The sequence below is a fragment of the Lytechinus pictus genome, chromosome 2 (genome assembly GCF_037042905.1).
Source record: "Lytechinus pictus isolate F3 Inbred chromosome 2, Lp3.0, whole genome shotgun sequence".
NCBI classification, from domain to species: Eukaryota; Metazoa; Echinodermata; class Echinoidea; order Temnopleuroida; family Toxopneustidae; genus Lytechinus; species Lytechinus pictus.
This window is the reverse complement of record NC_087246.1, coordinates 44,936,555-44,992,305: the sequence shown is the minus strand read 5'-3', so window position 1 is coordinate 44,992,305 and position 55,751 is coordinate 44,936,555. Positions and strand designations below refer to the sequence as shown.

The window sequence follows — 55,751 nt, the reverse complement described above, 5'->3', positions numbered from 1 at the left end:
CAAAGTTTCACTTTTCCATGCTTCTATCAGTCTCAAAATTGGTGATTTAGATCCAACATGAAGTTCCTCACACGTATAAATAATTCGCTGCCGATTTCACAAACACCTCACAACACTCAAAATTGAAGTTCATTTTCGCTGGCTCTTTACGAACCAAATTCAATTCAACTTTTACAAAATGTTCTCAAATATTGAATTTCATTACTTACCGAGTTTCGATAAGATCCGATGATTATGAGAAGGCGATTTCAAGCAAATAAAAATTAATACCTTAATATTAGGTCCTTCCATCCCACTTGGTAAGTGAAACTCCGTGTTGTTTATTATCGATATTTGCCAAAGGTGTACGAAGCAACCATGGGAATTTTTTACCAATCAAAATCAGCGGAATAAAGGAAGAAACTGACTCTGTTTTATCGAGCAATTCCGAATGCAACTCCAGCACTCGGCCGAAGTGCCAAGCGGAGCGAACTGTGTGTGTTAGACACGCGCTCCCCATTCGCTGCAATGCAAAATCTACGTCCAGCGCTCTGTCTGCACGATCGCTCGCGCGAGTGAAGTGCCTAACTTAAGATAGAAATCACATAAATTTGTTTGATTTAATTTATCTATACACCTTTATACGCCTAACGTTAATGCGTATGAAGGTGCAAACTGCAAAAAATCTGTTAAATAAAAGGTGAAAAATGAGAGGTTTGTTACCAAACCGATCTCGTGTAGATCCCTCGATCCATTCGTATACACCGCACATACAATAGGCTTGAAGTAACCGCTTCGTTATGACGTACATGTACGTAGCTTCGATAAGCGATGTTACAAAATGCCGTTTTGAAGAACAATATATAGATCAAAGTTATTATTTAACAAGTAATGAAATTTAAAACTTGATTATAAATAATCATTATGGTAATAATAATTATTTATAATATTTATAATCAAGTTTGGAGAGTGGGAATAGAGTCTACATACCATAATAATAAATATGGCTTTATTTTATTCCATCAAATTTTCGAACAGGATCGAGTGCGTGTAATTGTCAATCTAGTCAGAGAGAAATAGGAAGTGAATGAACCGGAAGTCTCGACAATCTTTTGTTATTTTGGGTGGCTGTCACAAGAGGAACTCTTTCCCTTTTTACTGAGGTTCATTGAACTGAAAGAACATGAAGAATTTATTTTGGCTAGATTCTAGATCTAGTCTAGATCTAGACATAGACAAATAAATAGGTCTATTTCTGTCAGGGATATGCTCCGCTGAGACTTTGTCTGGCTCCGCGGCATCCCCTCTGTCAATAGACCGATGACGGCCATTGGGCTCGTAATGGTGGAGCACACAAACGCCGCTTAACTACAGCTTCTATGGAGAAAGGGTCCGCTTTTGCACCCTTCTCGATTACTCCTAAATTTTGCTTTATGACTGAGGAAAAAAGGAAGAAATAATTAAAAGGTTTATCAAATACAATCAGCTTACCACCTTTCTGAAAAATTTGATGGAAAATGGCGAATTTTGATGACAAACGGATCTTCCAGGCTCTTCTTTGATAGCTCTATCGCCGTCAGTGCAGCTACAGCTGAGCGTACGAACGTGCCAGCCAATCCGCTGGCATGTCTGTACGCTCAGCTGTAGCTGATGCAGGGCCTGACCTTTACTTTTTTTTTAGGGAGCCAGCCGGGCTCCTCAACCACTTTTTTAGGGAGCCCACAAGGGGTTCGGGGAGCCCAAGTTTATCACATTTTTGGGGGGTCATAACAATGGTCAGTATTAAAACACACCAACACAATTCCTTGTTTTTATAATCATCAATACCAGGTGTATTATTATTAAGTAAATGTGAGGATTAACTGAACTGAAGAATTAATCTTACAGCAATTGACTTTTGTGAAGCCCTTTAACATTGGACTTCAGGTTTTATCAGAATGAGATATAGCACTGGATAAGTCACTCTTCCTCGCTTTGTCTGTTCAAATTTATATTCATTCAATCTTCAATATTGCTCAACAGATTGAGCAAGCAATAATTAATATCATTTGCAGAGAGGAAAATAAATGACAAAAACTATTGAAAATGCATTTCACCACTAGGAATACACTTTTCTTTCAGAACCTTCCCAAAATATGATATTTTCATCCTTTGCTCAATCTGTTTCATTGTGTATTCAATTTCCACTCAAATCAACATTCATCTCATCCATTATTTCAGAATAGACATCTTTGTTTACATTAAACTCAGCCACAGGCACTAGGAATGCCCAAGGGGCTCATACAATGACCCCTGCCATGGGGACATACCATTGTAACCAAGCAACACAGGCTCAATGTTGACAGTTACGAGGTCACTCATTGTTTTTATGAATGAACTTTCATGGCTGATACTAGAAAAACTCAGGGAGCAAGCCGGGCATTTTGATTTACTTTCTAAGGAGCCCGCCAAGGTTTTAGGGAGCCAATTGCCACCGGGCTCCCGCTAAAGTCGAGCCCTGTGATGGCGATCGAAGAGGAACCTAGATGATTACGGCATTGCAGTTTAGACTAGTTAAAGATTTCTGTTTTTAACACTATTCTCTTTGTATCCAGTATGATGTTGATGGATGTTTGGGTTTTTTCAGATGTGTGCCATAATCAATCAATTCAATTCTTTATTCCATTTCCATTCAAAACATAATACAAAGTAATATAAAGTAATATAAATCAAGTACAATTTTACAGACGAGCATTCTTACTTCGTAAAAAAAAAAAAACATAATATTGAGCATAAATGGAAATGAGGGGGGTCCACTAAAAGCAAAGCTTGTAAAGTGTGGATCCCCCTTGGAAATGAAGAAAATATTGTCGAATATTCATATATCAAATAGTAGTAGGAGTAAAATCATTTTATCATATTCATTTTTGTTATATTGTAATCATTATAATCATTCTAAAAATTATATTTTTATTCTCATTCGCAGATCATAGATGGCAGGGGCAGTGGAGAATAACAGTGGTTATTCACATGGCAGAAACCAAATGAATGGATCTGTTCACTTTCCAGCTCAAAGCGTGCCTGGGAACATAGGAGCACTGTACAATATCCAGGGATTGGAAGAGGCCCTGCCCGAATGGGAAGAAGGCTTTACAGTTTATGTTGAGGTTTTGCAGCATTCAAATAGGTATATGTGGTGAACTCATTTTCACAAAGATCAAATGGTTCATTATACCCCCGTCACACTTATTCGGAATCAGCACGAATCGAGCAGAACCAGCCGGAATGAAGAACTTTCAAACTTTGTGCCACATTCGGGAGGGAATTTGAAATTTTCACTACTTTTGCAAAAATGTCGTTCGAATACTTAGAACGTCCTTCGATCCCGCCTCGAATGATTGTTGCACATTCCGGGTGTATTGACTGTCGAATACAGTCGGAACACAGGAAGAATATTAAGAATGCTGTTAGAATGCAGCAAGAATATTTAGAATACACTTCGAATACCGTACGAGTGCGGTTCGATTGCTTCCCGTATATATACTGCCCGAAGTCTGGTTGGAAGGTACCTCGATTGAATTCAGAATGCTGCTGGAAAGGTCGCCGAGTTCGGTTCGAACTTTCAAGAATTCAAATAGAATGCACCTCAAATACTTAAAATGTACTTCGAATGTACTTAGAATGCAACACGAATGTCCCGAACTTATCAAGAATGCCGCCGGAATGGTCCCAGATAGGCTATAAAATGCTTCCGAATCTAGCATTTTCATCAGTCTAGCCCATAACCACCAGAGTATGGACCTCCTGGACCAAATTACTTTGCTCCAGATTGCTGTCCTCCAGCAAGAACTGCTTGAGAGAGATGTGGAGGACGCCAGGAGAAGAAAAAGGAGGAGAAGACCCAGAAGATATCATGACCGGGTGACTTCTACTGCCAAATGACGTTACAACAGCAGCTGGCCGCGTTTTATGCGATTCTGTTTTCTCTAGAATGCGATCAGAATGCCTCGAATGCTCTTAGAATGTCGTAAGAATATTTAGAATGCAGTCAGAAAGCACTTCGAATGTTGTTCGATATTTCTCCACTTCGAATGCACTTCGAAAGTTTTGAACATGAGCAAAACATTCGGGCCGGTCACAAGAATGGACCCGAATGTCTGGAATGCACTCAGAATGCAGTCAGAATTTTTAAAATACGCTTCAAATATCCAGGAATGTACCAAGAATTTTCATTCCGAGGGCATTCCGGCTCATTCCGCCTCTAGTGTGACGGGGGTTTTAATAATGATAATGTTACAAAACAATAATGGCTTTTCTAAGTGTGCTGTATCTGTTTATAACTTGGAACTTGGTAACAAAATGAAATAGGCATAATGATACTAAAAATCATTCAACAGAAGGAGTATGAAACAAAAATGAAAGTCAGAGTTGTTGTGCACCTCCAATAGACTAACTGCTTGTTCATTATAGCACAAAATGGCCTTGGTTTTAAAAGAATCAAAGCATGTTTTTTAACTTTAAAAGTACTCCTTACTTTGACTGAGTAAATATATTCTTAGTTAATTGTTTTTCGTCTGTTTTCTTCATAAGTGCAATATTTTCTTTGATACTGCGCTCTGTTTAATATTCAATTATGTGTATACATGTGAGCATAATTGTGATTAATGCAAGTAGCAGTCAGTGATCCTGACATCACAATATTCTTTGTCATACTCCTTGTCTACGGTTAATTTTATTTGACACTCAATGTTAATTTCCCAAATTACATGAAGCCTTACAGTGTCAGCACTTATATTTGGTGTATAATGATATGATATTGGCTGTTCTTTCATGGTATATATACATTACGTTCAGTTGCCTGAATATTTCAAGCAGAATGTAAGATATTTTATGCACTAAACTAGGGGCCTACACTAAACTCACTTATGGACAGCCCATACTATAATAAATACATTAGATTTCCATTATTATAATGAACAATCCTATTCATATTTACTTAAATTTTTGACTTTTGTACAGGTAGTTCCCCCAACTCTGAAGTTTGATTGTGTATGACTGATTTTGTACTCATTACATTTTTTTTAAATTGAGGGCGAAGCAGATTAAATCCACTACTTGAATAAAAAAAGTGAGGAAATGCATTATAATTCACCAAAAGGGTTTACACTCTTAAGGATGGGTGTTCAATCAGAATTTGTATCATATGTATTACAGTCATATAATATTACACATGCATTGCAGGGAGAAGTTAAAACACATGGATACTCATGCCCACCCTCCAGCCCTTTTGTCAAATGGAAACTGCATTCATAGCCAAACAAATTACATTCACACTGACTAACATAACAAAAGGTTGCATTTTTTAAAAATCATTCATTTGTCATTAATTTTTCTATATTTCATTATATTTCTCTAGCACTGCAAAGACCGAGACCATATCTGAGCATGTAGTGTGCCTTCTACACAAGCTGGGCACGACGGTGGGAGACATCAAGCTGACGACGTTCGAGGACCGTTTTCTTGCTCAGCATGTCATCTCAGTGGCCGTTTGTGATACAGAGCTGCAGAGTGGTTACAAGAAAACGGTACAGTTTCAATTAATACAGAATTAAAGGCTTGCAAACTTCGACTTTCACCGGGGGTGGATTATTATTTGTTAAGGTATAGCACCACAGGCTCTCTGTCCTATCTCATTTTACTTCATCTTTGGGCATTGTCTGCCAAGGAAAGTGAGATATTTCTCCATGAGATAAGAGACTCTGAATACCTTTTTTAATGCCACTCCCAAATTTTTGGAGTGACTATTTAAATGATTAATAAGTAGTCAGAAATGTGTGGATGTGTAAGTTTGGTGCAAAACGAGGAATTTTTAGCGCGTATGTGGTTAACTTACTAATAATGGGACGATGAATAATCCAGCTCTAGATGAAGTGACATCAGGAACTGTGCCTAGTTAAGATTAATTGGATCAATAGCAACTCTATGCAAGACAAGGATCCTACATGCATATTGCATTTTAATTGACTTCAAGTCGATTCAACTTACAAATTTCATTGATTGTCCCCTCATGGCAGCTGATAGATTTCACCAAGTCCAAGCTGAAAGTGAGTGTGTTCCAACTGAATGAAGAAGGACCTGCTGCAGAGGAACTAGAAGATGAAGATCTTGCTGCAGCCAGCCACTGGCTTCTCCCTGCAGGTACAGTCACCATCATGCAAACAACCCTTGAGGCTTGTACAGGAGAGTGTTTCCTGAAGCAAATAGTCTAGTGTATTACACTGACAGCTGTTAAAAGCTACTGAAATCATTGCATCTGATTGGCTCAGATAAATTAGTCGGTGTAAATCACTGAGTATTTCCTTCACGAAACACTCCCCTGATTTTCTCCAACAGAGGTTTGAGGTCTGAGATGGTTCCAGGATTTCATTAAAGATAAATACCAGTTGTGGAAGTGATCTAAAAATGAGTTCAAACAGAATCCAATGAAATAACCACCAAAGTGTTTGTATGTATAATTAAAACATATTTGCAAAATAGCTGTGGAAGAAAGTGCCTATTTGCTGAGAAATTAGCAAAATAAGCACAGAATTCCATCAAATGTCGGGTATTTTTCGAAGCAATGTTAATACACTGTCCCACATATGCTTTTCTGTGTTGTTGATCATCAGAATTATCGATTTTGAGCTAAGATTTCATGATTTTACAAAGATAAGTTTACATTAATGTTCAAGTGCTGTTTCATCCAAGAATAATTGTCCAGTTTGTTATGTCAATCCATTATCATTTGATGATATGAATTTCATGAAATAAAACTTGACTGTATAATGTAAATATTATATGCAAATGATAATTCTTTGTACAGCGGAGATTGAAGGCATGTGGGAGACTCTTATTTTTGACAGTTCAGTGAAGTTACAGCTCCTCAACTATGCATCTACGACACTCCTCTTCTCTGATGCTAAGGTGGATGCAAACATCATCTCGTGGAACAGGGTCGTTCTCTTACATGGTATGTAATAGCCCTGGGAAGATCTGCCAATAAATAGGATTTTTTTCTGTAGTTCTATTATTTTTGAAACTTGTAAGAGTGATAATCTTTGGTATGTTTTTCAAAATTCTAAAGAAATATAAGATATTAGGCTTGAAAAAAAGGATAAAAAGAAATAGGAATAGGATTTTTCACAATTAAAGTGATCATTTCACTTTGTTCTGATTTTAAAAATTCCCATATTGGTTCTTGAAAAGGGGTTAAACATTAGGCTTATGGTGTAAAAATATCATCCCAAAAGTTTCAAAGTATATCTACAGGAACAATTTTAAAAGTTTGGAGATGTACTAAACCAAACTTGAAAATAATGGGGGGGGGGGGGTTCAATGACTGTGTATACAGCGAATCTGTACACTACAACACATAAACCCTGGATGAACCCAGCGTGACCTATATACAGTGCGTACAAGGTACATTGAATGTATAGTCGCGCTTATAATAAATAGTGTGTGTGCATGGGAGATACACACAGCAGAAGGCAGTCAGCAAAGCCAACAGACTTTGAATTTGAGAAAACTGGGCATAAGCTGAATGTGCCTTACAGATGGTTCTCAACATCAGGCTAATAAATTGCTACTTGCGTCTAAATTAGTGTTTTTCATCCAATATTGTGGTCTGTTTCAGGGTTTTTGAGGACAAATACAAGCACTCATACACATGTTTCATCTTAGTTTGAGAATTTCTTAAATCGGCCGCTCACAAAGTGAAACAATCCCTTTAAGGTTGGCAGCTCTGCCGTAGGCCCTGTATAAGAGAATGTTGCTATTGATTTACATCAAACTAATATTGAGATTGATATCTTATTGTGCAGTTAAGAGATAGGAATTTTAGTGTGAATTGAATCTATTACAACTGAGGCTTTTTAGGCTTCAAAACTACACACAAGTCAATTCCAAGTGCTGATTGATTATCATCTTACCATGCTTTAAATTGTATTTCTTAAACCCATTCTGATCCTTGAAATGTTAACAAGCGCTTCACAATTCACTCCAGTCAGTACATGTTGGCCATTCAATTGTGATAACATTTAAAAGAGACCAGTTGACCAATAAAAACAATCAAAAAAATTCATTTACCAAATAAGAGCTTCTTGGGCTGGTCTTGAACATGTAGATCTGCTGATATCTCTTTCATTTTCTTGATCATGCCATTTGCTGTATTCTCTAAAACTGTTGTCGATTTATTATTCTTTCTTTAAAAACTAATTGTAGGTCCTCCAGGCACAGGGAAGACGTCACTATGCAAAGCATTAGCACAGAAACTCTGTATACGCCTATCAGACAGGTCAGTGAAATTTGTTCCCATCTACACGTGCATGACTCCTTACGAATCATAGCCTATGACCTAGGCGGAGGCTACAGCTTTTGTCTTTGTCTTCACAAGTCTGGTGCTGTCACCCGAACATCGGCAGTACGTCTGATGCAGAAGACTACGAACCATGGCTCAGCCAGCCACCGCCTACATGTATATACTTCGGTCATGCGATAGTTGTTATTTTCTTTTTTTTACGAACGTCCGCTGGACATTTTTTGTTACGACAAATCTGCACTGAGTCCTGGTTGATTAAAAGAAAACAACTAACGCAAGGCCAGAGTGTATAGGCTGTGGCTGGTTCGTAGTTATCTGCAGCAGACGTATTGCAAGTGAGCTATTTCCCTTTATGACTATAAAAGAGCGAGGATACAGAAGGCATTTATATTTCTGTAGTAAATCGAGCAAAGCAAAGAAAGAACAGTTATTATAAGGGGTCACTCTGATTCTATCAAATGTCATGTACATCCATTATTTTGAAGGAACTAAGAATAATAGTACGGAGTTACATTCAAACAATAGTCATTCGGACTTCAGAGTCAATAATTAGTCAGTGCTACGTCCAAACATGAACAGTCAGAATGTTGACTTTTCTTTTAGGTATTTTAACAGGAAGAGTAGCAGAAAATCTATGGGTTTGGACCCTCTTCTTGCATTTCATTAGAATGACTAGAATTTTAATTCATTTCATTTGCATAATTTAGGAATTCTGTAACATAGCATCTCATTACAAGTCTTCAGAGGGTTAGCATGTTTGACATGTGCAACAAAATTGAATATGAGGACCAATTGGGAAATAACGAAAAAGACAAAAGTTGGAAATCGAGTTGAAATGTACATGTAACAAAGAAATGAGCCGGCCATAAAGCGTTTTTAATGTAAACATGACCATCGAGGCATATACATTACTATGAAAAACACTAAAGGCTTGGTCCCACTGCACTTACAGATGCAGAGAGGATGTAAAACGGAAAAAGAATCTTGCCATCTGTTGGAAAAAGTTATGCATCCGTTGTGTGCTCTTTGCATAGGTGTTTCATACACTCTATATCCATCGAGCATCCGTCTACTGTGATTTCATTGTTCACCCATTTTGTCCATTGTCTGGAGCAGATGAAAACGGATGGAGACAACCCGAAATTTTGCTTGTCCACTGTATCCATTATGAGTATGTTTTGTGTCCGTCAGCCAGTGGGACCAGGCCTTAACAAAGTACAGAATCACTGCAAACATGATAGAACCAACAAACACTCCTGTTCGGAACAAGAAGGTTCTTGTAACCTTTAAAAGTTTTATCAGTCATGATGTAGAGAAAATTTGTTCAGTGTACAACAATCATTTGAAAAAGATTCTCTCGGTCTAGGGAGAAAAGACTGTATGATATATAACAAATCTCTCTTTTCTTTTCCTTTAAAAAAATTATGCCTTTTCCTAAAAAAAAAAAAACTTGCATCATGATGAGAAATGAACTAGATTTCAATCAAATCCCATTCAAAATAATTTTCTGTCAAGTAAAAAAAAAGTAAATTGTTATCACTCTCAAATTAACATCAAACATTTGAATCGAGCCAAACCGTCATTGAGTAATTAACAGGAATTGAGGACAGCTTATCGTGATGAAACTTTCTAAGCATATGATCATTTGACCACTTAGCAGTAGAAATAATATCTTTAAGCGTTGTGCGAAGGCTGATGAGACAGCTGCACTGTGATAACTATGGGCTTTGAATATAGATGTGACAATTTAAGTCAAACATAAAGTATCTTTCATCCATCGAAAAAGTTACACTTTTTGGGGGACTTTTCGTGGAGATGAAAGTCAGTACTCGTCATTTTTCAATGTAACTAGGCTTAGGTAATAATAATATTAATGATGATTAACTCCTATTTACCTGGGGTAGCCACTCTCAGCTGTAAGCTGTTCTTCCAGCGGGCCCTGCATAATATAATATGTTATCCTTCTCCACTGTCATGCGTTGAGCGCCTGACCAGAAGGCAGAAGGTCCCATTTTTAAATTCTTTGATATGACTCAGCAGGTGATCAAACCCACGACCTCCTGTTCATGAGGCGGATGCTCTACCACTGAGCCACCATGTGGACTTTCTTTAAATATCCCAAAGCAGATCTAGAGGAATTATTCTTGGAATAAGCTTTGCCTGTAGAATGTTCATGGGTATCAAAGAAGTTAACTACCTCAACTATAGTTGGTGAACTGAACATGGATCAATTTTTTGTTTACCACACCAATCACGCCATTGATTCCATGCAGATTGATATTGTTTAGACGTTCTTTGTCTCCAGGACCTGGCGATTAGGTTGGCAGCTGATTCTGAAAAGCCTGTTGCATTCCAGCGTCTGCCAAGAGTATCCAGGTGGTTAGATGCAAACTTGGTTTTGGGTGGTTGTTGGGGTTAGTCAGTTTATCGGGAGAAGAAGGGGTGAAGGGAACCAAGGTTGCGCTCTCCACATCGGCGCTACTACATTGGAGGAGGATTCTAGGGAGAAAACAAAAAGCTGGAATGATGTAAGGAGAAATGAACTCCCAAGAAATAAAAAAAACTTTGATAATAAATGCACACAAATCTTACTTCCAAGATTCATAGTTTAGAAGTTGTTTGTATGCATATTATGAATACCTTATCTGTCCTCACTCTTTTATAGCATTGGGAGGAAATAGCTCATTTGAATCTTAAATTACTTTGAAATTCTTTTGTGTGAAGCACTGCCTCAGCCCTTGGAATATGCTAACCAACTGAAGACTTGTATGAGATTTATGTAATAGAATTATGAATTTCTATCATTGCTGCGTTGTTTTTAGTTTACGAGTTTGAAAGATTATGTATGGAAAATGGAACAACATTGAATGAGAAAAATAAATGCCATTTAGAAGTTTTGAAATTTGCCAATTTGAATCAGAGAAATGTGATTTTGACATTCCCATGGCATTTCCAATATATAAAATTTTATCATGATACCTGCAAAGATTACATCTAAGGTCATCTAGGCCTCAAAGTATCATATCACATGTTTTATTGATTGTGAAATCAGGTGATAATTATTGTCTGCGAACCATTCTGTATATTAATTTTAGTGACGATTTTCCTTCAACATTTTTCAGAATTTGAAAGATACTGATGCAATAGAAACGAGCGCTCTATGTTTAGATTTTCAAAAAAAACCTTTTCATTTTCAACAGTACTACCTTGGTAACAATACTTTTTGGATATTAATTTCTTTTCTAAATACAGATACAAATATGGACAACTCATTGAAATCAACAGCCATAGCTTATTCTCAAGATGGTTTTCTGAAGTAGGTACCACCCATCAACATTGGCCCGAATTTACAAAGGAGGTTTTGAAAACCCACGGTTGAGTCCATGGTTTATGCAGATTTCCTGTATAAATTACGCTTAATTTAGCGCGTATCTGGCGCGTGTATAAAAAATTCAAATTCTGATGCGCGCTTTTGTCACAGTGCGCCAAATTGATGCCTGTTACCATGGTTAGATACGCTATTATATTCATGAGTCCACTCTTCAAACAGTGGACTCATGAATTAAATAGCGTATCTAACCATGGAAACAGGCGTCAATTTGGCGCACTGTGACAAATCGTGCATCAGAATTTGACATTTTTTATACACGCGCCAGATACGCGCTAAATTAAGCGTAATTTATACAGAAAATCTGCATAAACCATGGACTCAATCGTGGGATTTCAAAACCATCTTTGTGAATTCGGGCCATTATGTTTATTAACAGTGTTTGATATTCATGTACTTACACTGTTGTAGACAGAACATTTTTGATAGCCAAACTCATAATATTTTTTGTTATATGAACGAGGAGAATGCTCAAAACGGAAAGAAGTGGAAGGAGGGAGTATCTTTATTGCGTGAGAGTCAATAACCCCTGGAGAGAGGATAAAATGCTTACTGAAATAAATGAGGATGATGATGATGATGATGATGGAAATGTTTGGTATTATTGCATCACAATTCATAATAAGAACCTTTTTAACCACTCAGCCAATACAAATAAGTCAATAGACAATATTCTTTAATTTATTGTGTGAAATCTAATATATGTTTGAAAGTCATGTGAGTTAGCCATTCAATTATTTGTTAAGATGCAACTGAATTCATTTCATCAGCTACAAAAGATTTATTTTGCTTCTCTTTGCCATCCAATGAGCTTTGCTTTTACTCTTTTATTTATCATTAAAGAAAACATGTTGAACTAATTAACACTGAACAACTTTTAGATAAGAGACTGTAGTCGATACTGAAACATCTTTCAGTACATGGAAGCATTACTTTTCTGTGTGTTTTCTGCTATTTCAGAGTGGTAAACTTGTGATGAAGATGTTTGCTAAGATTCAGGAGCTTGTAGCAGATTCAGACTCACTTGTCTGCATTCTGATAGATGAGGTGAGAGCTTTACAGGATTGATCTTTAAATAAAATGAATGAAATACAACTGGCTGATTATTTATAGACAAAAAATATGCCTGAAAGTTTTAGTCAACTTATTGTCTCAAAACATCATAGAAACGGGTCGTTTTACAAATAGTTCGGACTAAGAGCGACTTGGTTAAGTTATGCCTAAATATGGGCTCACACCTTTTAAAGCTGTGTATTTCTACATTGGCTGAAAACTTAAAAACGCAGCCTAGCAAAGCATACTACGCAGCACAATATTCGATGCAGTCACACTTTTGTTGCATACGAGCTCGTTGGAGCTCATACAGAGTTGCACCCAGAAAAGCGAGGTGATGCGAGCTAAAGCAAGGTAATTTGATGTAAAGTGAGCAATGACAATGCATTAATGCCTGCATAAGCTTGTTGTTGCTGGTTCTTGCTCGTCCATGCTCGGATTTTGGTTCGTTTGGTTGCGTTCATTTGCGGATGTTTGAAAACGTTTCAAAATTCTGATCGAGAATGCATAGCCTCTGTGTTAGTCTGTGCATTGACTTTTTTATTAGCTCGTTTCATTGCATTTGTCTGCATTCATGCAATCTGCAACTGAATACAAGCCCAAAACACAAAGATGTGAGCCAGGCTTTAATGCCAGTGTTCTGAGTGATGGATATGCGGTAGTTCACATGATTTTACCAATGTGGTGATGTGTTAGATAAATATTTGTGAAATACCCCTCCTGGTGGGTGTTTCATAAAGCTGTTTGTAAGATACGAACGACTTTACGCACGACTGGTGATCCTTTCTTGTGCTATGTGATATCCCTATGTAATTGAGTTATGACCTAAGAACATGTTCCAGTCGTGCGTAAAGTCGTTCGTAACTTTACGAACAGCTTTATGAAACACCCACCAGATCTGGAAAATTTAGACTATGATAGAATGAGTGGGAAAAAAAAATGCTGTGAAATATGGGGTCTAGACTTCAGTTCAACCTGCCTTCCAGTGCTTGGTTTATTCATGGAATAGTTCCTTCACATTACCCATCACCTTGCTTGGGTTGAGTGCAACACAGTGTGGATAGATGCCCTGCTGAAGGAAAAGACGCTATAGCTTTGATCAAAATGGGACTGTAAAAAAACAGATTACTTTGAATTTCATGATGGAGTTATTAAGAGTGTTTGTTGTGTATTACCCCAAATTCCATAATTTAAATAAGGCAATATAAGGGATGAATATAATGTAAGCAGGGACGATAATGGTAAACAAAATTTAAGCTTGTTAATTATACCAATGTTGCGTGAAATAGTGTTATCTATTTTTTGAGGGGCCCACATTGTACAAGCATAGCTTTTTAGTAGGTCCCTCCATTTCCATCTTAATTTAATTTCTATTGAAAAATAGTATACATATTTAAAACCTACAATGTGTTGCCCAAATTGTCTAAGTATTTTTTTTTCTTCACAACATATGTATTATTAATTTTTTTTTGTTGCAACGGATACAAATATTTATGTTTATATATGGTATACAATTTGTTTTTGTTTGATGGAAGTGAAATAAATAAATTTGAATTTCATGATGTCGTTATTAACATTGAATGTTCACTGTGTTGACAGGTTGAAAGTCTGACATCTGCAAGGAAGAGTGCATTGGCAGGTACTGAACCATCGGATGCTATCAGGGTTGTCAACGCTCTCCTTACACAGATTGACATCATCAAGAGGTAATATATCTTTAAGTTACATGGGCGTTTTACAGCTTTCGAGTGGGTTATCATTTGCTGGTCCCAGACTTTGTGGAAACCATTGAAAAAATCTGTAGTAGGGACTTTTGTGTGGGAAAGCAAACCTGATCTACCAGCGAGAAATCATTGGGCTAGGCCTGATTGTCCTGAGGCAACTGCGAGGCCAGGGAAAGCACATTGTAGACATGGAAAAGGAAGTTTGTTAGGTTCACTAGCCCTTTATATAATATGGTAATATGTTACTCCAGAGTGTATTGATCCCAGATTCATGAGCATTTGTTGTTTTCCAGGAACCCAAACGTTTTAATCCTGACAACGTCCAACATCACCGAGGCAATAGATCTTGCCTTCATAGACAGAGCTGACATCAAGCAGTACATCGGACCTCCTTCTGCGCGAGCAATCTTCATGATCTTCACATCCTGTCTAACGGAGCTTATGAAGGTAATGCTACAGTCTTATCGAATAAACCAAACAAAAAAGCTCCTAGTAAAATAAGTTTTGTGAAAATGTACTTGTAGCATTTTCAACAGTTTTGTTTGAAATTTTTTTTAGTTTAAAAGTCATATGATATGTATTTTATTTTTTCATGAATTTGTCATGTATTTCTTTATTTTCAACATATTGTTTTTTCTTCATTTTTTTGTGCCAAATTATTGCAGAACATTTTGTTAAGCATAATTATGATAAAAATCAACTAATTTCAGCCATAGGAAGGGAAACTAATATTGATGAATAAGATGAGGAAACTCTATTTTCATTGATTTTGTACAGAAAATCACAGTTTTTTGTAATTTTTGGTCTGACATGCTTGTACAAAATGTTGCCCAATTTCAGAAATGCTTCCATGGGCCTACTCAATTAGGTCTCAAAACAAACAAACTACATAATTTACTTTCACCGAAGTACTAATTCAACTATCATTTACTGCCATCATTACAGAAAGGTGTCATCGGCCCATCGCAGCAGATTCTACCTTATAATACGTTAGAAGCTATGAAGTTCAAGGAAGTAGCCGTCACTGCACCCAGTCTCTTCCTGTTACAAATTTCAAAGTAAGTCATGGTAAATCTGTACATTTCATAATACATTTGCTCTCATCATTCATTGTCATGAGAGGCTTCTTGGTTGACCACTTTTCCTAAAGCCCAGCGCACACTATGCAATCTGATGCAACGTGACATTTTAATAAATGTGAAAGTTCCAAGAAGTAGAATTATTTCATTTGAACTTTGGCATAATGTTAGGAATAATAAAATCATAATTTTGCTATGCGGTAAGCCCTGTGGTCAGAGTAAAGTCCAAATCGGCTTCAAGTCGCAGCTAACGATGACGTCATTACGATTTGGAGTGTAATTTGCTTTTATTCCTACAGGGAGGCTCGAACTAGACTGAATTTTGATTTCAGTAGTCCTACCACTATTCTGAACTCTGAGCGGTAAGATTTTATTGGTTGGAATGTTCATTCTTTGAATTTCGGATTGCAACAAATCGCATAGTGTGCGTCGGGCTGAAGACACACAAGGACGCACAGGCCGCAAGCTAGAAATGAAAAAAAAAAAATCATTTTACTGATCAATGAATCCCAAGTGCAGGAGAAAATAAGGATTAAGAACCGAAAATGAGATTCCAGAAAAATTGTGTTTGATTGAGGTCTGTACTCACTATGAAAGAGAAGCATTTAATGCGTGGTGTTGAGTACACTGTGGGTGACTAATATCTCAGGATTAACAAGGAGGAGTGACGTCACAATAAGGTCACAGCTTGTGTGCATTTATTATGAAACACGGGAGTTGGACCATCTATCAGCTTTACAATCAGAAGGTGAGAGAGGATATCAGTTTGATTGGGCAACATCTTTGAGCAAATTCACATCTGAGGAGTATTTCATCAACATTTTTGTCTGACAAGTTGTCAGATCTGACAACTTTCCTAGGTGTTGATTGGCTAAGATGCACTGTTACTATGGTAATTGTCTGATAAAATGAGACTTGTCGATTAAAACGTCTGACAAGTCCTTTCATGAAACGCTCCCCTGGTAACTGAAGACGATATGAACACATGAGTTGCAAAGGAGGGCATTTCCTGTGCCTCAATGTCTGATATCTACATATCTATATTTTTTTTAGGAAAATAAGTAATTCAAGAGAAAAAAGTATAAAATTTCAATATTTCTGGTGCATTTTCTGTGTATTTGGGATTTATTGCAGGCTTTCTGGAACTCTTGAATATAAATCATTTGTTACACTGCCATCACAGTCCAATGTATAGAGTACATATTTTTACCATTTAATTTGGTTGCAATGAAGTGTAGAATTAAGACTCATCACTATGAATCCTATTGATTCTGTCGACACTGTCTGATGTTCACAAAGTATAATGATATGCAAATGGAAACCTGAATCAAACTGGAAGAAAAATCATCTACCTTTTTGTCATTATACTTTCCACATCATTTGACTGCTTGAACATTACAGGCAATAGAGACCATATTTCTCTCATTTGAAGGAATTACACTGGCTCCCAGTCAAAGAATGTATAGAATTCAAAATTCTCTTCATATATTGAAATCAATTTGTTGATTGCTACTTCATACTTTGGAAATCTGATCTCCTAGTATCCGTTCTTCTGGTATGAATCTTGTCACCGAGAGATGAAGGTCATGCTATGGGGAGCATTTCATGCAACTGACTTCACTGACTGTTGTTATGAGCTACTGAAATACTTGATTCTGATTGGCTCATGACAAATTTGCCATTGAAAATCACTGACTATCATGAAACCCTTCCATTGGTGAGAGGGTCTTCTCAGCTGCTGCTCCTTGTTTGTGGAACCGACTCATGGCTCAGATATGCTTCTCAAAGTCCTTTGATTTTTTAAAGTCTTCCATGAAGATGTAAATTTTTCCATGATCCCATGAAAGAATCTCGGGTGCATCGATATAATCATTGGTATCACATATTAAAGGTTTAGTCTTGGGCAACCAGATGCGATGCAAATCTCTAATGTACATGTTCAATTTGTGTTCAATACAGGGATAGTGTGGGTCTGAGTGGAAGAACTCTAAGGAAACTGCCATTCTTAGCACATGCCATGTACTTACAAGTAAGTAGAATTTCAGCTTTATACTCTATGGCCGGTATTCTGAACTCGGGTTTAAGTCAAACTCTGGTCTAAAGTTTTGGTTTAATTATCTATAGCCAATTGTGACAGGTATTTTGATAAACAGTACAAATTCAACTTATTAGCAACTTTGATGCTTAACCATTCATAACTCTCTTGGAATAATGGCTTAACTAGTTTTTTTCCCCCACAATTGATGCATTAGGAAAGAGTGCAATAAACATATAAGAAACATAAATGTAAAAACAAATTTTGACATTATTGGCTCTCCTTAGTTTTTGGATCTTGGCCGAAGTTAAACCGGACTTTAAGAATACACGCTTATGCGTACTCTGGATTTGAATACACCAACATAGAGGTGTCCATATATATATTAATTCAAAAGAGAAATTCTTTGTCTATGAATATAAATTGTCTGGTGGTGTACTTGATGACAATAAGCACACCATGGGTTACATAAGAATTGAAACTGCTTCAACAACTTAACAAATCAGTTGCAGCTGTGATTAAGTCAGTGTTGAAGCACACCTTGCCTGCAGAAATTTGCTGTATTCGACGTTCATGAGATTTTATTTTGATATAACAAAATGCACACACTTGATGGCAAATATAGCGAGTCTGACCAATAAGAAACCTATAAAATAACTCGGGGGGGGGGGGGGGGGGGCTACTCCGCCAGTCTTATTAGGGGTAAACAAGTGATATAAAACAAATATACCAAGTATTTTTTTCAAAGGTATAGTGGGAATTATTCATCCTCGGAGGTACTGGCTATACAACGTTCTTATTAATTGCCAGACCAACTTCGGATAAATAATGCCCACTCTACTCTCTCACAGCTTGGTATATATGTTACAGTGCAAATGATGTGAATAAGGTTATGAGCATTATGATATCTTTCTATTTCTTTTTACCCCCTGTGTATCAGAGATCAACAGTCACATTACCAGATTTCCTGACTGCCCTACGAAAGATTGTCATCAAACAGTTTGAGGAGAGAGAGAGTCTTACAAAAGACACATAGCATCTCTGAAAGTCATCAAGTGAATTTCATCAAAGAACTAGAAGAGACGGGTCTCTCGATATAATAGCACCCTAAAAAAGTTATTCACCAAGCAGTCCAGGATGGTTAGTGTCTCAAGATACAGATTCTTAAGGAGGACATCTCCAACCGTTTAAAGATGTTGAGTGTCTCAAGGATACAGAAAGGCTGCTCTTACAGAAGATATCTTCATGCATTTCAAGAAGGTTAAGATCTCAAGGATACAAAATAGCAGCTCTTACAGAGTTCTATTTTCTCTTCTGTGGATTTTCTGTCTTGTAGAACTGCAGGAACCTTAAGATTTGCAGGAAAAGTGCTAGAGAGATAAAGATTCCAAACACATGAGCAGCGCAGGTGATGTGAAGGAATTCGAAGACAGGATATCAGACCTCTGAATTGTTGCCATCAAGCAGCTCTCAAACAGGCTGGAGATTTACCTCAAATGACATCAGCCAATACTTATTACCATCATGCCTTCGAGGGCATTGGTCGGAAACCAAGGTTGGCATTCAGGTTCGCACTGGACCAACCGCAAAGTGCACTCCTTGTATATGTGTCCCAGTTTTTTTTTTCAGTTCAATCTCTACTGTTTGGTGCCAGATAATATTTTTAAGTTTTCCTATTTTCATCTTCACTTCTGGTGTGAAGGATATGTCAGAGTGTTCTAAAATTATTGCTCATAACCTTCATAGAATTGCTGAACAAAATCCTAGATAATTTTGTAGCATTGAAACTAGTGTTAGATCTACTTGATTCCTTACATGTAATAATAATAATATGGGATTTATATAGCGCACGTATCCACCTTGTTAGGTGCTCATGGCGCTCCTACATGTATATTACCCCAGCTAAGCTAGTCTACCGATTCCGGTGCTCACAGCTTTTGGAGGAATTACTTCCTGCCGGTGCCCATTTACCTCACCTGGGTTGAGTGCAGCACAATGTGGGTAAATTTTTTGTTGAAGGAAAACACGCCATGGCTGGGAATCGAACCCATGTCCCTAAGATTGAAAGACAAGTGTCTTAACCACTAGACCACAACGCCCCCACTGTACAGAAGGTGTCCTGAGTATATGCAATTATTTTAAGTAAGGAAATAGTGAGGACGGTGATTTGTGCCTCCGTCAGTCAGTTGTTGAAGGAGAGGAGAGTTAAAAGAGTTTATGATGGTAAATTTTTTATATTTATCAAGAAACTGATGGAGTCTTTTGGTTGTGACCTGATTATAGTTTAGAGTTCTGTGACACAAAACTTGGCGATTAATAGTATGACTAATATTTACAATTGATAACATTGTTCTTTATGTGGGAACAATGGTACAAATTAACTCTACAATCAATCATTCAGTGTTGTGTCAAAGGGCCCTGATCAGACAATGATCAACAGATCCTCACAAATCAAATCAACTCAGGACCACACAAACACATTGGCCCGTATTCTGAACTCGGGTTTAAGTAAAACCCTGGTTTTAAGTTGTGGTTTAACTATGGATAGCCAATCGGGGCACAAATCTCTAACAGTACAAATCTACTTTATTAACTCATTTGACACTCAAATTGTTCATAATGTCTGGGAATGATAACTGAAGTATTTATCTTCATTATGAAAGCAAAATGAAACGAAATAGTATACATAATAAATATACAGTGTAAACAGAATTTTGAATTTTTGGCTCCCCATAATTTTAGCACAGAGTTAGACTGTGGTCAAAGTTAAACCTGAGTTCAGAATACGGGCCATTCTGTTTGAATGAAATTTCAATTACATTTCAGGTACTGCATATTTGTTGTATGTTATGTTCTGTTATCATTCTGTTATTGCTTTGTGTGTTGGAAAAACATATGCTGCTTCTGTCTAATTTCCATGTAGATGTATGAATATGTATTGCTTCCAAATCCTAGGTCTAATTTTGAACCACAGGTCTCATTCGGATATGACATATCGAAGATCGGCAACATTTTTCATAGTTTTCAGATATGACAAGACATATCACACCACTTGTGCAAAGAGACACCAATATAGGCTTCAAGTGTCCAAAATGGTCCAAAGTTAAAGGTAATTATCAAAATGTTCATACTAGTATTTTATGCTTGTTTGTGATTGTACATAGATGGCACTATTTATGCAATGAAAATAAATAGAATTTGGATTATTTTATAGATACATGTATGTAGGTTATCTTGAAAGATAAAAGTTCTACAAAATGTTTATTATTAAAAAATAACATATGAACATATATTTCATGAAGTATGTACTCAGTTTTCAACCCCAGGGGCTGTTTCATAAAGCTGTTCGTAAGTTAAGAGTGACTGGTGAACCTTTCTTATGCGCTTAACCATCGCCAATGAACATTTTGGTGTATACCGTTTACCACAAGAAAGGATCACCAGTGGTTCTTAACTTACGAACACCTTTATGAAAGACCCACCAGGTCGAATTTTGTTTTTCTGTTGAAGACATTATCTATACTCTACCCAGATATAACAGGATGTATAATGAATACCCTCTAACGATTATTTCAGTCCGCAATAATGAACCTATTTAGTATGTATAATGTTGCTTGTGATACTGGATTGCCCATGTGACATCACAACCTACCTTGCAGTCGTTTCATAAAGCTGTTTGTTAGTTATGCATGGCTGTATGCTAGACTGGTGACCCATTCTTGTGCCGAATGATACATCCCTATGTAGCTACCTAAGCACCTAAGATCATATTCCAGTCTTGAATAAAGCCTTATTAAAAGGCACCCAGGAAGTATATTGCAGTGAGTTCAGCTCATTGGCTCAGAATAATATTCATTAAAATAAGACATCAGGGCTCCGTAACACAAAGAATTAGCGATCAATCGCTAAATGAACTGACCAATCAATAACAATGTTACACGCGCATTAGGTTTAAAATACTGACCAGGGACCAATCAGTGCGGTTCTTTCATATTTTGCAATTCATTGAAAACCTTTGTGTTATGGAGCCCAGGGCCCTGTAACATAAAGGTTAGCAATTGATTTTAGGGCTAGTTTGTACAATTGATTGGATTGATTATAATCAGTCCAGGCTCATTCAATCGCTAAGCTTCATGTTGTGGAACATTAGATCATGCCTAATTTGAATCACCTACTGGTACACATGTTGTTATCTTGAATCAAATCCCATCCCTAAACAATCACATCAATCTGCTAACTATCTGCTAGAATAGACAAGTTTAGACAGGGGTTTTTCTCATCTCTTATCCTTTCTCTATTTTAATTTGATGGATGCAGTATATATATAAGTTTCATATCACAATTCTTATGTTGTACTGATAATGTTGGTGTCCATATTAGTACCATGATGTAAACCAGCTTCTGCTGATCATGTTTTTATCCTGTATAAGTTTAGTTCTCATAAATTGATATTGTTATTCCAACAATTTTGCTTACAATACACCATGTGAGGAAAATGCTCTTTTTCACATTTCATTTATTTATAACTACATGTATTACATTTGGTATATTTAAGGTTTTGAGTAACGTCACCTCAGTCAATATAAATGTGTTATATCAACCAAGGTGACGTTGTTCAGTGCTTATAAGCTGGGTAATCATGTGTGTATAAACATTTTACATGATATAGGAACTAGTTGTATTTTTTTTCCATTGTGATGTAGACAAATCACGGCTGCATCAAGCATTGCGAATTTGTCATATAGCCCTCTCTGGGACTACATAGACTATATTATACAAAGCATACATAGATCCTTGACAGCTGGTTGGATGAATGCGCGTCACATGACATTCAGAAGAATGAGCTTTAGCACGCCAACACATGACACGCGTGCAATAGTCTACTATTGCATGCTCAAGCAAAAGAGCCAGCCCTGCAATAGTCGATTATTGCACACTCGAGCAAGGGAGCCAGCAGTGCAAAAGATTGCAAACTCAACGTGCGCAACGTCTGCATGTTCTGCACATATCCGCATCATTGTGCTGCATACACCACGCGCCGTCTGGCGCAGGTATAAAATATAGCAAAACAAAAGGCTAAAGAGAGGCCCGAGCAGATCTGTGTAGATCTCGCCCCATTCCTCCTTTTCCTGTTTCAGTTGTTTGGTCTACATTGGACTATGCCTACAAATCAAGTGTTGTATAATTCAAATATTCAATGTTTTGTCATTCGTGCAACCATTCAAATATTGCATTCGGTGCAAGTTGAAGCAGTCTATTCAACTCCTCCGCTTTGCGTCGTTGAATAGACTCTTTGAACTTGCACGCTCATGTAATATTCAGAACGATCGCACTCCTTAGCATTGATTATCTGTATGTTATATAACTAGAGACAACAGTGATTTTCCGTTTCAAAAAATAGTCTTTTCCGTTTCTGAAAATCTGTAATTCCGTTTCAACTTGATCTAAAAATGGAAATTCGGTTTTGTCACTGAAAATGTACACAGCAGAAACCTGAATTCCATTTTGCAACGCTGAATTCGATGAATTTTTACAAGAAAAGTATAAGAACCAAACAGAATTTCCGTTTTATTTACCGGTAAAACGGAAAATCATTGTCCCCTTTATAACAGATATTGCCTGGTCTATTTCATCATCCCTTTGGAGCTATATTATTGTGCCCTCAGGACAGTGTTTGTCTTCTGCACTGTGATCTTTTGGCAAAATTCAACTCCATATGGTAAAAGGAATGTTATATTCAACCTCTAGGCATGCAATATCTGTGAATTGTTATACCAGCTTTATTTGCTATTACTACTAATAGTCATTTGTTCTGTAAAAATTTCAATTTTATTGATAATTCATTTTTACTGGACCATTTTCAGCATTCCAAAGAAAATAAAACAAATTTAAGTTTTCAAATAAATACAGATTTTTAAAATGACGTTATATAGCAGTTCTTTATTTTTTGTTTTGTGTCTGATATGATGACTGTAGAAGTTAAATCCTTTTCAATTTTCTGAAAAATCAGTATTTTATACAATTTATATCACATATGGGAAAAGTGCTTGCACGTGTTGCACAAAATTAAAGCTATAGTAATAATTGATAACGTGTGGCATGTGCGGAAAAGAGCTTAATGCGAATTCATTGCCGTGTGGAAATTGGATTCATGGGAGGTACACAAGTTTATAGAGACTGACCCTGAGGCTGGAAAGAGATGTGTGGAAAATGTGAGAAAGGTCAATGAGAGATATGGCAGGACATGTTGAAAATTTGTGTGATGAGGTGGAAAGGTGAAAGAATTTTCATACTTAGGGGGGGACAGGGTGAGTATGAGTGAAGGGTGCAGGTAAGCTGTGACGGCAAGGACAAGGTTTAGATGGGTGACGTTTAGGGAATGTGGAGAGTTGTTTTATGCAAAAAAATAAGGTTTCCTCTGAAGAAAAGAGGATTAGTTTATTGTGAGTTTCAAGAGAGCGATATTGTATGGGAGTGAAATCTGTTTTTTTAGTGAAAACCAGATGGGACTTTTGAGGACAGAGAGTGATGGAGAGAGTGATGTGTGGTGTGAAGCGAATGGAAAGGAAGAAGACGAGGTTTTGATGCAAAAGAGGTGACCGAGAAAACATGTAAGAAGCAAGTGGTGGAGGGGAGATGGGTTGAGGGAGGAGGATGCACCACATAGAGTAAAATGGATGGAAGGGGTGAGGGTGATCTCTCTTGAGTGCAAGGTGAATTCGGCTACCACTGTAGTAGGGGACTAAAAAATAAACTGGATCTAAACCCCTGATGACTGAATAAGATTAATAAATGTAGTGCAACCAAGTCTGCATAAATTCTACTGCACTTTTCTACTCATATTGCTTTTACTACAAAACTTAGAATAATCTACTAAAAATGTTTCCCTACACCTAAATTAACCAATTTGCTCGTTGATCGATGTCAAATATCTTGTCACACTTTTTATTTTTCTACACAAGATAATTTCACCCATAATTTGTTCGAGAACCAAAAACGTATATACAATGTAAGATCTAATGCTGAACTTTTGAGTGGGTTCCTGGCGTATGTATTTACTTAACAGTGATTTGCCACAAGAATTAGCCCTTGAAAACTTCAATCATGGCCCGAGGTCTCTCAAACCCTAAATAAAAGTATTTCTACCCTGCTCAATATCCTCCCTTCTAATTCATTATCTTTTAAATCTTGCATTTGCCACTTCTCCATTACACTTTTCTTCTGTTTTTCTACATCACAAATTTCCATTTTGGGCTCGTTTCCTTTGCTGTTCCATTCTTTCTCCCCCACTCCACTCTCTGACATTCTTCATAATCACACCCATCCCCTCCACTTAACTCTTCGCACGCTGAATTAATTTTGGGGGGATAATAACGACAATTGATTCCATGTTATTTTCTATAATTCAAAATTTCCATATTGCACCATTGATACTTATCATTATTATACAGATGTAATCCAAGAACTATTGCCTTTTATTAGCTTATCTAATTTGAAGGTAGGGGAGAAAACTAATTATTTCGGTTGTTGAATTTAACGAATGTGCAAGATTGCAACATCAGCGTGCAAAGGGTTAACTGTTATCTACATTTCATTCATTGTACTTCCACCCTCCCCCCTCCCCTCCCTATTTTGACTCTCTTATTGACTTTACGTTGCCTCATGCAAACCCATCATTTCATATTATGCAATATTTTGGCAAATTTTCAATTTAATTTACACTATATTAATATCTATGAAATCAAGCAGAACTAGAAATGATATTGCAACAGGAAGTCATTTTCACAAAAGAATGAGAGAAAAAAATAAGGCAATTTGTCATATCATATATCAACAATTTAATAAGTAAGCATATGATGGCCCTCCAGTCATGGACCTACTATTGGAGCAAGTAGGTCCATGCTCCGATACATCAAATATTACAAGCACATGTATTGTACATACAAACAACTACAAATTATAAACCTGTTACAGACCATTCAACCACGCTGACTTGAGTCAATTTTCATGTATCTAATACATCATCAAACAAACAAAATCACTACATAACAAATTTCAAGTTACTAAATAGTTTTGTATATGACCCTCTGCCACAAAAACAATGAGTTACAAGAAGATTTTTGGCATGCTAGCACAACTAGAAAGTTTATGTGAGAAAAAAAATTCCAATAGATGATAGATAATTTTAATTGCTAATTTTGTCATCTTTTCTTTGACTAAATCATCTTAACTCAAAGTTATTTTGTGGTGGAAGGGTCACATGGTATCATTTTAAAAGTCATATATCTTGTTTATCATATTTTGGGGAAAAATTACTTTTTTGGTTTAAATGACAAGTGTGACCGGGTAAAAAGAAAAGGGGTAGACAGTGTTGCACTTGGTAATGATGTTAAGAAACTGACTGGTCTCAGTTGTGGAGCAGTTAGAACAAGGTTTCATTGCAGAAAGCAATGGAAGTGCATAGCCTCAGATGATGATGATATGTGATATCATATTCAAATCTCTCTCCATCTTCAAAATAGAACCCAATATACTCGGCCAAAGGGAAAACCATCCCTATGGAGTACAGTAGCAATTGGAAAAAAAGAAGAAGGAAAAAAAATTCTCTTGAACATTTACCATTTTTGGGTAAACGCTTTTTGTTACCAAGTATAGATAAGTATGTATCATCATAACTTTTGCAAGTACAGGCACCAATATTATAGATACACAACTGACATTCAATTCAATGACAGAAACGTTACATCGAGTGATGCATTATGAAGGAAATGATACAAATAAACCAGCGCTGATAGGGGGATACAATAACATTGGATTGTATAACAGAAAAACAGTGGAATACCTATATCTGTGTCAGACTAAAAAGCAAAATTATTCAAAATCAGTTTGCAGTCTAGCAACAACAAATAGCATTCCCTTAGGCTACCCTGGCTTATATTTGTTAACCACATGAAACAAATTATCCACGATCTTGACAAGATATATAAATATATAGATATATTTTGCATCGGTAGCTCTGGTTTCTCATATTTTACAAGCAGTAACATATGCTTACTCACAGAAATTGGACCATTAAGTGGAGTTAAACCTCCCAAATTGTTCACATTTTTAAGTTTAAATGCTATATACACCACCTGTCCAGATTTATAGTTGATTTAATATGGTATTAACTACAGGCAGCTTTTATCTGTCACCTCAAATTTGATATTCAATATGGTAGCTAGTTTGTTTCTTATTCCATTAAAATGAGAAAAAAAAGTCAGATAACCAAATTGAAACAAACTTAGCAGTGGCAGCTAAACAAATAGTTGTCCTTAAGTAATAAAAAAAATAATGAAACAATAATATACAGAAGAAACAAATATTGCCAGGCATGTAATTGTAATGTACATCATATACGACCATCATGCAATTGCAAGAGGTTAACGTACTCATAGTTGTACTTTTACCATCTTTTGACTAACAAAACAATTATTATACAAAAAGCCAGCCTTAAATCTATTGAATTCACATATGTGGAGAATTGCATTAATTTCCTCTATTTTGATGTCTTTATATTCTATTGTCTTGTATGGATGTTGATTAAACTGTCTTTCATTTATGCAGGGATTTCACTATCTAAAACAAGCCTATGTGTTTCTATGGCCCCAAGAATTCAAGCTTTAGCTTGAAAAGGTTGCACCCCTGTCATATTTGATGTTGGCCATACATAGTTTTCTACATGTACTTATCAAACATGCAAAATTCCTTGCTATAATCATTCAAAACTTCCTTCTCATAATAGATTATGATTGGCAAGTTGCAAATCACATGTAACTCTCACACAGATACGAAAAATGAAACTTGTCAAACACGTTGAAACATAATAAAACGGACATGAACCATAATTCGGATTACAAACCTGCCAACATAATTTAGAAATGCAAAATCTGAACAACCAATGGCCAGGGGTCCATGGGGCCAACTCAGTCCAAGTCCCCAATGGGGTCCTGGGGCAGAGCCCAATGCAAGGGTCAAGAGGGCAGTTCTCTCTGAAATTCCTGTAGTTTAGCAACTTTAAACCCAACAGGACTGGGCTATTTAAGGTGTATCGAGGACTGTCTAGCAGGAATGGGTCTATGAGATTTTTCAACATTTTTTTTTTCACATGAAATTTCTGAAATCAAGATGTTCTGAATTTTGGCCATTTTAAAGGTTGAAAATCAGAACAGTTGGCAGGTCTGGGATCACCAGATGAGAAATCTTATCTGTGATATTGCAAAATCTAATGCTACAGTGTGGTATGTCAACCAATGGTATATCATTGGTTTTCTTGGTGTGACCGTGGTAGCATTTTACGACCTTTTAAGGTCACAAACTGCTGTTGAGTGATACCATCTGATTGTACATGTATTGACTGGATTTTTTAATTCACACTTTACAGACTTCTTTACAGACCATTTGGAAATACAGATGGTACAACTCTGGACAGGTTCAAAGTTGCATTTTCTGCCGTTTGACAGAGTCAAAACTATATGGACAGAGGTAAATCTTATTACACTGGGTGATTTGAAGTCCAGTGTTCGTGCTGGTGTTGGAAGCACAACTTGGATTGTGTTTCTAGCTCCAAAACCTATTCTGAGATAACACAAATAATCCAGATCACAATATTTATGGCTCAACACCAAGTGAGTGACTTTGAGGGAGTAATTCTATTTCATGTTTGGTGCTATCCTCATGTAAACATAACCTAACACCAACACCAAAAGGTTTAACACTGAACTTGATATCACCCATTGTAGTACTATATGTGACAGTGTCACTGACAATAGCCCATTGTTCTGTGTACTAAAATTCCACTGAGAATTCAATACTGGGGCAGATATTATATTTCTTACAAAAAAATAAATCAAAATGTATCAAAATGAAATATTAATTCAAAGAACCCTTTAACGATTAACTTTAAAATACAATCAAGAATTTTTTATCGCAATTTTTTTTTCTTTAGACAGCTGTTGGCACATCCCTCCCCCTCCAACATTCATCAAGCAAACAGTGTATATAATATAAATATTCCCTAATGAAGTGCTGTCATGATAATTCTGTGATACAATACTGGGATAAGATCAGCTTTTAAAAAAATTGAGTAATTCTTATACTTGTTCCATCATCGATTTCCTCCTCTTAGAGCTAGAACAAGATGAAGAACAGATCCACCGGTCACTTTGTAATCTTGGGCGGTCTTGTCATCATTCCTGTGCAATTGATAGAAAAAAGAGTAATTGAATAGATGGCTTTGAATGTTGCAGATACCATCAATTATACATATATCATTATCAAGTCGTCAACAAACTAAATGCGATGTCTGGAATAAAAGAAAAATATTTGATTAAAAAACTCTGTTTGATATACTTACTTGAAACATTAAAAATAACATATTTGTAGAGTTATTCTATATCTCATACGCACAAAAAATACGAATAAATATATTATTTCTTGAAAAAATATGATATTTGTAAAAATAAAAAAAGAAGGGCGCAGCAACTAATCCCAAATCCTAGAAAATTCATAACAAGCCCCTTTCCCCATCTTCATCAAAGTGGTCATCCAACAGATATATATCAGAGCATGTACAAAAGGATCCCTTCATGGTTACCAACATGTTTAAAGAGAAAGATTTCACTGATTAATTGGTTTTAGTTTTACCGGTAATATAACAAAAAAAAAAGAGAAAAATATTGGTGAAGGTTTGATGAAAATCCATAAAAGAATAAGAGAATTATGAATTTTCCATGTTTTTAATATGTGACATCATATGCGAGCAGTTCCCCATATATCACGAAATAAATTCAAATTTTCAATGGAACATGATAAATAAACATACGTTTCTTCTAGAAGCTGGTTTGAAATGAAGAATCCCACAAAAATAAAATCACTTTTCAATATTTTTAGAACATGGCATACGGTAGTGTAAAGCGCACAACATATGAAGGAGTTGCTCGTCTGTGACGTCACAAAGTTAATCATTCCGCGATTCAACATAGCAGTTTGACATGTACAGTTGAGGCCAGAAGTTTACACACACCCAGGAAATTCAAAGAAAAGTTGACAACTGCCAAACATCATAAAATCACTATATCTCATAAAATATTTTTACTATCATGACAAATTTGATATCAAACAAATGAGTATGTCTTTCCCCTTCATCACATTGCTTTGTCAGCAGGAGCTGAAAAATATTTAGGTGTAATTTTCCCCAAAAAAAATCTTCATATTTTAGACAAATTAAAAATAAAAACTTGACAAAAACATTTCATATTTGTGCTAGTTACTTCTCAACACAAACATTTCAAATTACACTTTTTTTGTTCAGTGGTGACATATAAAGATAAAAAAAATTAAATCATAGATTTGACATTTATATATTTCTCAACGAAACGATGTTTGAAAATACAATAACAATCAATAGAATACATTTGGCATGAATATTACTCTTTTTCGTCAAAGAAAATACCACCTGAAATATACTTAAATCCTAACGGCATCCCAATCATGTGAAGAAGCTTAATTACGCTCTTTCATTTGATACCAAATTCGTCATGGTAGTATTTGCGTTTCTGAAGATATAGTAAATTTTATGATGTTTGGCAAGCGAACAAATTTCACTGAATTCCATGGGTGTATGTAAACTTTTGGCCTCAACTGTAGGTATCAACATCTATACATTTAAAATTACTTAGACTCAAGTCCTTCCACGAGTCAAATAAATTTTTTTTTCAGACCAGGGCTACATAACACAAAGATTAGCGATCAATCGGCAAATGAACTGACCAATCAATATCAATGTTACATGCGCATTGGGTTTAAAATACTGACCAGGGACCAATCAGTGCGGTTCTTTCATATTTGCAATTCATCGCAAACCTTTGTGTTACGGAGCCCAGAATATGCAAAGATGTGTTATCATTTTCCCCAGGTCATACAGATTTTTGTGGTTAATGGAGATAGGCAGAGACAAATTCTGCAGTACTTACATTTGTTTACCGCTGAAAATTAACCTCTGTTGTGCTGGAGGAATACCCTCTTTCTCTTCTACTCTTTCTTTTATCCTCTCAACCTACATATAAAATGAGATAACAACAGCAAAACAATGAATATCTTCATTTCAATGAAGAAAAACAAGATAGCAAAAAAGGCAAAGGTGAATTACCTCATTAGAAGGAGGGCTTGGTATCATATCACAAATACGAAACTCCATATAAGAAAGGTAATCACTCCCTCATTATAATCTTATTTTTTTAATTTCCAAAATACCAGAGAAAATGATGCTACAAAGTATTGAGAATGTCTTGTGCTCTAGAAAACTAAATGTGATTTTTAGAATTACGAAAGGAAATTTGTCTCTTCGTACTCCATAATTAGGTTCTTTGAATTTGATTACAAAACAAGGAATGCATTAAAAAAGGGTTAAATCTTCAAAATAAGAAAGCAATGCATCTCATAACACACCCACCTTGTCCATAGGCTCGATGTCAATTTCGATCTGTAGAATAATAAAGATTTGATAAAGAATATTTATACAAGGTAGCATTTTAAATATGCATGCATCCATAATAAAGCCATAAAAACCCAGGGGAGCGTTTCATGAAAGGACTTGTCGGACATTTTATCCGAAAAGCCCCATTTCATCTGACAGACACATCCTACATCTCACTAGTCTCAAGATTTTATAAGCACTTGTAAACCTTTTTATTTGTTCATTGCAGAGATTGTCTTTAACCCTTTGTGTGCTGATGTTGCAATTTTGCACTTTCGTACAAGTAAATTCAACAATCGTAATAATTAGTTTTCTCCCCTACCTTCAAATTAGATAAGCTAATAAAAGGTAATAGTTCTTGGATCAAATCTATTTAAAAATAATAAGTATCAATGGTGCAATATGGATATTTTGAATGAAAGAAAATAACATGGAAACAATTGTCAAGATTATTCCCCAAAATTAATTCAGCGTGCAAAAGAGTTTTTTAACGCTTGGTTTCCTTATTTAGAAATTAATTATTTTGTTCACTTCATTTGATTGTTTTTTGGGGACCAAGAAGCAGGGCTATTTTCATACAGACAAGAACAAATGGGGTAAAAAGTTTCCAATAATCCGTATCCAGTGGGGTGAAACCTGCTACTCAGAGAGTCAGCTAAAGAGAGTCAGATCATATACCACATCATTCTCTTACATTATTTTATTATTTTATTATACTTGTATTAGCTTGGGCATATTCAATCACAATAGACCCATAAAGCCTGAGGAAAACTTATTAGTTGTACAATTGTAGAGTGTAATACAACTTACAAGTTAGCAAATTAGTGGATAGTTGGGCTTTAAAACATACAAATTGCAGTTACATCATTTTTGTCTTAACAAATATTTGATGGTGTTGAACATATAAGTTCTTTTTTTGTTATTGGAGATCAATCCTTAATGCACCAAACAGTTTGCATATTTTCTCTGAGGCTTGCAGTGTGTTAATTTTCTTTAATAGACAAGTCCACCCCAACAAAAGTTGAATTGAAAAAAAGAGAAAAATCCAAGCATAACCCTGAAAATTTCATTAAACATCGGATGTAAAATAGGATAGTTATGACATTTTTAAGTTTTGCTTAATGTGAAAAAAAAAATTATACGCACTTCCTGGTCGGTATGCAAATGAGGAGACTGATGACATCGCTAATTCATTATTTCTTTTGTATTTTACTCTATGAAATATTCTAATTTTCTCATCAAAGGAAGGTGAAACAAGTTTTCTTTCTCGATGAACATGGGGAATTACAATTGTTTTAACATAAAAAGTTATTATGTGTACAACAAAGCACAGTGCCAGTCATGGAAAGTTCATTGACCTTTGACCTTAAAAAAATTCAACTCACATTTGAACTTGACCTGCACCTTCAAAAGATGGACTTCTTGTATGAATTTGGCAATCCCAACTCGAAGATATAGAAAGTTATTGTGTGTACAGCACAGCACAGTGCCAGTCATGGAAAGTTCATTGACCTTTGACCTTATTCAAATTCGGCTCACATTTGAACTTGGCCTGCACCTTCAAGAGATGGACGTCTGTTATGAATTTGGCGATCTCACCTCGAATCTATAGAAAGTTATTGTGTGTACAACACAGCACAGTGCCAGTCATGGAAAGTTCATTGACCTTTGACCTTATTCAAATTCGACTCATATTCGAACTTGACCTGTGCCTTCAGGAGATGGACCTCTGGTATGAATTTGGTGATCCCACCTCGAAGATATAGAAAGTTATTATGTGTACAACACAGCACAGTGCCAGTCATGGAAAGTTCATTGACCTTTGACTTTATTCCAATTTGACTCATATTTGAACTTGACCTGTGCCTTCAGGAGATGGACCTCTGGTATGAATTTGGTGATCCCACCTCGAAGCTATAGAAAGTTATTGGGTGTACAACACAATTGTTGACGACGACGACGCCGACGTCGGAAATAGTGATACCTATGTCTCGCTCCGCTACGCAGGCGAGACAAAAATGTAATATTGTATAATAAAATATTGTACAATAAAAAAAAATAAAAGAAAAAGTGAGTTAGGGGCATCATCGACTCTCATCTGCATGTTGCTGAGTTGTGCATATAATGTTTTGTGAAAAATAAGCAAAACTTAAAAATGTCATAACTTTCTTATTTAACATCCAATTTTGATGAAATTTTCAACGTTATTCTTATTTGATTTTTCTCTACTGATTAAAATCAACATTTTTCTGGGGTGGACTTGACCTTTGAAGTGTGAAAGACGGGGGTATTAAAAAATGTTTAACAACTCTCTCCCTCTTCAGATACGAAATTTAAGTGAAGTAAATTGTAATTATCATTATAAACTTACCTCTTTCCCGGTGAGTGTCTGTAAAGATGGAAGGTAAGAAAAGAAAATATAAAAATTCTGCAATTAAAACAATTTTCTTTCAACTGCGTTTTATGTCATTATATTGGGTGATCAGAAAAAAATTCATATAGCTCCATCAAAATGTATCTATCTAGATCTCAAAGAAGATATGCAATGAACTGCTTCTACAATACAGAGAAAGAATCCAAATAAAAAATAATGGAAATATTAAATTTCAGGCATTCCATGAATAAGGAATCAAAATACTTTTTCACTCCTTAAACCCTTAGTCAATGGGTATGCATACGTGGGGAACTATTGTGTTTTTAATTTGAAAAAATGACAGGGCTGTTAAGAAATTCATATTTATTTTGATGAGATTTAAAGTAGATCTACACTTATTCTTAAGAATATTTATCAAAGAAATACCTGACCAAAATAGATTTCACTGCAAAATCAGTATCATTTAAACAAAGGCTAAATTAAATTTATCTGATAAAAACTTAAATTAACACATTTTTCCTTGAACCTTCACATCATAGTCATACTAGACCCTAATTTGAGGGCACATCTGTAGACTAGCATGACCATGATGACTAAAGTAGATCTGGGGCTGACTGCACAAAAGGGTCTTTCCAAAGACCATCTTTCGTGTCATCCATCTTTTATGCTGCGCTGTAGACTATGCGGGATATTTCTGAAATCTATAATAAACAAATGAAATTCATTACTTTATAAGCTAGCTTTTAAATCAATTTTTAAACAATTTCATGAATCGCATCATTCTAACAAAGATTTTGTTTACCCTTTATAACAGACGAATAAACTATGTTTGCAGGTAATGTAGACCTATTCAAATGCGTTTCACATCACGCATCATAATAAACTAAATGGGTGACATGAAAGACGACGGTTCTTGCAAAGACCCTTGCTTACGACATACGTCACTTACGTGTAATCGGCCGACTCAGAATTGTGCATGCACTTTATTTTCCAAACCTTCACCACCTATTATTAGCTAAAGATAGGTTTTGATATAACAGCCTGGTAAACTGCATCCTGAGTGACCCTTGTCAATATGCATGATGAGTGACCATCATCATCATCGCATCAACCTGGGGACCGTTTCATCATGTTCATCAACTTTTTGGTCCGACATGTTGTCAGATCTGACAATCTTTCCTTGATTCTGATTTGGTTCAGAAGGACCACTGTCGGATAAAACTGATGTCCTTTCATGAAACGCTCCCCTGCAGGGGCGGATCCAGCCTTCGCCAAACGGGGGGCCTGGAATTTTTTTTCAGCCATATTTTCCCTGATCGGCCGCTCGAACATGATTTTTGTTTTTTTTGAAGGGGTAGTCCTAATAGTCACTTTTTAGCTTTATTCTTATTAATTAACATAAATAAATTTATATAATATCATAATCCTTATTTACATAGTGCGAGCACGAAGCGCGAGCTAAATTTTTGGGAAATCTTTTGTACTTTTTCATAAAATTTGAAAATTCTGGGCAATGTTTGTTATCCTGAAAAAGATGTGTAAACTAAATAATTACTATGAACGCGATGCTCGAGCAGAAATGAACTGATGGAAAAGGTACCTGTTAAAGACTGCATGCAGTTAGCCATAAAGACGTTACATATTTTAAAAATCAAATAATGCGAGCGCGAGCTGATAAAATTTGACATTTTTACCCAAAGAATGGAAATTCCAAACACTTTGTAACTTTAACAGAATAGGTATATAACTAAACAATTGATGCGAGCGAGAAGCGCGAGCAGAAAATTTCGAGATTTAGACCTACTGAACGAGACACTATTCATGTTTTGTAAATCATGAAAAGGATGAGTAATTGGGGATCTTCCTTACATTAATAATGCGAGCGCAAAACGCGAGCAGAAAATTTTCATATGCGTGTTGAACTGATCGAATGCGAGCGCGAAGCGCGAGCTGAAAAAAATTGACATTTCTACATAAAGAATGGAAAATTTTAAACAATTTTTATAATCATGAACAAGATAGCTATGTAACTGATTGATGCGAGCGCGAAGCGCGAGCGGAAAAAAATGAGATTAAGACCTAAAAACGGGACACTCTATTCATGTTTTGTAAATCATGAAAAGAATGAGTAATAGGGGATCTTTCTAAATTTATAATGCGAGCACAACATTTTTGATATTGTGATTTGAAACTGGATGATTGAAAAAAACAAAACAAGTTGAGTATCGAATAAACATGCGCGCACCTGTTTCATATTTAGACCTAGAATATAGGCATTCTAAATACGTCTTTTATCGTGAAAATCAAAGCGAGCGCCAAGCGCGAGCTTAAACTATTTTATATTCTGATCTGAAAAAATAGTCAATTTCAGCTCTATTTATTTTCAAGCACTTTGTAGGAATATTGTGAGGTGGATATGGATCTTACTTAAGAGCTGATATTTTTCATTATTATTACTTTGAGTTTTGACATAGGACCGGTACATCCTTAGGACATGTCATCATATGAATATGAACACTGTCGTCCTATTCCTCTTGCTAAGCGCGAGACGAAACAAAAGGGACAATTCAATTATTCAATTGATATCTTCTTCATTAATGCGTAATGAGGGCGCGAAATCTGATGATGCGATGGCCTGAAAACTGGACATTTCAAGCACTTTTGTAATTAAATATAACTACATGTAGAATGCGTCATTTCATTTAATATATTATAAACCACTAAATGCGAGCGCAAATTGCGAGTCTAAATATTTTTATACACTGTCATGAAAAGGGGATTTTAAGTAGTTTGTTGTATAATCAATATTGAGACATACATATCTCGCCAATCAAAATGCGAGTGTGCAGCGCTAGCTGATACGTTTTGACAATCAGACCTGAAAAGGGATATTTTGAAAACTTTATGGAATACACAAAAATAATAGGTACCTGATAAATCAAAATTTGCGAGTGCGCAGCACGAGCAGAAAATGTTAATATTCAGACCATAAAACTGACATTTTTCCAGCAGTAGAGGCGCACGGCCAATATTGGAGACTGTCTCCAATGTGGGAGATTATCTCCAATATCAGAGACTTTTGTAAAGAATTTGGGTATCCAATTTCAGAGACAGTCTCCAGTTTTGGAGTCCAATTTCCTTTGTTTACATTTGCTGCAAAAGGATTACCTTGGCGGCAAATAAAAATGTGATAAGCAGATTCCTCATGAATAATTACCCCTTTTCACCGTCTACTTTTGTTTTGATAAGGATTTTTGTTGTCAATCACACACAAAACAAATGGGCTTCTGACCTCAGTGAGACAAAATTTTGGGTGGAAAAAAATCATGCTTTTGTTGGTGTTGTTTCTTTTGTCCTTTTGCAAAGCAAGTCTCCAATGTGGGAGATTGTCTCCCCTATTGGAGAGAGTCTCCCATATTGGCCGTGCGCCTCTACTGTCCAGAGCACTTTTTAAAAATCAATTTGTAAATCACACAAAAATAATGAAAGTTCGAGTTCCGAGATGAAATATGTTTTTTTGTATATTGACTTCCTAACTTGATATTTAAACTCCATATTGAACAAGATATGTAAATCACCTCAAAGGCAATGCGAGCGCAAAGCGCTAGCGAAAATGTTATCTAAATAATTTATAGTGACATGAAAAATTGAAAGATTTTAAAAATTATTTTCCAAGTCTTCCCCTCATCTCATTTTATTCACTCGTCTTCTTCCTCTTATGTTTCCCCTTCTTTTTTCTCCTCTCTCTTCCCTTCTTTTTCTTGTTTTTTCTTTCTTTCCCCTTTTTTTCTTTTTTTTTGCTCCGCCAATAGGGGGGCCCGGGCCCCTCGGATCCGCCTATGCCCCTGGGCCTGATCAACAGACACTGCACTGGTCACCAGCAACACTCGGAACATCAAAAACATGATCATGAAATATGATGAATACGGTAATATTTAATTAACTCACAAGCGCAGTCAAAGTCAAATTCATTTTATTTTTTGTAGGCTGGCCTTACCTTCACTTTGATCAACATCTTCTTTATTTGTTTACTCGATCTCTAAATCACTAGAAATGCCTCAGTTTGTTATTCTGATCGCTTGAATCTTGATGATGGTTCGCGTCGATGATTCACATGCAATATGATGAGTGCAATTGCAATGTAATTTTCTATGTATTAGAAAATGCACAAAGTTTGAGATGGCTTTATTCAAGGTATTTATTAATTTTAGTATCTACAGATAAATTAATAATTAGAATCATTTTGTGAATTTTATGATTTCAGACAAATATAAATATTTAATACTGTTTATTTTACTTTGAAGGTAAATTAATTCTAAAAATATATTTAAAACCAGGCAAATAAAATTTTCAATTCTATAAATGGCAATTATAGAGACTATACCGGAAGCTACCCTCACGAGCCGATTCCCTCCGAACGCCAACGTCGGAGGGAGAGACAGCCCGAAGGTCGAGGGTCCGATATACGTACCGGTATCATGTATGCCGCTGCACGAGCTACTGTAATTCGTCTCGCTGTTTAGGCCGGGCTTTACAAACGCGCGCGCGGGAATCTATGCGAAGAATGTTTTGTATACGTCTCTTGTATAGTAGCAGTGGCAGTGCAGCATCTGCAGAGCTGAGGCAGTGCAGTGATCGAGTGCTTATCAGGATTCTGCTCAATTGAAATCTATGACAGTTCTCTTTTTCTGAAATTTCGCAGAGCTAGTACAAGTACCGGTACCGGTAGTCTACAATAATTACAAAGCAAAAGTCTTTGTCTCAGCACAGGAGTCAGTTAAGTCTTTGCTCACAAGTCACAACCACATCACTAAAAAAAGACACTAGGCCTATACTCTGACTCTGAGTCTGAGTCAGCTGTGAGTCTGCTTGATTCTTCTGCATAAAACTACATTTGGCAATAGACCAGTTGTACTTTTTGTTTTGAATGGACCAAAACTGAAAACAAAAGTTGCTTGCTCAAATCAAAACTTAAAGCGTATCCCAGCAACCAGCAGAATCTTCTTACTTAGTCTCATGCCAAGTTTTATTGGAATTTAGTGACCATCGAACGTGCATCCACTGATCCAGATTCTGCCATCATACTACTACTACTAGCAGACGTCAATTGCCAACATGCCAAGAATCGACAGTGACATCAAGCTAGACTTCAAAGATGTTCTTGTTCGACCAAAGAGGAGCACATTGAAGAGCCGATCGGAGGTGGAGCTTCAGAATAAAGTGAAATTTAGCTGCCATGGCTATATGTGTGCAGTCGTTTGGAGTGCTGCAGTTTTGAGTGTACATCACATGTGTGGTTGTTCACCTTTTTTAAAAATACATTCATTATCAAATTCATATCAAATTCTAACCAGATTTAGATTGTCTAACATTAATTTTAAATTCCCAGGCCTTGAATAAAAACTTATGTTTGACTTTAATACAGTAGTAAATACTAGTAGTATACTTTCTTCATGTTCTAATTTAATACTTTGAATTTCATATTGCAAACTAATTCTGTGACTGTTCACAATGTACATAAAATATGTCAAAGTCTTGAAAGTCAGTTTTATTTCTAGTACAGAATTAACTAAGAGTTTCTATTTACAGACCTGTAGATAATCATGAATGCATTATAGGCCTAAACTAAGTGAATCCGATGAAGAAATGCCAATCGTTGAGACTAATTGTCATTAGATAATGCTCTGGAATACATTTTGATATCGTATTGAACATGGATAATTGAGAACAAGGAGAAACCTTGAGCCCTCGACCTCCATAGGAAATTAAATTCATAGATAGGTAGCTATTACTTAAAATAATTTGAAACAGGCCTGTTTAGGATTCAATTAGAGAAATTGTTATCAGAAATAAGGCCCTAATAGCCATGGCAGCTTGATTTTAATTTTTCTTTTCCCCTATTTTAAAAATGATGAAATAAGAATGTGACAAATCGATAGATTAGTTTGTATCGAGAAGTGAGAAGAAATAGTAAGAAAAGTTCTAGATTGAAATTTAATTCAAACCACATCTACAAAAACACAACAAAATGATATTAATGTTATTTCTTTGTCAAATTTATGAGTGCTCCAGGGTTTGATTTTTTTTTACAAGTTGTACCACAAATCTCAAGAAAGAACATTGGAAAGCACAGTTAAACTTGTGGAAAGAGACCATGTGCACAATCATGAGAGACAAAAAATGTCAATATAGGCAAGATGGTTTTCGCAGATAAATTTATGTGGTACGAGCTACTGTACATGCTCCAATTTAAGAACTAAGGATAAACATACAAATGTCTTTATTGGCAGGTTTTCTTGATCTTGTGCATGCTCATGTTACTCAAATTGTAAACCTTATAATGGACTGACCATTATACTGTGAAAATTACAAATACCAGTATTGAAAAGTTTTCTCTGCAAGAAAGATAAATCAGATCTTGGACTGGTTGGATTTTCTTACAAGCTCTCCTATTAGAAACAATTTTTAAATTTCAAAATCAAACAGAGTATATTGTCTTTAAAGGACAAGTCCACCCCAACAAAAAATTGATTTGAATAAAAAGAGAATAATCCAACAAACATAACACTGAAAGTTTCATTAAAATCGGATGTAGAATAAGAAAATTATGACATTTTAAAGTTTTGCTTAATTTCATAAAACGGTTATATGCACATCCTGATCGGTATGCAAATGAGGAGACCTATGACGTCATCTACTCACTATTTCTTTTGTATTTTAGTTTTTCATGAAATATTCTAATTTTCTCCTGATTGTCAAGTGAAACAACGATTTATTCCCCCCTGAACATGTGGAATAAGCATTGTTCGATACTATATGGTTCAGTCAAGTCAGTCCTTATTGTCAAATCTGTAAAAAATGAAATATATTGTTCAAATAATAAACAAAAGAAGTGAGTGAGGGACATCATCGACTGTCTCATTTGCATGTCACTGAGTTGTGCATATCAATGTTTTGTGAAAAATAAACGAAACTTTAAAATGTCATAACGTTCTTATTTTACATCCGATTTTGATGAAATTTTCAGTGTTATGCTAGTTTGATTTTTCTCTATTTATTCAAATCAACATTTTTCTAGGGTGGACTTGATCTTTAAGGACAGGTTGGTTTTCTTGAAGTTGAAACCTTTCTTCAAGTACAGTTGTACACTAGGTACAATTTTCATGGAACACAGAGAAAATAGCATTATTTCTTCTCGCTTCTCTGTTTTAATAAGGAGTTAGATATCTTATTGGTCTTATTTTGTACTTTAGTGTATCTTTGTAATGATGCGATCGATGCAGTTTGGTCAGAATTCTACCATTTTCAATATCCAAATTTTTAAGTGTACAATGTTCTTTGCTGTGTGTGACTGTGACCTGTGATTATGAGGTTTTCTATAGTTTAATTACTATCACATTTGATTAGTGTGTTAAATCTTCTGCATGTGTATATTGTGGAGTGGTTTTTGTATAATACACTTTTTGTGGTCAAAATTTTACTACATGAAATCTTAAGGGTAGGATGCAAGTTTAAGTTCAATCAAGCAATCATTGTCAAGTTGTATTGGAAAAGTATTCATTTGATTGTGATGATTCTGGATCTTGGCAAGTTGTGGTAAAAATTCTGCACAATGGTTCTTAGTTCAAGGATTATCCAAATAAGGATGAATTGATAATTAATAGGTCCCGAAATCAAAGAATAATATGTTTTCTGACGGAATTTTCAGATTTAATTGTTATTAATAAATGCAATATTTGCAAATGGCAGTGTGATACGAAATATGAAATCTTAATCTTGTGCAGCTTCATATTGGCAACAAAAATATTATGGCCTAGTCTTTTCACACACCACGCCCCAGCAGATAAAAGTATCCATGATCTACCCAAAGCTTTATCTTCATCAGCAAAAGATCACGTTTCAGTCAGGTTCATATTAACTGACCTTTAGATATATCAGGAGCAACATTCACTGATTGATAGCGTGCATTATAAAGGGACATATATTCAGTGTAGGGTAGTGTAGGGAGCAGATCATTGCACATCTAATTGCTAAATGGGCTCTAAATTGACAGGAATGGATAGTGAAGAGGGTTTTACCATGGGTGAGAAATCAATCCTGGCTTGTTTTCACTTTGAGTGCAGGGCAAATAGGTGAGATTGGGTTGGCTGTTTGCTTCTGTTTCAGGGATGGGGTTGCAACTTTATAATATTGGGGTGCTTCTCATGGTTACATTTCAAGGGGTGGGGTTGCAAACTTGTAATTTTATTATATTTGGGTGCTTCTTATGGTTACAATGAGTAGTAATTTACTGTGCTCCCCCCCCCCCCCCGAAATAAGAATTTGTAAAAACAAATTTACCAAGACCTTATGAACCATGATGACAGTGTCATATTGTTCAAAGTTCACAAGTTTGGCTTTTGGACTGGAAAAAAAAAATTAAATGCATTCTCATTCCTCAACTTGTAAGAATATTTACTGGCTACACTGCATCTACAAAATGTACAACAAGTACTTGACTTCATATCATCAATATTAATGTACAATATACCAAAGGCTTACCGGTAATTGTGCCTGTTAATATCAAAGATTGAGCCCTTCTAGCATGACTATTTATTACAACATCCTTATTCTTATTGCAACTTGAGTTATGTTTTGTTGTTTAGCATGCTGTTGCAATACACTGTATCTTTGTATGCCAATCATTCATATGTATTTATTTCATTCTCTCCACCCTCTGAACATACATGTATACCCCCCCCCCCTTTCGCACTCGCCATCTGTCTTTGTCTCTGTATCTCTCTGTCCCTCTCTGTCATTTTACTGCCACTCAACCTCCTTTCTCCCATTCTCCATTCCACCATCCTCTCTCCCTTCTTCCTTTCACTCATCCATGGCATGTTTTCCTTCCTCATCTGTCCCCCCTTCTCTCTCTCTTTCTCTCTCTCCATTTCTCTTTTCACCTTCCTCTGTTTCTCTCCTCGTGTCTCTTCCTATTTCGCTTAACGTTGTAGGTAAATTTGGAGAGGAGTTACGTCTTCAGGAACTCAAAGAAATCCTACAATGGCGTCCCAATCATGGCAGCTAACATGGACACTGTGGGCAATTTTGAAATGGCCAAGGCTCTAGCAAGTGTAAGTTCATTTTTTCAAAGCCGAGACAAGTAGACCTGGGGCCTGTAACACAAAGCTTAGCAATCATCATAGAACACTTTTTTTTACGATTGATTGCATTGACTACAATATACAATCAATCGTGAAAATCAAGCGTATAATTAATTGCTAAACTTTGTGTTATGGGCCCCTGGACCAGTCATTCAGTTCGAAGTATTGATTTAGTAAGTATTTTACTTTAATAGCATTTTACTTGGCTAAGTAATGCCTACAATTGTATTCAGATCACATGTAAGTATTTTACTCTATTAAGCCAAATTTAAGCAAATAACTTTCACTAATAACCACTGTGACGTCATAAAGTTTGAAATAAATTATATGCAATGCATATATCCAACTGTGACTCTGTGCATGGCTGTGTGAGATACACAGATAAATACAGTGTTCAGATTATCCCCCACTTTCTGGCCATAGCCCGGCTATATGTTAAATTGTTAATTATATTAAGTACATGTATAGTGGGTTACTATTATGGGAGATAAGATGACAATGTTGTTGAATTATTATTAAAGGTAAAAGACAGTAGTTGCAGCAAACAACAGTTTCATGAGAAAGTCTTTTGAATCAAGGTTAATTGTCAAAATATCATACATTTAGATCTGGTATAAAATAATGTAAACATATCTTTATAAAATCATGAAACCTTAGCTCAAATTGGTAATTTTGATGATCACTAATACAGAAAAGCATATATGGGACAGTGTATTAATATTGCTTCGAAAAATACCTGACATTTGATAGAATTCCATGCTTATTTTGCCCATTTCACAGCAATTACACATTTTCTTTCAGAGCTATTTGGCACATATTTTTTATTTATACATACATGTATAAACACTTTGGTGGTAATTTCATTGGGTACTGTTAGAAGTCATTTTGACATCGTTACCACAACTGGTATTTATCTATTTTGCATATTTTTATTTATTAATTTCATTGTATTTGTTTTCTTACAGCATGGTCTGTTTTCGTGCATCCACAAACATTATTCTGTCCAAGACTGGGTTGATTTCGCTACCAACAATCCAGAGACACTGAAGGTAAGATTTTTATCTGGACATCTGGGCCTTGTTGCTTAAAAGTTACCATTATGGTAACTTTGCCACGCAATGGTAACTTGCATGGAATCTGGATTTAGATTGGCTGTTGATCATCATTACCATGGTAGCTACCATTGGATGGCAAAGTTACCATGATAGTAACTTTTATCCAACGGGGCTGAGGAAAAAATATATTCTTTTCATTTTAAAAAGAGAGTTTGTATTTAAAGGGATGGTCCGGGCTGAAAATATTTATATCTACATAAATAGAGTAAAATTTACAGAGCAAAATGCCGAAAATTTCATCAAAATCTGATAACAAATAGCCACATTATTGAATTTCAAAGTTTTGCAATATATTGTGAAAACAGTTGTCTGCACATCGTCATGAATTTTCATTAGATGGAATGATGATGTCATTTCCCCACTTTCCCTTTTCTTATGTTATCGCATGAAATTATAATTGTTTAATGTGTGAATGATATATCTCCCTTGTAATCATTTGTTCTTCCACTATTTTGGGTTCTTGAAGGAAAATTTTTGAATAAACCTAATTTCATATAATATAATACAAAAGAACCAGTGGGGATATGACATCAGTTTGCTTATTGAATATTCATGAAGACATGCCTCAAACTGTTTCACCGGAATAATGCAAATCTTTAAAATGCCATAACTTTGTTATTCCTTGTCCGATTTTGATCAAGTTTTCAGTGTTTTGTTTGTATGATTTTTCTTGATCTGTTTATATCATATTAGTTTCAGCTTGGAGTACCCCTTTAACCCAGTAGCAAGTGATACGTGATGGGGGCTCTTTTGAATATTTTAGGGACAATCTGAAGATATGCCTAAAGAGTTTATTTTGACAGACATCTGTTTATTCATTTATTGTTAAAGTCTTGAGCCTGTAATGTATCTTTTTATCCTGCACTTTATTGCAATGCCATTAATTTGCTGTGAAGCGCCTTTAGAATCTAATTAAGGAGGAAATTGCAATATTAATTATCCATCATTATTATTATTACTGTGGGGGCAAGTAGACCTATTAAAGCTATTCTCCAGAAGTCTCATGAAAGTTGTCGGTTGTGTTGACAAGTTGTTATCCTTCCCTCAGCCAATTAAACCATGGATGGTTATCAGATCTGACAACTTGTCAGACTGTGACAAATTTTGGAAAATGCTTTAATACCAGGTTTATTCAAATCCAAAGATTAATCAAATGTTTACTTGGCATTACATGGAGATATATTATGAATTTCTTTTTCTGTTGATGCCCATGAAATGTGGTTTGATTTAAATTTTTTGATATCTGAGTTACCTCATTTTTTAAGATTCGGTATAGGAATCACTAGATTACAGTTAGAAGCCACTAGTCCACAAGGGTATAGACTATACTATGGCATAAATCCCAATTCCAGTTTTTATAAATAATAGAACATAAATGTGTTGTTTTTGGTTATGGAACAAAGGCAACCTAAAATACGATGAAGCCTGGCTCAGTATTAAAGGTAATTAGAAGAAATCTCATCAATGAATATGCAGTAATACTCAAAGCTTGATCCGACCAATGCTTTGGTACGTTGCTTATAATTTACAGCAATCAACTAAGAACGGTAAGTGTGTGTTATTATAAGTCTTAAAATAAGTCTTTATATAATCCCCAGGTTTGACTTCTAGTTCTGCCTACTATATGTTGATTTCTGTCTTCTCAACTTGTGTATCTCTTCATGTTTTCTCACATAGCATGTAGCGGTTAGTTCTGGAACGTCGCAGAAGGATGCAGAGAAAGTGGCCGAGATCATCGCTGCCATACCGGCCATCCAGTACATCTGTCTTGACGTTGCCAATGGCTACTCAGAGGTCTTTGTCCAGACCGTCAAAGAGTTCAGGCAGAACTTTCCAGAGCATACCATTTTTGTGAGTGGAAAATGTTTTGTGAAATTGTCGGGATGGGCTTAAGAATGAAAAAGATAGAATTTTTCACTTGTGGAAATCTCATCGTAAAAGAATCTTTCTGATGTGTAACTTCCCTTCGTGCTTGATAAAAGCCATAATGTCCAGTTGAGTCATTGAATGATTGAATTGGTGAATTACGAATCATTCAGTATATGCAAGTGAGTAATTTCTTTTTCTTGTTATTTTTTCTAATCTGTTAGGCTGGTAACGTAGTAACAGGAGAGATGGTTGAAGAACTGCTTTTAGCTGGAGCTGATGTCATCAAGGTTGGAATTGGACCAGGTTAGTGAACTAGGCCCCGTTACAATGAAAGTGTGTTGAAGGTAATCCTTCCCAGGAACTCAAGAGGGCGTTATTGGGCGTACGTACATGTACGTGCTGCAGACACGCCAGCTGCCCATTGACACCAACGCTATCTGCAGTTGCCATGTTGAATGCCTAATTCTGAGGATTCGCAGTTCACATATGCTTTGGCTGCTGTTCGAAGATCTTGGCAGGTTGGCTCCGCCTTCTGCTTTGTGAAGTGACATCAGCAGATGTTTGTGCCAGTGCTGTTGTAGCCGATAGCATTGCAGCATTATTGACAGCTACATGCAAATTACACAATAGTCTTTGTAATGAAGATGGTGGCGAGTACAGCAAGTAACAGTGCCATCCAAAAGTGCCCTCTTGAGTCCCAGGGAGGGATTACCTTTAACTCCAGCTTGTCGACATCTCTATGGAAAGCCAAGGTGGACAATAATCGTCTGTGGAAAGTCTTGATGCTAATGTACTGCACTGGACGCATGGACTTCCAGAAATCTGCAATTTAAGAAGTGTGAAATTTCAAAAATTCCACAGGGTTCAGATGGAACAAAATGCTGCTTGCAAATTGGAGAAGATGCAGAATTTGCACACATCTTCTATTAAAAGACATGAATGGAAGCATATGTCTGTTCACAGATGATTATTGTCCAGCTTGGCTATCCATAGAGATGTCATTGAGCTAGAGTTGTGATGCATTTATGATTCATGCCCTGAACTTCGAAATCTTGTCATATACCCAAGTGCAATACTGATAGTCTTGATACATGTACCTCATTGATACAATCATAACTATTTCATGAATTTTTATTTAACAATTATGTCAAATGTACAATCTTTATTGAAAAATACATATATCTATCTATTCATTAAAAATAAGATGCATTGAGAAATGCTGTAAACCTTTTGGTAAATGTTATGTTTTTAAAGGTGAACATTCCATCATTCTAGTGGGCATGTGGTGTAAGACTACAAGATCAGAATGTTGCATCCTGGCTAAAGATACAGATCTAGAATCAAAGCATGTAGTTTAGATATAGAACTGATGGTGTTCAGAATGGCTGTAGTATACTGGCTTTAAAGTGTAGCATGTCTTTATGCTAATTTCTTTGGGATCTCAAATGGCATTTAGTTAAAAAAACACTGTTGCATCATGGGAGAGGAAAGGGGGGCACTCAACATTTCAGTTAAACCGGTGTACCAGCCTGCCTTTTGCATCCATTTTGTCATGACCACTAAAAATGATGTGCAAAAATGGTTCAATGATTACAAAGTGTAAAAAAAAAAAAGATTTCCCTGCACAAAATGTTTCCAAAACAGCAATGCAAATACTGTTACTTCAACATTTCTTCTTAGTGTATAGAATTTTAAAAAATACTGTTTTATCACATCCCTTGGTTATATCTACCGCAAGATTCTTCGTATTTGGAATATAATTTATTCCAAAACTGCAGTATGATCAATTTGATATATTTTTCTCACTTATTTGTAAGGTTCTGTGTGTACCACAAGGAAGAAAGCTGGTGTAGGCTACCCACAGCTCAGTGCTGTCATTGAGTGTGCAGACGCTGCTCATGGACTGAATGGACATATCATATCGGTAAATTGTAGTCTTTTCTCTGAGTATTTTACCATCTTTACTATTGAAATTGATTTTAATAAAGGGCTTTTCCAACTACTTTCATTGGACCAAACCACGAAAGTGTCAACATTATACCGAATGGTTACTGTCTTCCCATCTCATTACATATCAATGGTATACAAATAATGAATGTTCATGAGTGCAATGAACAGAATACTTCATGAGGGGAAAGATGAAATGATCCATTCAACAAGGCGTAGCCAAGTTGAATGGATCATTCATTTCATCTTTCACCAAATAAAGTATTCTGTCCGTTACACAAATGAAAAGTATACTCCTTATTTGGTTTATATGACACCTAAAGTTGGATTCTTTTTCATATGAAATATATAAATTTCGGTGCAAAATATTGTCATGCAGCAGTACATGCTCGGTCTGCTAATTATCGCGTACATGCAACATGCGCGTTGTTCAAACACGAGTGGTTTTGTGGTACCTGCTGTCTCGGTGTGCGTGCGCAATGGAAAAAAATCGTATATATCCAAAATTGCTTGATGAATGGATCTAAAATTGCACGGTTGATGACGTCATTGTAAAATGGGCTGAATGATCGATATCAAACAACCAATCAAATGACAGGGATCTATCTAGTTGTCATATAAAACACTATCCGATTACATTTACCATAAACTGATTGTAAGTACTGGTCATCAGATGATAGTAGGCAGGAAAGCATCGGGTAAAAAATGAATATTTCATTTTTGGGAGTTACCCTTCACAACCTACTGCCCAAATCAGCAACATTGAATAAGCTTTTATAATTGTAGTGACTGGCAATTTTCCAGGGCTAATGAGCATTTTGGGGGGCGAAATCGCCCCTAGCCCCCATTTATTATTTTTTTTCCCTATAGCATTTCCCAAAAATGGAATTAGATGAAGTAACCATCAAATTGAATGACTACTAGTATTAGAAAGAGTAATTATAGACAAAATGACACTGACTGGGAATGTAATGCGAACAAACAGACTTATTCAAGACAAAGCAGGATCGATTTTATCAACAAGGAATTCACCTATATAATCACCTCTCGTCCTGATGACTATTGACTTCGGCAACGATAATAAAGTAGCACTGGACACTTAAGAAACCAAGATAAATCTTGTAAAATGCCCTTTCTTTGAATCGATACAGGACGGCGGATGTACATGCCCCGGTGATGTTGTCAAAGCTTTTGGTAAATATTTATATTCTACAAGTTTCTTTATTTTTCGCTCTCTGTATATTCATTGTATAATGGCCCTTTTTTTAATGAAATTTGGACCTAAGGCCAATCAAGTGTCACTGATTAATTGGCTTTTGAGTTTCAGGTCACTTAATCAAGGTTAAAGATCATTTTGGGTCAATAAGCCTTAACCATGTAATACCATTACATCTAACTTGTGCAAAAATGCCAATTTGGATATATATGTGAAGATTTCCAAATAGTTAGTCTCAACAGCAATGTGTATTTGCTATTAGATCATTCTCCACAGAATAAAACCTCAAATTTATAATGAAGTACAGTCGAGGAACAGTTTGGTTTTAGGCATCAAATTTGTCCGAGGGAAGATAAATTCTGTATGACACTGCACAAGGATGTGTGCTTTATTGAGTACTCAAGCATTGATTGAAAGCCTAAAGAAATTTAATCTTGATGGTAATATAACATACATCTCGTATCTTAACTTCATTGGGAGCAGACAGCTGCCATCAAAATAAACAATAATAAAAGGTCTTCACTCCAAAAGATTGCAATTTTCATCCATTTTAAATGGAGTCGGGGAACACTTCATAGTAGAGGGTAATATTTGCTTTAAATTTGGGGGGGGGCAGGGGCATGCTCTATCTGTGCCCCCTCATGTGGATCTGCTTCTGATCATGTAGAATTGATGATCATTACTAAAAGTTGATTTGAAAAAAAAAACTTCTTATTCGTCCAAACTCTCAAGGTGCTGGAGCAGATTTTGTGATGCTGGGAGGAATGTTTTCAGGTCATGACCAGACAGAAGGTGAAGTGATAGAACGCAACGGGAAGAGAATGAAACTCTTCTATGGTATGAGCTCCGCAACGGCCATGAATAAACACGTCGGTGGAGTCGCAAACTACAGGTAGACCTCGGAGCAATGTATCAGAATACAGGGTGTCCGTGGGCATGTCAACAATCGGCAAAAAAATTTGAATTTTTGGCAAGATTTTATAACTCATTTGGGAAGCTCCACATGTGTGGATAAGATGGCATGCATATTAATTTGGAAACTATTTATATTAATACCCCCGCCAAACGAAGTTTGAAGGGGGGAAATACACTGTAGGAATCAGTGCACGGTCGATCAGTCCGTTGCAAGTCCTGCGCATCGAACTACTTTCTCAGTTTTTAACCAGTACTCATGAAACTTGGAATACATGTTGGTGTTGGGGTGAAGATGTGCAAGACACATTTTTTAGCATGTGTTTGAAATTGTGTTGCCATGGTAACGGTATATTTTGGAAAAAATAAGGTAAAAATTTTGCAGTTCAAACTCCTCCCTCAGTTTTAAACCAATTCTCATAAAATTGGGCACACACACTGGTTTGATGTAGAGATGTGCAAGATTTATTTTTTGTGTGTCAGAAATTGTGTTGCCATGGTAACGACATTATATGGCAAAAATTGGGTTAAAAAATTACAGTTTTAATTACTTCATCAATATTCAACCAGTTTCCATGAAATTTGGCTCACACATTGGTTTCGAGGTAAAGATGTGCGAGACACATTTTGTGTGCGTCGGAAATTGTGTTGGCATGGTAACATATGCCCCAAAGTAGGTAAATATCTTTCAGTTAGACAACTTGATTTAGTTTTCAACCAATTCTCATGAAATTTGGCTCACACATTGGTCTTGAGGCAAAGATGTGCAGGACATATTTTTTCATGTGTTGGAAATTGTGTTGCCATGGTAATAATATATTACATGTCAAAATTTAGGCAAAAATCTTGTGGTTTGAACTACTTCATCAGTTTTTAACCAATTCTCATTATATTTTGCTCACACATAGGTCTTGGGCTAAAAATGGGCAAGTCATACCTTTTTTCCATGTGTTGGAAACTGTTGCCATGGGATTAAAGTGTAGGGCGTGGGTATTAATCACCATCAGTAGTAGTTCTAGTTGATTCTGTTTCCAGCAAAAAAGATGGTTTCATTAGCTGGAAATGTTCGCAAGAAATTATGAAAAGTTTCTGAAATATTTGATAATTTCATTAGCATCCAAGCTCATCACAATGGGACTAAGTATGAAACATATTCCAGTTGAACTCATATTTGTATTTTGGGGCTCCAAATCCTACATATCAAGTAGTTTTAAATCATTATTTGTGAGAATACTAAAGATTTTCATCAGGAATCTCAGAAATCTTTCTATAAATTCCCTTCATCTATTGAATAAACATTTAACCAAGTTCCCTTATCGATGACTTTGTATTGGAAATTAATCTTTAAACAGAGCCAGTGAAGGGAAGACGGTCGAGGTTGCTTACAAGGGAGACGTGAATGTGACAATATTAGACATCTTGGGAGGTTTGCGCTCCGCCTGTACGTACGTTGGTGCCAGTAAGTTGAAGGAACTCGGTCGCCGCACAACGTTTATCCGCGTCACGCAACAAACCAACGATATATTTGGACATCAAACCTAATTCGTCCTGACTGATTCAGTATCTAGCTTCATGGTCATCATTATCATCCCTACTTGCTGCTGGGGGTCATAAAGCGGTTTGTAAAGTTACGCACAACTGAAACGAGTTCCTTGGTGCTATGTCAGTTACATAGGGAAATGTTATTTAGAAAGGGTCACCAGCCGTAACTTACGAACAGCTTTTAATATGAAACATCCACCAGATGTGCTTTTGGAAGTCTATTTATTTGTGGAGAAAAGTATTGGATACATATTCCCCACATATACATAGACTACCAGTAAATTGATTGCATACATTTAAAAAAATCTATCTGAGACATTTCTTGTGCCCTGGGGACCGTTTCATCAACATTTTTGTCTGACAAGTTGTCAGATCTGACATCTTTCCATGATTTTGATTGGCAGAGAGGCACTGTCCCTATGGTAACTGTCGGATCAAATGGGACTTGTCGGATAAAACGTCCGACAAGTCCTTTCATGAAACGCTCCCCTGGAGTACAAAAAATATGTTTTCTTTTCATTTATCTCAAACATGAGGCCATGGAAAACTGTATACTTTCCAACATTATATTTCATTTGATTGGTATTCATTTGATTATTATTCAAAACCTGATTCATGGTTAACTGAAATTTGGTAGATATATGTCTGGGCCCCGTTGTACAAAGATTTACGATTGATCCGATCAATCGTAACTCTATGGAAATCCATCAGTGTCATAATTTTTTCTACAGGAAATTTGCAAAATGTCCTTTGTAATCAAAGGATAATACTCCAAATTGTCAAGAAATCAATGAATTTATGGATATGGACTCATATCTAGAATTTTTTTTGAACAAACATGCATTTCATATGTTGACTTTGCTGGCTTTCCATAGTTGCGATTGATTGGATCAATCGTAACTCTTTGTACAACGGGGCCCTGGTATTACATTAGTATCCAATTGTGTTTTAGGGCATAGATAAATTATGTGGATAGTCACATCTTTGTTTTTTAGTATTTTCTTAAAATCATCATTTAACTGTAAACTGTTTGAGTTTGAGCCCCCGCGTGATGTTTGCAGTTGACCGACGACCACCTCGTTTTGTAATCACATATTAGCTCAAGAAAGGTAATATACATCACTGAACTTTGTGTACAAAATAATGGAGAATACACATTTTTCAAAATTGCCACTAACAAATAATTTGACATCCTAAGCCATTTGAATCATACTTTTAATTTTCGTTTGATTAATCCATGAAGCAAAGTATAATGGGGAAATGGGTGTCAGAAGTACAGAGAGTAATGTTAATTTTATTCACTGGAATTTCTATTGTATATGTTTCCTTTGTCCTTTTTATTCTGGTTGTTAATATTTGAAATGTGTACATATGTGTCAATTATTGAGCTAGGGGTGGTTGAAATAGTCACCTATATAATATTTGTCAAATGTAAATCATTGTTGCTCCATTTGGTGGGTGTTTCATAAAGCTGTTCGTAAAGTTACGAAAGACTTTACGCACGACTGGAACATGTTCCTAGGTCATAACTCAATTACATCTAGATGATCTAGGGATATCACATAGCACAAGAAAGGATCACCAGTCGTGCGTAAAGTCATTCGTATCTTACAAACAGCTTTATGAAACACCCACCAGGGTTGCAGTCCTATTGTTGACTCGCAAAGCACATCTTCTTTTTGTCTCGCCTGTATGAAGTTTAACAGAGACATAGTGATCACTTTTCCTGTTCGTCTGTTGATCTGTTAGTCTGTTCCAAAATGTTCAAGTTTTTGTTAAACTTGCTTTCATTTTTTCATTTCTGCATCAATTATGATCATACTTGTTATATATGATCCTTGGGTAAGAGTAGGACCACATGTGTGTCCAAGAGAATGATAGGGTCAAAGGTCATCTAGGGGTCAAAAGGTCAAATGATATGAGGTCATGATCACCTTTTTTGAAGTTTTTGTATTTCAGTCACAGCAACTGATTGAAGAAATCGCGTAATAGTCTGGAACAGGTTTTTGCCGCTGATGTGACTATGGCATCGCTAAGAACGATATCAACAGAGAATTGTGTGCTTGAAGAAAATGCCCATGACAAGTACTTGTATTGACTGTATTCATTCCTATACCGTTATGTATGCTGTGTCTTTCACAAGAATAAATTGATCATTTGTTGTACCGCAGTGTGCAAACTGTGCACTGGGTATGTTGCTTTGTATATTGAATACACACCATTTTAAACCAAAGGAAAAAAGATAGTAAGTAGAGGTGATATTGTTTTAATGGAAAGTGAAATGATTATTATGATCATATATAAAGTGAAGATGGTTATCACATGTTCAAGTCATCTGAGTTTATGAGTTCTTTAATAGATCATATAGGCTGAAATTAAAAAGAAGTTCAGAAGATAGTTCTGTAACACTAAATATCATGTATTGTTCCCCCCCCCCCATGTGCATGTAACAAGGCATTCTAAATACGTGTAAATAAATGATTGCAAGCATTGGAATGTGTATTTTACCACCCGTAATACAATGCGAGTTTTAATTCATGCATTCAGCTCTCATAACTCTCCTCTGCAGGTTAATGATCACCGTATCTTTGAATAAAAATGAATCACGGAATGAGAAAACAGAAGCAATGCCTCCTTGTTTCTCATGAATTTGCTCTTGTTATTGAAACGGACTTGCATTTCAGAGATATAGCATATCATCATTATATTCCTTAAGTTGAGAATATTTTAGTTTTGATGAAAGCAGAATAAAATGAGAGAAAATATTGGTAAAGGTTTTATTGAAATCTGTTAAAGAATAATGAAGCTTCAACTTTATAAAAAAAAAAAATTTGACATGGATGAGGAGCTCCTTCATGTGTTGTGTGATACTGATATGATAAACTCCCAAAATTGTCATTTTCTCCTAAATTTGGAAATGATTTTATTTTTGTGGGGTATATATCCTCTAACCCATCATTTCATACTCCATTCTATAAGAAAAACATGTGTATTTTTCACATTCCAATAGAAAATGAAATTTATAGAATTTACATCATGCGCTACATGGGGAAGCAGCTTGCATGCATTTATGATACCACAAAATTAAAAAGTACAAAAAAGATGTAACACTCTTATTCTTTGATAAATTTGGTCAAAGCTTCACCATTATTTTCTATATTCTTATCTGCTTTTGTTGAAACCATCTGATCGTCAGGTTGAACTTCCCCTTTGATAACAATGTCATCAGCTAAAAGCTAGTTGGCAATATGATATGTTGGGCAATATGTGTCATGTCCCATCAGGGCTAGTCTATATTATATTATTTGATCATTTATGCCTCGATAAAAGCACAAAGCAGTTTTGAGCAGTACTTGTATTTATCATCCCATTCATATTTATTTCTCCCTCTGCAAAGAGGTACGTACGTCATTGAAGGTAGTCCATCATTTTGAATCAGACAAGAAAATTATGGTTATATTTCTGAAATACTGAATACATATTAAAGGAGAATGAAACCCTTGAAACCAGCTGAATCCATATCAAAGAGAAAAATCAAAGAAACATATTGTTGAAAGTTTGAGGAAGATTGAATGAATAAGAAGAAAGTTATGAGCATTTTAATATTGAGATCACTAATGCCATGTAGATCCTCTCATTGGCAATGCAACCAAGATCTGTGATGTCACACACGTACAACTCCCTCATTACTTTAGTACTTATTTCACTTATATTCTCACTTTTATAGAGTCTATCACAAGGTGAGGTGTTCTCTTTATGAGAGGACAAGTACAGAGGTTTCACAACATTATATCATTGATGAATCGTTTGTCATATGATTAGAATGAGCAAAAAGATATATTTTGGGGTATATTTTCAGTGTCCAAAAGGGGAGAGTTGTTCATCTGTGACATCATAGATCTTGGTCGCATTGCCAATGGGAGGATCTCCATAGCATTAGTGATCTCGACATTAAAATGCTCATAACTCTTCTATTGCTAGTCCTATTTTACTCAAACTTTTGTTGATCTTATTCTTTGATTTTTCTGCTTTCACAAAAGCTAACTTGCTCCAAGAGTTTCATTCTCCTTTAAGCAAGTAGATGAGGGGTACGACTTATCTCTTTATGTTCGAGCCTAGTCAGAACATAGAGAGTAGGAATTTACAACGACATTTTAGTTAACGTTTGGTTAATCATGGACCTATTGTGTTGATATACTGCATTTAGAGTTGCCACTTCATGCACAAAGTACAATTTTTGTGTCATCCTGCAGCAAAAAGCTGTATTGGAGTAAATGTGAGAGTAGTCCTTGCCTTACATCACTATGACATCACCAATGTGGCCAATTTGAAGTTTCCATGGGTATAGCGATTACCAGTTTTTACAACTTTTAAAAATTCATCCTATTCTGTCAAAACTTTCACCTATGTACTTGTCTGATTTTTTTTCCGACAGAACCAACTTTTTATTTGGGTTGTATTAAACTCTAAACTTGTTCTTTTTTTATTTGTGACTGTCTAATACTGTCTAACAAAAATTGTTTG

At 35.9% G+C, this 55,751-nt stretch overlaps 3 protein-coding genes across 6 annotated transcripts in view; 2 read left to right on the top strand and 1 right to left on the bottom strand.

The window, feature by feature from the left end:
- Positions 1-20,157, top strand: part of LOC129279119 (pachytene checkpoint protein 2 homolog) — a 20,773-nt gene extending 616 nt beyond the window's left edge. The window contains exons 2-13 of the mRNA XM_064094887.1: positions 2,945-3,145; positions 5,375-5,543; positions 6,033-6,156; positions 6,821-6,967; positions 8,218-8,290; positions 11,567-11,630; positions 12,663-12,749; positions 14,355-14,461; positions 14,773-14,926; positions 15,425-15,537; positions 17,518-17,587; positions 18,534-20,157. Of these exons, the coding sequence (XP_063950957.1) occupies positions 2,952-3,145; positions 5,375-5,543; positions 6,033-6,156; positions 6,821-6,967; positions 8,218-8,290; positions 11,567-11,630; positions 12,663-12,749; positions 14,355-14,461; positions 14,773-14,926; positions 15,425-15,537; positions 17,518-17,587; positions 18,534-18,629 (1,398 nt within the window). The 5' untranslated portion in view covers positions 2,945-2,951 and the 3' untranslated portion in view covers positions 18,630-20,157. The remainder of the gene's footprint in view (positions 1-2,944; positions 3,146-5,374; positions 5,544-6,032; positions 6,157-6,820; positions 6,968-8,217; positions 8,291-11,566; positions 11,631-12,662; positions 12,750-14,354; positions 14,462-14,772; positions 14,927-15,424; positions 15,538-17,517; positions 17,588-18,533) is intronic.
- A 5,250-nt stretch (positions 20,158-25,407) lies between these two features.
- Positions 25,408-38,083, bottom strand: LOC129254189 (NEDD8). Of its 3 annotated transcripts, none has more exons than XM_064094886.1 (6): positions 37,955-38,083; positions 37,481-37,632; positions 33,481-33,498; positions 31,086-31,115; positions 30,607-30,689; positions 25,408-28,827 (listed from the first exon to the last, which is right to left on the bottom strand). In XM_064094886.1, exons 2-6 carry the CDS (start codon positions 37,496-37,498, stop codon positions 28,740-28,742), a joined length of 237 nt encoding a protein of 78 aa, XP_063950956.1. In that variant the 5' UTR covers positions 37,499-37,632; positions 37,955-38,083; the 3' UTR covers positions 25,408-28,739. The 3 variants fall into 3 exon arrangements, with proteins under 3 accessions (XP_063950956.1, XP_063950954.1, XP_063950955.1); XM_064094884.1 differs by having other exon boundaries at positions 37,868-37,995; XM_064094885.1 differs by lacking the exon at positions 37,955-38,083 and adding an exon at positions 37,781-37,868.
- Positions 38,063-54,028, top strand: LOC129254190 (GMP reductase 1-like). 2 transcript variants are annotated; one of them, XM_064094882.1, is made up of 9 exons: positions 38,063-38,703; positions 42,477-42,596; positions 43,592-43,675; positions 45,419-45,592; positions 45,832-45,913; positions 47,428-47,534; positions 48,709-48,751; positions 49,506-49,665; positions 51,038-54,028. In XM_064094882.1, the coding sequence occupies exons 1-9, from the start codon at positions 38,599-38,601 to the stop codon at positions 51,225-51,227; spliced, it is 1,065 nt and encodes a 354-aa protein (XP_063950952.1). In that variant the 5' UTR covers positions 38,063-38,598; the 3' UTR covers positions 51,228-54,028. The 2 variants fall into 2 exon arrangements, with proteins under 2 accessions (XP_063950952.1, XP_063950953.1); XM_064094883.1 differs by having other exon boundaries at positions 38,078-38,685.
- Positions 54,029-55,751: the final 1,723 nt, after the last annotated feature.

Coding starts and splice junctions, on each gene's coding strand:
- LOC129254189 (XM_064094886.1), bottom strand. Junction 30,690..31,085: donor ACATCGAGCCTATGGACAAG/GTGGGTGTGTTA, acceptor TTTTATATGTAG/GTTGAGAGGATAAAAGAAAG. Junction 28,828..30,606: donor ATTTTCAGCGGTAAACAAAT/GTAAGTACTGCA, acceptor TCAATTGCACAG/GAATGATGACAAGACCGCCC.
- LOC129254190 (XM_064094882.1), top strand. CDS start 38,599: ATGCCAAGAATCGACAGTGACATCAAGCTAGACTTCAAAGATGTTCTT. Junction 42,597..43,591: donor TGGCCAAGGCTCTAGCAAGT/GTAAGTTCATTT, acceptor GTTTTCTTACAG/CATGGTCTGTTTTCGTGCAT. Junction 49,666..51,037: donor GGTGGAGTCGCAAACTACAG/GTAGACCTCGGA, acceptor ATCTTTAAACAG/AGCCAGTGAAGGGAAGACGG.